Raw genomic sequence first — 61,329 nt, forward strand, 5'->3', positions numbered from 1 at the left:
TCCTTGCAGGTAGGCGACACATATGGATTGTGCTATTAGATGATCTCACCATATTATGAAAGTAATAGTGCTGTCAAACGATTAAAATTTTTAATCAGATTAATCACAGGGTTGCAGTGGATTAATTTAGATTAATCACGATTAAATATCATTAATTTTTATTCTATATTAATCGCATTTCATTTTGCGTGAGCAAACAGACTCAAGAAAAAAAGGGAATATATATGCACTTAACATGTTTATTGAACATCTTGAACACGAGTCGGATGCATTCCATCTGCCACAGAAGTGCAATACCATGGACCCATACCAAAAAGCAAGATTTTTTGCTTAGCTGGACAACTTGTCGAATTTAAGGTACCTCAGTTTAAATGGTCATTATCTTCGTTCACATACAATTAGCCCCGAACTACCGTAAATCCGACAAATAATCCGACTAATCATGAAATCCAATTCTAGCCCGGTTAATTGCCATTGTTACCAATATCAGTTGATAACACATTATGCGCGGTGCTTTACGTATAAAACTCCTTAGCAACACGTCCACAGATAAGTTGGATGGTATAATGTGTGCGACCGATTTAATGAGCCACAAATGAGAAGTAGTGCTTAAACAGTATAAAACTACAACTTTCCCTTCTGTTGATAAAAGGCGCAGCCATCTTGGATTCTGAACTCGGGATCCTCTGTGCTGCTCCGAGATATTTCTCGGATCTCCGAGAAACGGGAGCACACATGTCGTCACTTCCGGCTTCAAAACTCGGAATCCGACTTGAAATACGAGTTCCCAGGGCAAATGGAACGCACCAAAACTGCCTGAAATGGGTTGACAGAGACATTTTTAATTTAAAATTTTTAATCAGATTAATCATGATGATGGATTAATCCGCGTTTACCCATTAATTTTGACAGCCCTAGAAAGTAAGGGTAGGAATTCCAGCCAGGTGTTTCGGGCAGATTAGAAGAGTGGTTTCTGTGGTAAAGAGTTACTCCCTTTGGTATGTACTTTGGGCCTTAAGACTTTGCTGACCATTCACTTGCGCATAAAGCTATATAACACACTAAAGGAAAAACTATCCCAGGCAGCAAAACTGGAAAAACATGGAAACGTATAATAGGTCCCCTTTAAATGCTTTGACCTATTGCTAATGGATGCTTGGGCTAGGCATACATGTACAATAAAGTCATAATTCTTCATCAAAGGGTTTATGCACCTTGGAGCACAGCAACAGGCCAAAAAATGCAATCAAAACAGCCACAGTTGGACAGGTACCAGAACTGTAGCAGCCTTTGCCAAAAATCTGTATATTAAGTGGGGTCTCACAATTCTAGGATTGAGGATTTCACTCTTGCCTCTGCACCGTGAGGGCGATGTTTGCATCGTTTGGCCTTGTTGCATAGGTTTCCTCCGGTTTCCTCCATTCCACAGAAATGTATTTGCGCTAACTGTCATCTCAGAATTTCAGAACATTAATAATAATAATCTGAAGAAGAACTATTTATTTATCGCTAAATTCTTTGCCATATGAGGGATTTACTTTGAGTGTATGGCAAGCAAGGCCAAGCAAAACAATTAATGTATGAAACGTACAAAAGCAAAATAATGTGCCGAATGCAGAAAATGTATAGCAGCAGGTCAGTTACATGGGGGGGGGGGGGGGGGGGTGATAAACATGATGTAATCTAACAGCATGTCATTAGATGGGTTGGGGTAGGGGGTGGACAGAATGGGGCATGTGGGGAAGAAGCTGTTCTTCGGGCATGTGGTTTTGATCTAGATATATCTAAACCTCTTACTAAAAGGGAGTGTTTGGAAAAGTCCATGCCCAGGAGATGGGGGGGGGGGCTGCAGTCTTTGATGCTTGCTTTATGGTCCTGGAGGGGTGCAGGTCTTAAATCACCTTCTGGCCACTGGGGATGATGCACATGTAATCCCTGGCAGTGGCAGCAGCCAACCAGATGGTGGTGGAGGAGGTGAGGATGGCAGAGTAGAAGTGCACCATCATGGTCTCTGGCAGACTGAACTTCTGCACTTGGCACAGGAAACACATCCTCCTCCCCGAGTATGTGAGTGTGCCTGCCTTGTGACGGGCTGGTACCCCTCCCTGGGTGTTCCCCTGCACTGCCTAGGATGGGTTCCAGGCTCTTCTTTCAGGGCTGGAAGAATAATTGCTTTAAATCCATTTTTAGATTTTATTTACACAACAACAATTCAATTTAATGTTATAATAAAAATGAGGCAGAGAATACCTCCAAAAAAAAAACCAAGATGATTATTGATAGATTGGTATGTAAATGAAATTTAATAAATGATCATTTTATTTTGACAATCATTTTGTGCCACCTTTCTTATTTTGTCCCCATGGTTGTAATAATCAAATTCATGAGAGGCAAATTTCCACAAGACCATTTTCCACTCTCTCCATTATACCGACAAGAAAACACAGTGGTGATTACTAGGAAACTCTCATTAACATTTGCTGTTCTTGACACATTTAAGTACATCTATGCTGCGCTAATGGGTCTCATTGTTTGGTCAGGTCTTTGATTGCTGTGCATCTCTGAACTCCAGCCAAACGTCCTCCAACACCGAAAAACAAAAGCAGATGAAAACTACTTTTTATTTCCTTAGGACATTCTAGGAAAGTGAATGCTGCAGAATAATGGCTAATTTAAAATAATTCTAACAATTTAAATTATTGTATTTTCGAATTTTCCAAGAAAATGGCATGGCAAACTGGGAATTGTACACATCCTGTATATAATTTAGACAGCTCCTTTCCTGGGAAAAGTAAAAATAAATCCTGTTGAAGGGTACAACAACACACACCCTCTGAGTAAGAGGTGGATAGTTCAGGACCAGAAAGTAAAAAACAAATCCAGATTCTGTTTCATCAGCAAGTTGAGTAGCTACTCTGTGACTGTGACAGTTTATACTGGACTGGTGGGTTGAAACAAAATCTTGGTCTGGATTTTTTGCTTTCTGGACCGGAGTTACCCATGTCTGTCCTGGGGTTTAGGACCGTTACATTTTGAGCTTTCCAGCTAGCATAGCATGTTACCAACTATTAGCCTCTTTGTAGCCATGGTGCACCTAGAAGAGGGAGAAATCACAGTTCATGATGAAATTAAACTTCCACGTAAAATGTGCTGATGTGTTGTGGCGCCACGTTGAGAATTTCATGGAATGAAGGCTCTACGATAGCAAGAGGAAATAAAGAAGAAACTAAGAAGGAGCAGGAGGTAACAGGAATGTAACAGGAATGTAACAGTAAATTAGCTTTTCCCATGTACTGACAGGGTTCTGTCTCCGTTGGACTGGGAGCCATTTGGACACAGCTTCTCCTAACAGCAACTTACACTAAAGAGTTATGCTGCATGTAACCATGAAACATAAGTCCACACGTGTGATGACTGGACAGCCCAGTTCCGGAAACTCATAGAGGAAGACAACTGGCAGCCCTCCAGGTCATTTTCTATTTTTGTTACAAAGTGTAAGAGCAGAGGAATGGGGCTGACAGGATAAATTTAGACCATAAAAGTTTCTTTTTAAAAAGGAAATGTGAAATAAATGTCCTGACAAGTACTTTGGTTCAACTGCTATGCCCATGGTTGCCCACAGAGGGCAGTAGTATGCTGTCAGTCTTCTCAGATACTGCCATGCTTATGATGACATAAAGAAGGTGTCCTCTTTGTCTTCTGTTGCTGGAGTGTGTGTGGCATGGCAGGCTGAATAAAGCTGGAATCTCAATGGTCGGACATACTCTTATGTGCCAAAAGTCATGGAACAACCATGTGACCAAAAGACACAAATGTCAAAGTTTGCAGTATGTAATCTGAGAATATAAGAGGGACCAGAAAATAGCACTGATAATAAGCAGGACAACATATTGTTCACTACAGTTCATCACTTACATCCATTCCATAATGTTCCTTCTGATAGTATTGGGTGAAACAGCAGGCTTGATACTCATGTTGTGACAGAACACATCAGAGCAAGAACCAGGTCATTACATACCATAGCTGTGTCAAGACTGCGTTTTTCATGCCCTCTACTGCCTCAAGGATGTAACTGATGATACTAGGCTTCAGTGTGCCCGCCATCCATCCATCCATCCATCCATCCATCTTCAATAACTGCTAACCCAGTACAGGGTCACCATGGTCCTGGAGACCTAGGAGACAAGGCTGTAGATGAACTTGACAAGATGCTAGTCTAATGCAGGGCAAATATACTGTTGACACTAACTGGCATAACAATACAAACATAAAATATTTGTTAAGATGTAATTTATAACAAGTTCCTCCGAAGAAAGATTTTTAAACATTTTGAATGTTTACCTCACGCTTGTTCCCTGTGCTGCCAGAGACAGACCCCACACAGCCTTGACTATGATTGGAAAATGGATGGATATAGAGACAAAGATTAAAGTGAGATAATTGATCACTGTAGTATAGTGTTTAGTTATTTTTATCACTTGACATATAACTGTAGTGAAAAAAAGATATAGGCAGCCTGCAATATCTGCATCTATGTTCTTGCTGAATTTCTGCTGAAACATTCGTGCTTCAGGTATCAGACAGCTTAGGCAGTGGTTTCTTCCCTTGGTCCAAAGGTATTCTGCTTTGGAGATGAATAACCATTAAAGGGTGACTTGTGTGTGAATGTATGTGTGAGGCTCATTATGAGATAAGCTTGTTAAGGATCAAGCCACCACTAATCTTAGAAGATGAAAATGGAAGGAAAGGAAAATAGCCTCCTCGAATCTTGATCACTGTACAGTAGTTATTTTTATCACTTGACACATAATTTTAGTGGGGAAAAAAGATTGACGCAGCCTATGACATCTGGATCTATTTTCTTACAATAATCTCTGCTAAAAGACGTCAGACAACTTGGACAGTGATTCTTTTTCCTCAGTCCAAAGACATTTTGCTTTGGGCATGAATCACACTGGTTTGTTTGTTTATTTATACAAACCATTAGGGAGACTGCCACCTTCCTTCCTGTCCACCTTCTGCAGACGCACCATCTTGATGTGTCCTGCATCACAGCCTGCTTCAGATCCCGCAAAGCCTCAGACCACCAGTCTCTCCTGCGGGTCATGAAAACAGCATCGCTGGCATCCCTGCTGGATGTCTACAACGCTGATCAGAAACCCACCCCTCCCCACTCGCAGCCTCGTAGCCCCACGGCTCTCTGGTGGGAGGCACTGCCCCCTCAAAGCCAGAACAGTCAAGCTTAAAAACAACTTTCCCCCATGGCATTTCAAGTATGGAACACTCAAGTTCCTCCTAGTGCAAGACTCGGTCTGTTAAAAGGACTAATTTTCTATATTGCACTGGACTCGACTGGATAACATCTCATATTCAGCACATTAATACTAAAATCTATTTCATCTATGTATTTCACATTTCTCCCATCTATTCATTTAATTTCATTGCCCATTTTCATAACATTTCCCAAGTAATCAGATGTATATATTTTTTGTCTCATATAGATGTCTAGATTCTACTATATGTACTGTATGTCATAATGTGTTTTATGTTTTTATGTCTTACATATTTATATTCCATTTATTACTTTTCTGAATTATGACCAATGAGGAATGATGCAGTATTTCACCTCAGCGTAAGATCCATGCATAACAGAAGTGAGACAATGAATATAATTAGAGAAATTAGTAATTGATTTTCTTCTTCTTGACTTGAATAACGGCATGTTTGCCTCTGCAGGCAAATGTAGCAGGAGTATTCTTTAAGAGATAAAAATAAAGACCCCATTATTTTCCATCTAAAGTTACCACCTGTATAGAAACAGAAGAAGCGTTTTGGGTGCCTTCCCACTGTGTTCTATAAATCCAGAAGTAAAATTTCACAACCTGGGAGCGACAGCTAGTGTCATTTGCAGGGAAATACGAAGTAGAAAAAGTACCAATTAAAAAAGAAAACAGACCTGTGTCCCGTACCAGGTGAGTTACTGAAGAGTCAAAGAGTTCTTTTTTTTTAAGACCCATTTTAAATAAATAGACTTTTCTTTTTGTACAATAGATTAACACTATTAATTTATTCTATTCATATGCACATCAGCATGGCATGATGGTACTGTTATGTGCAATACAACAAGAGACTTAGTAATACAATAATATGTATATTCTTGCATATAAAACATAGTAATCCATAGTATTATTCTTAGCGTGGGGGAAAAAATGGTGGTAACTGTCACAATGTATATTAATCAGAACTGAAATCAAAGATCATAATAAAACCAAACAAAACGTGCAACTGCTCCAATTTTAATAACCGAATAATAGTGTGCATCCGGGGCATCGTTAGTCCTATTTTAGCGGGGCTTTAGCCCCATTCCCCCCCCCCCCCCCCCCCCCACTTAAAAACAAACTATTATATCATGCGCGTTGTTCTATTGTCCTGCACCTTGTCTTGCGTGTGCAGTATATGTTTGTATCGGTGCACTTTATGTTCATTATTTATTTCTGTGAGGAACTGAAGTTACCCATGGGGTCGATAAAGTATGTCTCTATATCTCCTTGGCATTTCACTCTGTCATATGGCGTTTCGCTCTAATGAATGAATAAATGAATCAATCAATTATTCAATTAATCAATCAATTAACTGTCTATAAAATATGGAAAAATAAAATATGGTATAAAATAATACAAGCATGGGGAGAAGTTCTAGTTTTTGTTTTAAATTAGCTCATTTTTAGCAGGCACATCACGCAGCAGTAACGAACCGAAACGAAAAATCATTCACAATCTTACTTTTTAAATGACAGATATTTTTTTATCAGTGTATTTACATGAAAAACGAGTACTATTGTTCTTATAACAAAAATTGAGCCATTTATTGCGCTACTAATCGACACAGGCTCAGACTGACTGCAATCGCATTATAGATATATAACTTCACCTATACTTTGCTAAAGTAATTAAAGAGCAAATGTAACATCGTACTGTAAAACAAGACAATGGAGAGCCGATCGGCTTCAACACATCAGACACCGACACGGGGATTAGCTCAATTACGTCATCAAGCTTGTGAGCAAAAATCTCATTACCCAAAAGATAAAATGCATTATTTATATTCGAGCTGGAGCGCTTACATTTCCAAAATTTTATTTAGGGAAAAAAAACCCGTCGCCATGCGCGGAGTTGAAAGGTCATGGCCACGTGATTTGGTGACGTCACGGGGCGGCGCGGCGGCCGTGATGGAAGTTGTAAGGTGGAGGCTCACTGTTTACTTCGTGCTGTACAAAAATAAAACTGTTTAAAAGCTAGACTCCGGGCCCCGGTCCTTTCTAAATAAGGTAAATATTGTGCTCAGTGCGGTGCCTTAAACGCACCGGGCTTTGCTTAGCAGAGGTAAGTCAACGTTGCTGTTTAAGGGGAGCTACAAGTATTAGCACGCTAGCTGAGTGGACCGCAGGGCTCCGGCGCTGAAGCCGAATTCGAAACAAACCCAAACTGGCCACAGCGGGCTGGTCCGGGTAACATCAGTCCGTATGTCTAACTAACTAAGCCATTTACTCGTGGAAGCATTTCCGGCTGTGAGGAATATGAGACAAGCCCACCTTTCTGAGTATATTTAGCTGAGTGAGTGAGTCTGTTACTAAACCACGTTTGTCTCTTGCAGTTCGCTAACGCTTTGGTGTTTGCTACTCAACTTGATAACTGGTGTTAGCTACTGGGAGATCAGATCTCACACCACCAAAAGAGCCACCTTGGTGCTGGGCACCTGCTTACACGTGTCATGCTTTCTCTGTCTGTGCGAAAGAACTTGTTGGTCAGGGGCTGTTTTGGCGAACTGGCTGCCTGTAGCTTCCAAGTGCCGCCGCCGGCTTTGACGTTGCTGGGCGTTTGGTCCGCGTGAGTCTGCGCAGATTGACAGTGCCGGTGACAGACTTATGCATGCGATAGACAATTTTAAACTATTGCTTTCCATTTATTTATTGAAATCCTGACTACTGAATATTGTATTCTACAGTTATAGGTTATGTAATTAAAACCAAAGTTGTCCCCATTTAATAATATAAGTTTTCATTTGTTCTTATATATGTATTTGCGGTCTATTCTACATCTACACTATTCTGGCAGAAGATATCTGATTGGAAAAATCTCCTTTGCTGAATATGTAAACCTGGAGCTTATATAGTCTCTCGTTTAGAATGTTTCAGTACAACAGATAATTTCCACCCCAAGACGCTTTCTCTCATGCATCTGTTAATGTTTGGTACAGAAGTAAAATCACAACCATACACTTTAATATGAAATGTAAACTGAAAAATCTGTTAATGGGCCCTTTTAAATAAAACATTTTTTACATACTTCATGGCAAATACACACAGACACAGAACCATATATTGATGCTGCATTGTGGCTTCTGTTATGTGGCATATTCACAATTCTGGGACATTTTTAAAAACGTAATGTACACGTTTAATCTTTCGTAGAAGTTGAATGAGTGTCCTATTTACATAATGTTTCCCTTCTTGTTGTAGGCCTTAAAAAGGACTAGGACCCCTAATTCCATGACATTGTCCTTACCAGGAAGGTTTTTTGTTTTTGATGCCTTGCATCTAAACTTGGCACTATGCCCGCGGCGACTGTGGATCATAGCCAAAGAATATGTGAGGTTTGGGCTTGTAATCTGGAGGAGGAACTGAAGAAAATCCGTCAGGTCATCCGCAAATATAACTACATTGCAATGGTAAGTTTTCACTGGCCTGCACCACATCAAACCCTGACAGTCTGTACTACCCTCTCGTTTCATTTCTCTGATATGGCCTTTTTTCTTATTTTCATATTTCCGCAAAGACGGTAGTTGGTATTAATAGATACAAAGATTATTCCTGGGTTAGCCGTCAAATTTAGCAGTACTTTAAAATAGATTAATATAGCAGTGTATCCTCAATATGGGTTTGTGTAAATGATAAATTACATCATTTGGAAAACACTGTTTTGGGTGTCTGCATTATTCAACGGTAATATTAAACTGCATCTTTATCTCTGTCTGTCATTTATTTGTTTGTTTATCTCATTATTTTAATTATTTGATTGATTATTTGTTGGTCCTCACTGTTTGCAGGATACAGAGTTTCCCGGTGTAGTTGCTCGGCCAATTGGAGAGTTTAGGAGCAATGCGGATTACCAGTACCAGTTATTGCGGTGCAATGTGGATTTGCTGAAGATAATCCAGCTGGGCCTGACCTTTATGAATGAGCAGGGGGAGTACCCTCCGGGAACATCAACGTGGCAGTTCAATTTCAAGTTCAATCTCACGTAAGCTCAAAACTCTCTTCTTCCTTCCTCTTTTTTTTTTTTGGTACCCTTTTAATATTAAAACATACCAGAGCTTGTCTGATATATCAGTATGCAGTAATAAGGCTTTGTGCATTTGCTGAATTCACTGATGGATGTCTCTGAAAATGTTTACGGTGAGAGAGAGCTCTCTGACTGGAGGATATGCTGTGAGGGGTTAACCAGACCAGCCTGGTATTATTAGAAAGTGTTATGGTATGTACAGTACAGAAGTGACCAAACTCACATGCAAGTTTATATGTAATATAAGATTTTAGTGACCAGCTGGGAATGGAATGTCTATATACACTCACCTAAAGGATTATTAGGAACACCTGTTCAATTTCTCATTAATGCAATTATCTAATCAACCAATCACATGGCAGTTGCTTCAATGCATTTAGGGGTGTGGTCCTGCTGAAGACAATCTCCTGAACTCCAAACTGAATGTCAGAATGGGAAAGAAAGGTGATTTAAGCAATTTTGAGCGTGGCATGGTTGTTGGTGCCCGACGGGCCGGTCTGAGTATTTCACAATCTGCTCAGTTACTGGGATTTTCACGCACAACCATTTCTAGGGTTTACAAAGAATGGTGTGCAAAGGGAAAAACATCCAGTATGCGGCAGTCCTGTGGGCGAAAATGCCTTGTTGATGCTAGAGGTCAGAGGAGAATGGGCCGACTGATTCAAGCTGATAGAAGAGCAACTTTGGCTGAAATAACCACTCGTTACAACCGAGGTATGCAGCAAAGCATTTGTGAAGCCACAACACGCACAACCTTGAGGCAGATGGGCTACAACAGCAGAAGACCCCACCGGGTACCACTCATCTCCACTACAAATAGGAAAAAGAGGCTACAATTTGCACGAGCTCACCAAAATTGGACAGTTGAAGACTGGAAAAATGTTGCCTGGTCTGATGAGTCTCGATTTCTGTTGAGACATTCAAATGGTAGAGTCGAATGAATTTGAATTTGAAAAATGAATTTGGCGTAAACAGAATGAGAACATGGATCCATCATGCCTTGTTACCACTGTGCAGGCTGGTGGTGGTGGTGTAATGGTGTGGGGGATGTTTTCTTGGCACACTTTAGGCCCCTTAGTGCCAATTGGGCATCGTTTAAATGCCACGGCCTACCTGAGCATTGTTTCTGACCATGTCCATCCCTTTATGACCACCATGTACCCATCCTCTGATGGCTACTTCCAGCAGGATAATGCACCATGTCGCAAAGCTCGAATCATTTCAAATTGGTTTCTTGAACATGACAATGAGTTCACTGTACTAAAATGGCCCCCACAGTCACTAGATCTCAACCCAATAGAGCATCTTTGGGATGTGGTGGAACGGGAGCTTCGTGCCCTGGATGTGCATCCCACAAATCTCCATCAAGTGCAAGATGCTATACTATCAATATGGGCCAACATTTCTAAAGAATGCTTTCAGCACCTTGTTGAATCAATGCCACGTAGAATTAAGGCAGTTCTGAAGGCGAAAGGCGGTCAAACACCGTATTAGTATGGTTTTCCTAATAATTCTTTAGGTGAGTGTATATATGTGTGTGTGTGTGTGTGTGTGTGTGTGTGTGTGTGTATAAACATTACACACATTAAATGAAGAAAAGTATTGTGACGTGTGGCCATTACACCTACAGGAACTTTTTGACATCCCTTCCAAAATCAATGCCTGACCTCACAAATGCTCTTCTGAATGAATGGGAAAAAATTCCCAGAGATACACTCCAAAATTTTGTGGAAAACCTTCCCAGAAGACTGGCAGCTGTTACAGTCAGGGGGACCAACTCCATATTGATGCCTGTGGATTTAGAATGGGATGTCATAAATGTTCCTGTGGTTGCAATGGCCAGGTGTACGAACTTTCAACTTACAGTCCTCTTCGTTCGTATGTCTGAAAGTTCGTAAGTCCAAATTGTGTTTATTGGACTTTCGTTTCCTGTCTGCAACATCAATTTTTTTCTCTGCACGCCAATACCGCCTAGTACAACTTCTGGCCGCCATTCCCTCCGCGCAGCAGCATAGCGTGCGAACTCCCAGCATCCTAGTTCTTTGTACTTGCGTATACCCTTAAAATAATGTTGGATAACGACTTATGAACATTTCAAGTCATGAACGGCTGTTCAAAATGTATCTCGTTCGTAAGTAGAGGAGCGTCTGTGTGTGTGTGTGTGTGTGTGTATATATATATAATATAATGTGTGCGTGCATGCATATATTGTTTTATGACAGTTTTTTTTTTAGGTCTGATATAAGGTGGCTTGTTTTGTATACTGGATCACTGCTGTTTTGAGCTTGACAAATTGACAGTGTCCTGAATCTGATATTGGTGTCTTAATTTCTTGAACATATAAAATTGTATCGGTTGATTGGTTATTGGAATTGTATCACTTAAGTTGTGCTGTGCATGCAAGACATACATTACTTGCAAACATACTGTCATTCATCCTGTCACTTGTGCATCATTCTTTCTGTTTAGAATTCCAGTAATGCACTTATACGTAGTTTATTTCCTGCTAATGTTTCGCAGTTGGTTTTTGGATGCAAACTTAGTGTTGTAATTTAAAAGGTGAATCAATGTTTGATGTGAATTAAGGACCAGTCTAAAACGCTCATGCATAAAATCAAATGACATGATCAATGATCTAAAGAATGCATTCTCCGCAGTGCTGTTTGGGGAGGCGATTGCGTTTGGCTGTCAGCCCTCAGTTTTTGTTTGCACTGCGCCTGGCAGGGAAGACATGTACGCTCAGGACTCCATCGAGCTGCTGACCTCGTCGGGAATCCAGTTCAAGAAGCATGAGGACGAGGGAATCGAGACTCAGTTCTTCGCCGAGCTGCTTATGACCTCTGGGGTTGTCTTGTGCGAAGGAATCCACTGGCTGTCGTTCCACAGGTATGCACCCTGTCCCCCGGGACCCAATGGGTTGCACCATACTGTCTTGTGGACAGATTTTTGAATTTCATTCATTCCTTCAGTAAATATTACTATGCAGTGGTACCTTGGAACACAAACTTAATTTGTTCCAGAAGGCTGGTCGAGCTGCAGCTTGATCGAGGGCGAAGTCGAACTTCCCCTTAAGAAGTAATGTAAATGAATACACAAAATCAGTAAACGTGAAATGACAATTTATGAGCACTTTGCCTGTATTGAAGTGAGGTGATGGCATACTGTAAGTGGTAGGTGGAGAGTAGGAGGGATGGGGGGGTTTTTGTTTGGAAGGGCAAACACATCTTGTTCCGTACAAGTTTTAGCTGATCTGTTTTGTTTTGTCCTGTTCTGAGTTTTTGGTTGAGTTGCAGCTAGATTTTTTTAGACTGACCCGTTCAAGGTCCGCATTGGTAGAGTTGAACACGTCTCGACCCATGCAAGTTTTAGCAGTTGAGTCGAGATTTTGGTTGAGGTGCTGGTTGGTTGCGTTAAGAGGCTTTTGAGTTCCAAGGTTCTACTGTATTACTTTTGCTGCCATATCCATTCCTGTTCACCTTGTTGTCTTTTTTTTGTAGCGGCTACGACTTCGGATACCTGATCAAAATCCTGTCCAATTCCAATTTACCTGAAGAAGAAGTGGACTTCTTTGAGATTCTACGTTTGTTTTTTCCCATTATCTATGATGTGAAGTACCTCATGAAGAGCTGCAAAAACCTAAAGGTGAAGGCTGATGTCAGCATTTGAAAGGTTTCCCCTAATATCAGTAGGTTTTGCTCAAACTCTATTGGCTTATTAAATCTAGCGTGGTTACTTATCACAACTAGTAAGGTTGCTCTAACTTCAGCTGACTGTTCAACATGAAAGGTTGGTCAGTTTGAGCCATAGCCAATCAGGTGACAAAGTGCTGATGATTGACAGGGTGGTCTGCAGGAAGTGGCTGAACAACTGGAGCTTGAGAGAATTGGCCCCCAGCACCAGGCTGGGTCTGACTCATTGCTCACAGGAATGGCCTTCTTCAAGATGAGAGAGGTAGCCTACACACCACTGCACACACGCATACCGTTTACGTATGTAAACATACACAGACATGTTCACGAGAGACAGCTAGTTCAACCAAATGCAATCAAATATGGCCACCATTTAAGATAAGAGCATCAGTGATCAAGGATTAAAATTCGATTGCCTTTTCATTACCCCTGATTGTGGCTTTTGATGTATTATGCTTGGCAATTTTGGTGCAGTACATCTTAAAAAGCTCAGCGAGTGAAGAAGACGGATGAGAAAGGAGGGGTTCAGTCACAGAGTGGGGCAGGTTTATTCACTGCAGTATTGAAGCACCGAGTCCTATGAACCTGTTTGTCATCATCTGATCCTGAGAGGGGGACTATTGTACAAGATCGTTACGCTGAGCTGCTACAATAAGTATCAAGCTCTGTAAAATGGATGGTACTGAGAGGTTTCTTATGGAGAAACCGTCAGTTTTGCAAGCAGGAAAAAATATATTTTGCTTATCCAGGCAAAACAAAAAAACTTGCCAACCTCAGGATTCACAGAGCTGAAATGCTGCAGTAGGAGTATTTGTTAAACCGAATGCTTTCTGCATGTGATGGTTCCCAGTGTAATGTATGCCCGTTCTCTTCCAGATGTTCTTCGAGGACCATATCGATGATGCCAAGTACTGTGGGCACCTGTACGGCCTGGGCTCAGGCTCGTCTTACGTGCAGAATGGCACGGGCAATGCCTATGAAGAGGAGGCCAGCAAGCCTCAGTCGTGACTCCTTCCCCCACCCGTCCCCCCTGACCCTTGACCTTGACTCCTGATCCCTGACCTTGTTTCCTGATCCCCACCTTCCTCCATTGGTATGCATCGCAGTCCACCACTGTGACTACAGGAAGGCCACAGTTCGAAGAGAAAAGTGGGGATGGAAGGATCGTGAAGTACTTTCCAGGTCTGGCAGCCTGACTCATAACCTCCCCCCCACTACCGTTAATGCAGTTTAGTGTGTGGCCGATTGGTTCATTTGAATATCACATGCAGTGCTTTCAAATGTGGGTTTTTAGTTTTTTTTTTTTTTTTTTCTTTCCATAAAATGGACCTTGGAAATTGGCACTTTAAAGCTCTCGTCCAGATTTTTGCTTTTTATAAAGCTGCAAGACTGGCATTTCTTCCATGATCAATGGTTTAAGAGAGAGAGAGAACCCCCCCCCCCCCCCCCCCCATTTCGTTGCCTTTTCTACATTAATGTTCCACTGAAGGGAAAAAATAATACTACATGGGTTTTAATTTCTTCCCACAAAGCTCAGCCTTAATATTAACTACATTTTATATATGTTTTCTTTTTATATATATATATATATAATTTATTGTTGGCATATACTTAAAGTGTGCTGTCGTTTGTATGGCCTGTTCAGCAGAACTGGCCCAGTTTCGCTGTAGCATCTCCCAGTGATAAGGGACTCTCGAGTATGGGTGTGCGGGGCATAGCAGACTTCACCTTGGCACTTGCACTTCTCACGGTTTTCATACCTGTTTGGCACCCGTTTCAGATCCATTGGCCACTCAGTCATATGAAGTCACCCTTTAGTTCTCAGTCATATGAGGTCACCCTTTAGTTCTCAGTCGTATGAGGTCACCCTTTAGTTTCCCATAAGGTTTGTTTTCTTCTCCATTTTCTAAAATAACTTGAACGTTTTGTAGTGTTTTAGTATGAAAATACAGCTTTTATTCATTTAAGAAAATGCTTCTTAACAAAAATCTTAACCAACTCAAGTACCTGATTACAGTGGCATTATTTTTACCTGTAGTACTGGTAAATGCTGGTTGTTTTGTGATATTGTATTGCTTTACAATTCATCCATTTACTCGAGCTGCCGCATGTGTCCATGCCATTTGAAGGGTGACATTGTACATGCTGTTCTTCGGTAACCTGGCCTTCGGAGTTCTACGCTGCATGAACGGGACGTGATCATTCATTGGTTGTTGTCTTTCACTAGAAAGCACTTCACGTCACATTTTGGTTTCTCTTTATTTTACTGCTGTTAAGGGTCCCTGTTAAAGACTAATTTGACAGTATAAAGGCCGATTGTTTTTAGAGCTTTTGTAAATAAAGGCTTCTGACTTTTCTTACTTAGGATATTAATTGACTTGTTTTAATTTGGCTGTTTTTTTCTGCTGCCGGGGTTGTGTGTGTATCTGACTCTAAAGGTGATACATTCAGTATTTTCGTTATTATGTTCTCACCTGCATTTACACGAGCAATCAGCAGATCTTTGAGTAATAAAAGCGGAGGTGTGGTGTTCTGCCGTGTGGGTTGTCAGCTTTCCGCCGTCACCCTTAACGCGCTTTAATAGCTTTGGTTGCATAGAACTAGGGATTCATGAGTGAACTAGATTACTCAGACACCTGCTTTTAAAGCAATCCCCTTTCTAACCAGCCAATACTTATAGTGAGGGGTGAAGCTGAAGTCAATGATATTATCATATGTTCAGTTCTCCATAGATATTGTACGTCAGTGTTTCTTAATCTAGTCCTGAACTGTCCCCCCCCCCACCAAGACAGACCTTGTTTTTGAAGGTGTTGAGTAGCTGGGAGGGAGCGAAAATGTGGATCGTCTGGAGGGGCCCAGGGAGGAAAGTGTTGAGAAACACTGTTGTAGATACACGTGTGACATCGAGACCTCTATTTCTGCATTAAATAAAGGGTCACAGACTAATGCATCTCAGAGTTACTACTGCTTGTGGAAGTCTTGCTTCCAAGGCTGGTATTTGTGGGGGATCACAGCAGCTTTGCGCAGTGATTGAATGCCTAGGAATAGGTCTTCAGCTTAGTGTTATGGGTTGAAGGAACAGCAGCTTATTTTAATTTCTTGTTTACTCCCCTCCAAGTAATTAAATGACCCAAGTGCCTAGTTTAAATTACAGTACCAGTTTATTTATACATGAGTGAAGGTAACTTACTATTCCCTTGTGGACAATCTTCTATATCATTGCTGTCCGGTGAAAAAACACAAATTTCTCAGAAATTAAAACATCACAAATAGAAACCTGTCTTTACACAGGCACTATTTAAATGGACTTATGTCGATTGTTGTTGGCAAGATGCATATGTCAGTGTCAAGGTACAAACTATTCTTGCTTCATATCCCCAATTAATATTATTTAGCTAGCTATCTAGCTCCCAACTTTAACCTGGTAAAGTTAGCGATACACAGAAATCCATGGCCATCTTGAATACCAGTGTTAACTAGTACAAACATAAATAAATACTAGTGAAACAAATTACTTCATGAAACAACTTCTCATTGATCGATTTTGATGTCATGCTATCAGTAGACCGGAGAATGGTGAATGGTCATTTATCAGCTTGACAACAGCTAAGAAGGAACACTTGAGCACCAGCCTTTATTTCTTTTCTGGACAAGGCATGACACACATTTAACAGCCTTAACAATTATGCCCAAGGGGAAAAAACTGCATGTCACCAATGAATAGAACCATACAAAAATAGATTATATAGTTTACTATTGTGTAATACATCGATTGCATCTGATAAAAGCATACATAGTAAGACAAGTTTCTCAAAGAAGTAATGCAGCATTCCTCAGTGTAACAAAACCAAACATTTTTTAACAGTTCACAGTAAATTACATGGCATAGTATTATTCATTATACAAGTAATTCTTAATTCTTGGAATCAAATTTATCTGGATATACTTGATAACAATGAAATAATTTCGCATAGTTTCTCACGGTTAGACCTAAACAAACGGCAGTGGCTCTTGTCCCGCGTCGTTTCTGAAACCGCAACAGCCAGTCGTTCGTTTTATATGATGCTTACGTTCACCCAACTTGACGTTGGCCGGACTACTAACAGGTAGCGACAGCTGGGGAACTGAGACCTTGTGACGCAAGTAAACTAAATAATTACCGAAACCCTCTAGTACAAAGGTTCTGTCAGTGGATGACTCAGCTGAGGCAGGGAGTCCTTGGAGCCACCGGCTCACCTGGAGGCCCACACATCGCTGTGGAGGAGTCTCTTCTAGGTGCCTATCAGTCTATATGCTGTGGCAGAAACAGCTCATACTCAGCTGATTGCACAACCCCGCAGATCGAGGCTTCATGCCCACATCTCAGGTATGGAATATTCAAACAGGCAAACGGATGTGCTGTTCCGTGTCTAGAATAATGGTCCAGATTGCTGTCCTTTCCTCCAGTGTGAGCAAGTACAGAAATAACGTCTGGGGAATACACAGCCACACGTCCCAGTTTACACCATACGACGTAGCATTACTGCTTAAAACATCAACTGAATTACATCAAGCGTCATGCAGTGCTGACTGGAGGCCACAAGCCTTAGAAAAATGGAAGAGCTGAATCTGGTTTGCCTGTTTAAATCCTACAGTCCATGTGTGGGGAAACAAACCTCAGATCAGCAATGCCAGATAATGTAGCCGCCGCCTTGTGAACCATCCCTGGAGATTGGGTGGAACGTGGGGTACCTCAACCCAATTTCACTTAAAACAGGCATGGCAGGGAGGGCCTGGTGTATGAACCAGCCAGGACATCTCCAATTAAAATTTCAGCAGCTGCAGTATCACAGATACTGTGCAAACTCTGTAATGGTGGAAAGATGAAACAGTCTTCCTGTAGAAACCAAAGCACCTGCGGCCTTCCCAGATGTTTAATATGCTAGATTTGCTCTTTTCAATATATTATCACGCAAGAAAATTCATCTTGATGCTACGGTATACAAATAATCTTGCATCCCTCTTTGGCTCGTGGGAGTCTGCTGAAATGATCTGATTCGTGTATCACTTTATGCTTTATCTTACTCTGATGTATGCATTTCACAAGTATAAAAAGATGCATATATAAAACAATGTTAGATAACATTGACAGAAAATCCAGGTATTGTCAAATATTCCAGTTATTAAACTGACAGAGCTTTTCTCATTTAAATAAATTAGTCATTTTGTTTCAGGAACAGAGTGAATTGATCAACTGCTACCTGTCACTGAAATGATCCTGGCTCCTGCTGTAAGTAAAATGAGCCTGGCTGTAGGTGTAACTGAAATAGGCCTGGCCCCTGGGATAAGCAAAATGAGCATAGCTTCTGGTGAAACTGAAATGAGCCTGCCTCTTTAGTTAACTGATATGAGCCTGGCTCCTGGTGTAACTGAAATGAGTCAGGCCCTTGGGTTAACTGAAATGAGCCTGGCTCCAGGTATAACCGAAATGGACCAGGCTCTTGGGTTAACTGAAATGAGCCTGGCTCCAGGTATAACCGAAATGGACCAGGCCCTTGGGTAAACTGAAATGAGCCTGGTCCCTGCGTTAACTGAAATGGACCAGGCTCTTGGGTAAACTGAAATGAGCCTGGCTCCAGGTGTAACCGAAATGGACCAGGCCCTTGGGTAAACTGAAATGAGCCTGGTCCCTGCGTTAACTGAAATGAGCCTGGCCCTCAGGCTCATCCTGCTCCATACGGCTGCAGCACAGGCCCCAACTGGACGCTACACGGCTGCTTTCTTGGCAAATAAAGAACACAGAGGACGTAAAACAGTTTTTTTTTTTTTTTTTTAACACTGCGTTCGAGCAGGAGCATGGAGACAGCCAGACAGGCGATGGCAGAGTTACACACTGGTGACATGTGCCTACGCAGGCTGGTGAGCGCGGGGGCTGATCGGACCCCTCTGCTGTCAGTCTGGAGGCTGTGGACACAGGAGAACATGGGGGGGTTGAGGGAGGTGGACATCGGATCAGGTAAATAGCTCTGTTTCATAAGAGCTGCAGTACGTGGACAGCACTTGGGATGAAATGCTAAAAATACAGATGAATACATACGAAAAATGCCTTCATGTGTCAAAACAGGCATCACATACTCCTAATCTGGATGTTTTTCCAGTCAGGATCGTCACTTTACCCAAGTTGTATAGATAAACCTTTCAAGAAAATGGAAATTCAGTGACATCACATTCTGTCGCATGATTTAGCATTCATTTTTGAGCGTGCCTCTTGACTTGAAGATCACAGACTATTAAAACTGCAATTTAACTTACCGTTGTTGTGCCTTGAGCAGGGGTGGGCAATCTTATCTGCAAAGGACCAATGTGTACGCAGGTTTTTGGGATAACCTTTATGTCAGCTGTTCAGACCCAGGTGTGAGGACTCTTCATCCAATCCAACCTCCAATTAGTAATCTAATTAGTGAGTTGCAGTGAAAACCCGCATACCCTATGGCCTTTACTGGATAAGATTGGTCATCCCTGGCCTTGAGGATTTAGCGCGTGAATTATTCATGTCGCGTAAACAAAACCCACTATTTGGCTTGTATTTCGAAAAATGCTAATTCTGTTCCTTTCGTGCCTTTTTTTTAAAGAATTTTATACAATGTTTTAAAGATTTTGGGATATACAACACATACAAATGAGAGATTACTTCAAGAGGATAGATTCAGTCATTGCTCTGGTTGAGTGGACCGATTGTGTTTCACGGTAATAGTCATAATATTACCTTGTACTCCCTTTCAGTGATGGTATCTGCACCCTGGGGATGCATTTCAGCTTTCATATCCCAAACCCAAACAGCTCCCTGTGCTTTATGAGTGCCACTGCTTCCTCATTCCCACATATCGTGTTCAAAAGCTGCAATTATATGTAGGGAAGCGGATATGCCTGAAGCATCCATGGCTTGGTGCTGCCTAATCAGGCATTGTGAAACTCTGGGATCGTTATCAGTGGCCAGCTAGCAGAAAAACAAGCCTTTATGCTCTCAAATCCTTCCTCCTGATCTTAAGAAATTGTATTCAATTGTACTTTGTATTCATGGCAGAAAAATCCGATATTAGACATATACGATATACAAACTGGAAAATTCTAGCTTGGACATGTAGTTAAAATGTGGATATGATTTCTCAATCACATCAGTCATATTTTAGTCATCTAAATAGTTTTTCATTTTAAGTTTATATATATACACGCACACACACAGGGAAGAGAGAGACTACAGGTAGCAGAATAATGCAGGTTAATCAAATATTCTTTGATTATTTGTTTACCATGAGTATGTCATAATATGATTATCATGACCTCAGTAGACACACATTCTTTCATTATGTTTGAGATCTCTGGACCAGCCTGAATTTTGCAAAATGTGAACCTCGGATTCTGAGTGAAACGTTTAGTTCAGTTACCCACCTTCATCTCCAGGTTAAAAAATTAAGTCTCATTTTCTATGATCATGGCTGGGTTGCTTGTACCTAAAACACAAAACAAACAAAGAGCATTGGAGCTACAAATATTTATTTAACATTTACTGAATGACAGACAAATTTGTGCAGAGTTGTGGATGCTGTACTGTTCTGTTGTGGTAAAGAGGGAGCTGAGCTGGAAGGCCAAACTTTACCAGTCAATCTACGTTCCCACCCTCACCTATGGGTGTCTGGGCTCAGCCTTTGAGACATGGTGAAGAGCTCAAACATTCAGAATGATCTCAAAGTAGTGCCACTGCTCCGCCGCATCGAAACGAGCCAGTTGAGGTGGTCCGAGCATCCAGTTAGGATCCCTGGGGAGGTGTTTCGGGCATGCCCATCTGGGAGGAGGCCCCGGGGCAGACCCAGGACACACTGGAGAGATTATATCTCTCGGCTGCTCTGGGAATGCCTTGGTAACCCCCCCCCCCCCGGCAGGGAATGGATGGACGGATGGATGGACATTTATCATAGGATGTATCTACTCCAAGGTTAAGCAGCCTAAAATGGCAGCTCCGACTTCCCCTGGACTGCCCAGACAATGTCCAGTCAAACTCCCCTATGAAGTAAAGTAACAGGACTGGTACGACGAATCATATCATCTGTCTCACACCGTCTGTCACTAATAAAAGTAACTATGAATCTGTTGATTCTGCTGATTTGTGTCAGTTGCCATGGTGATGACAGCCATATTTTTTAATCAGGTGCATTTCCGGAGATCAGATGAGAGTGTTTTGTCAGATTTGCAGTTATAAAATTACTATGCAAATACTGTTTGTGTGGAAAAAAGAATTTCAAATGAGAACGAATAATATGGCTTACAAAAAACTACATGAATAATTTATCATAACTGGAGAATGGTTGTAGACAGCAAGTAATGATTTATATGACTAGACTCGCTCCTGAGGCAGGTTTCGCAGACTGCGGTTTATTGTGTACTTTAAGCTGATTTATCACTGGGTCTAACCATGTATTTTCCGCCTTGAGTTTCTGCACCCAGGCCTGTGCTGTAAGTGACCTCACCGCGCGTGTCTTGATCCTCGACCTGCTCATTCCTCGTCCAAGAATGGCCCGTAGGAAGTAGACGACTCTGGGACTCCCTCAGCGGCTTGGCAGGAAACTGGGGGGCATCACCAGTACTGGAGAGAATTAAAATGTGAAGGGGGGAGGCAAGTTTATTTATAGACCACAATTCAGATGCAAGTCAATTCAAAGTGCTTTCAAGATAGGGATACATTAAAATAACATTTAAAAGACAATAAAAACAAAAATTTGACAGCCAAAATAAATGGTTAACTTTAACATTTACATTTTAGTGGCAATGCATGAATAAACTACTGTCGATTTGACTTTTGAAAAGCTGCAGCAAACAGTAATGTTTCAAACCCTGATTTAAATGAGATAACCAATCAGATTGTAGAGGAAATGGGTCCAAGCAACTAGGGGAGGCGGGACCAAGCAGTCAGTTGTCTTGGTCCTGGCTCCTCCAGTTGCTAGGACCCATTTCCTCTACAATCTGATTGGTTATCTCTCTCAACCAATCATTTTTCTTTCTGCCCTCAGAGCATTTTTGTGTGAGTAAAACTCCCATGAGTGCACACTCACCTCTGGGTGGGTGAATTGTGTCCAGCCGGTATGGGCGGCTGTTCGGCATCCCGTTTAACGAGGCTGGTGGGGTATGAGCAGCCATCCCCAAGGCTGCACACCATACACACGAAGACATGATGCTAAACACTCCCCTTCTACCATCACAGAAACCTTCAGACTGCAAAGATCAATACTAGGTGAATAACCACAAACTTAAGCTACTACAAGTACGATCACTAAAAGAATCAATTCATCTATCAGGTTGGAAATGACAGTTCAATGCATAATGTTGATTTATTTTGGGGTAATGAGTAGCTATGAGTAGCTCCTGGCCTCATAGATAACATGAGTCTTAGATAATTTCTCATTAGATGACATTGGCAACCACATCCCTCTGGAAATAAACCCCTAGGAGACAGACTACTGATGCATCCAGCATGAGTGATTAATCCAATATTGCCTGTATTATGAAACTCAGCCATTACTTCTTTCTGCGGAAATATTGCTTGGAATCTGCAGAACCCTCCATGAAACAGAGGACTGCAACGATGACGAACGGCACTGCGGACAGTTTCATCGTGTCAGCCAAATGCTACCTACACACTGGGAGAGATTTTTACCTGGAAAAGACAGGCAGTAGCCAGAGCTTCTTATCATTGCCAAACACCTGCCGGAAGTTTTCATTGAAGCCCAGGCTGAAGCCATTTTTGTCTGCTCCATCGTGGAAGGCTGGGGCTCGGAAGGCCTCTGGAACAATAATGGTGGATGAAAAATAAAACCAACTGCGCTTGTATTTACTAACAGTTGAGCAATCCAGTCTTCCATACTATTTACCCAGTACAAGGTTACAATGTGTCACACCCCGATCGTGCTGATCCTCCTGTGCCATGCCCCCCTCGTGAACCTCATGTGGATTCCCAGTGTTTACCAGCTGTTTCTGATTGTTGTCATTAGTCCAGTGTATTTAGTCCGCGTTTCCATTCGTTTCCCCAGTCCGGTCATTGACGTTACGTGTGTTTTGGAGTCTGTTACCCCAGCAATAAAGCCCTTTTCGTTCATATTCACGGCTTCCGTCGCCTGCTTCCATGTCGGATCGTGACACAATGAGACGTGAAAAATGAATCTGCTTCCAGTACTCACTATGCAGGGTCAGGGGGGTCTAGCCCCCCGAGAAGCAACAGGTCCAAGACGGGGAATAACCTAAGATGGGGCATTACCCCATTGCAGGGTACATACACACCATTTACACCTACGGGCAATTCAGTAATTCCAATTCAACGTAGCATGTTTTTGGAGTGTGGTGGGAAGCTGGAGTACCCGGAGGAAACCCCAGGACAACATGGGGAGAACATGCCAACCCCAAACAGTTGGGGTGGAATCTTGAACGCTCGTCCCAGTGGTGTGAGGTGACCATGCTAACCACTATGTCACCATACCACCCCAACTGGAATGTTACATATCAAAAACCTCAGCCAACCTCCAGTGCAAACTCAACCGCCCACTTAGTGTTACTATATGTGTCGATTTACAACCAGTGTCCCTTTCTGTGGTACTTTTTAAATACCGGGATTTAGTGTGTCACAGGTACTCTTCTGAGGTTCTTCAGGTTGTAGAACTTTGTGGTGAGAAAATATATATCATGATGAGATTGCCCTTGAATCATTTTCCATAGAATAGAATACTGATAGTTTATTCATCACCTTGAGGTAGTTTGTTTTCAGTGATCCCATCTTGCTCTGCATGAGACACCCGGATACATTTACAAGTCAGAGGAAGTTTTGGGGTCAGAGGTCAGGGTCAGTTAGGATCCAGCACCCCAACAGCAAACGGAGTTAAAGGCCTTGCTCAAGGGTCCAACAGTAGCATCACTTTGCCAACCCAGGCTTTGAAATGACGACCTTCCAAACGCTGACACAAAAGCTCAAGATTCTGTCAATCACACATCTGTCAGCCAAAAAAGACAGAAAATCCTGAGTTACTGAACTGTGTGTGACTGTTTGCTCTTGAGGGAAGATGTGTTTGCTCTGTTCTTCTTTGGCTCTTAACCCCAGGCAGGCATAACAATTAGAGTGAAAAATCCTCACAGAACATCAGCTGGGCCCTTTTAGGACTTAAAAAAGCTCTGAATCCTCACCTGTCTATACAGTAAATTAATGACCATTACTGCACTCTTGAAAGTGTCAGACATCGCTCAATGTTGCAGAGCTAAAAACGCAATGAGGAGGATGTGCACTGTCAAACAAGCCCTTGGAGGTTCAGAAAGCCAAGTCTTACAGCACTCACTACATATAACAATACCCCCATCTTCTCAAATACTGCAAAGGCAAAGGTAAATCCCCAGACTTTCTATAGTCAGACCTCCTTGCAGAGTCTGTAACAAAAATCCACCCTAAAGCTGTTCAGAGCAGTGTTTCCCAACCTGGTCCTCTGCCAGACAGTCCACATTTTTGCTCCCTATCGGGAGGAAGCAAAAACATGGACTGTCTGAGGGTCCCCAAGGACTGGGTTGGGAAACATTGGTTTAGAGAGCCCTGCCACTGTACGTACACATCAGAAAATGTCACTGCAGACTAAGAATAGCCCTCATAAACCGGTAAGATGCCAGCATAAACAGATGCTCTTCTCTATAGCCCTAATTTGTACTGTGTTCAGTACCAATGTTTCAATGCAACCCAGCACTGAATGAGGACAACAAGGCTCTCACCCTGTTCTTTCACTACTCTGTGTCCTGTTGCCCTACATTACACAAAGCCAACATTACCATCAACCAGGGATACTAATTTAACCACACAGTTCTATTTGCCCATTTTTTTGTAGGTGCACATTCAGTCAGGTCAGCTTTGAGGGCATGCACTTGGATAGCACATTGCCACACAATGAAACATCTCAGGATCCCAGTTGGCAACCCCACCCCAGGCCAACATGCAGTCCAGTCCCAACTTCCAGAAATGCCCGTCTATCTGCTGCAGCCAGGTGTTTTGTGGACGATCCCTTGGCCTGGTCCAGCTGCTGTGGGTCCACACCAATTTTTATCCATCCATCACTGTAACCACTTAATCCCAACTGGGGTCACAGTGCCTATCCCAGGAACAAGGGGCACCAACCTTGGGCAGTCACCAACACACTGCAGTTTACACACAGACACACACACAGCCAATTTATACTCACCAATCAACCTGCCCTGCACACTTTTGGACCATGGGAGGGATCCAGAGCCTCAGGCAGAAACCCACGTGAACATTGTGCAAACTCCACACATAAAGTACCTATGCCCAACCCTGGGATCAAACCTAGGACCTTCTTGCTGTGAGGCAGCAGTGCTAACCACTGCACCACCTCGCCAGAAAGCACTATACATACATACATACATACATACATACATACATACATACATACATACATACATACATACATACATACATACATACATACATACATACATACATACATACATACATACATACATACATACATACATACATACATACATACATACATACATACACACACACACATACTTGATAACCACTGAGTACATAGAACAAATCTGAAGAAGATATCTCATCAATCGCCTTTGTAATATATTTTTTAAATTGTAAAGAGACTTCATGGACATCCTGTGTGTGTGTGTGTGTGTGTGTGTGTGTGTGTGTCACACACACAGGATGTCCTTGAAGTCTCTTTACAATTTAAAAACTATAGAAAGAAATGTATGGAAAGATTTTTTTTTTATAGAAAGCATTAACAAAATAGTTAAAACATTTGCACACGTCATAAAAAATGTTCCTAAGTAGGCTCTTGAAAGCCTTGACAGATATAAATTTATCCAGTTTTAAAGATCTCTGTAGAAATTTCAGCCATTGCAGCAGCAGATTGGAATGATAACAGACCAAAGGAGGTACTAGGTTTAGGAGGCTTTTTTCCAAGAAGAAGACCTGTGAGCCGGATCACCCTCAGGGAATCTCACCACATGGCCATACTTCCGTAACTGACGCTCCCTCACAATGCAGGCAACGTGCCTCATTCGAGACTCCCTGAGCAGCCGTTCGTTCGAGACAAAGTCAAACCAGTGATACCCATGGATTCTCCGGAAAGACACAAAGGAGTCCAGTGTTTGTCTCAGGTCACTGGACAGCTTCCATGTCTCTCAGATATACTGCAAAACAGGGAGCACCAGGACTCTAAAGACTTGGACCTTCGTCCTCTTACAAAAATATTGAGAGCGCCACACACTCCTTTCCAGCGATATCATGACCCCCCATACTCTCCCAATCTGTCTGCTGGCTTCATAGGAATGAATGTCACTGCCGAAGGTAAGTGAACCTCTCGATGAGGTTGACACTATCTATTCAGACAGACACTGCTGGTGACTGTGCCAAAGAGGTCATTAAAGGCCTGGATCTTGGTTTTTATCCAGGATACTCGCAAGCCCAGCCACTTAGACTCCTTGCTCAGTCTTTTGAGAGCCCCGATCAGAGCCTCCTTTGACTCTGCGAGGATAACAGCTTCATGTCAAGATCATTGAATGTTTCTTCACCAACAGATGCCCCATGGCCACTGGACCCCATGACCCTGCCCAGCAGCCAGTCCATGCAAGCATTGAACAGAATCGGACTCAGGATGCCCCACAGGGCAACTCCATCAACCAAGTCGAAAGCTTTACGAATATCGACAAAGGCTGCAAGAAACTATTCACTCAGTGCCAGGATGCAATGGTAGACTTCTTACGTGTAAAACCAGACTGCTCTGGTCACTGGTAGGTGAGCAAGTGATCACGGATCCTGTTGAAGATGATCCTAACAAAGACCTTACCCAGCACTCAGAGCAGTGTTAACTTCTGAGCTGCTGCAATCCGGGTAATCACCCTTCCCTTTCTAGATAGGAACAAGGAGTCCTGTTTTTCCAGTCAGTTAGGATGACACCCATCTCCCAAATGGAAGTAAAGACTGCTTGCAATGTCAGGAGGACAGCCTGACTAAGCAGCCTGGAGAAGTTCACCCCAGACACCATAAATCCCTGCAGACTTCCCTACCCTCAGCTGCTTCACCACCTGTGCGATCTCAGTAAGATTAGCTGTGAACCACCCAATTGGAGGATCAGTCTCAAGAACTGTGGACCCAGAGATGTCCAGAGTCATAGCTGGAGGATCAGCTTTAAGTAGCTGCTCAAAGTACCTGGTTCAGCAGGTCACAACTGCAGCATGATCCGTAAGGACCGTTCCATCACCCACACTGACTGAGACTCTCCGAGGAGCAGATTCAGGTGTACGTAATGCTTCGATTCCTCTGTAAGCAGGACATGGGTCACTAGACCATAGATGGTGTGTCACTTGCTCACTGATTCCTCTAACAAACTCCTGCTTATCTGTCCTCAGAGCCCTCGCAGCTGTCCGTCTCAGTTCCTGGTACAGGCCAGAGTTGCCATCAAGCCGTGCAATGCGATTCCTCTCGATAATATCCAGAGTGCCCTGCGAGATGAAACACCTCCTTCAGGGAACACTGGCACCTCCAACACAAACCTCAGCAACATTTATGGTCTTGTCATGTAAATTCTCCCACATCATATTAGTTCCAGCAGTCGCACCTGAGTCTGGAAGTTCCTCATACAAACTGCATGCAAACTCATTAGAAACAGCTTGATCTTGGAGTCTGGCCAGGTCCAGCTTAATTCTCCTAGTAGGTGGTAGCCTACTGGACCTAAGCTGAATCATCAGAATAGCACTAATGAGTCTGTGGTCAGAAATCATAAACTGGCCACTTCTGTAGACCTGGCAGTTCTGTTGGAGCCTCCAGCATATGCCCACGAGGATGTGACTGATCTCCTTTGCTGCACCACCAGTGTTAGAGAACCAAGTCCAACAATGAGGCCCTAGGTGCTGGAACCAGGATCCAGGGACCCGCAGGCCCTGACCTTTTGCAAAGTCAAGGAACATAGAGCCACTTCCACCACGGTCGCCAGACCCATGGGGACCGACACAATCCTCATAGCCAAGCCTGTCAGTGCCCGTGGTCACACTGAAGTCACCCATGACCAGAGGAGTGTCACCTCATAGGCACCCATCAACAACCAAGCGAAGCTACAAATAAAATGTCTCGCTCATCGAGACATCACTCACCATGGTCGGAGCAACGCCTCAGCTCCACAACAACTCTAATCCCCAACAGGCCTGATACCACTGGCTCTCCGGCGGTTTCTTCTCTTTCAGGGATGAGGGTCCCAAAGGCATTCCCCCACCCCCTACATCATGAGTGCAGCCTAACTGTGGGCGGCTGCAGCAGAGCTACTCCCGCAGAGAGCAGAAAAGAGTCCTGTCTGCTTTGTCGGAGCTATGTGAAATGTCTTTACAGCGGCTGGAGTGCCAATCCCTGGCACCAACCCCCAAATAATTTCCCTGCAAGTTGGAAGACCACTTGCAAGGTTGGATGCAGTAAATGTCATACCCAGGACTAGTACACTTCCTGACACCATAATTAAGGCATTTCATTGTGGTGTGAATAGGCTTATTGTCTTGCTAAGGGGAGCTCACCCAGGATGGAGTCTCTCTGCGAAATGAGTCTGGGTCTGGCTGAGGGGGCTGGAGCAGGTTCTATAGGGAGGTTCACCCTGCATGAAACTGGTTCTAGAGGGGGGGGGTGACCCCATGTGGAGCAGGTTCTTTAGGGGGGTTCACCCTTCATGGAACAGGTTATGGGGGGCTCACCCTGTGTGGAGCAGGTTCTTTAGGGGGGTTCACCCTTCATGGAACAGGTTATGGGGGGGCTCACCCTGTGTGGAGCAGGTTCTTTAGGGGGGTTCACCCTTCATGGAACAGGTTATGGGGGGGCTCACCCTGTGTGGAGCAGGTTCTATAGGGGGGTTCACCCTGCATGGAACAGGTTCTGGGGGGGGGTGAGCTCACGCTGTGTGGAGCAGGTTCTATAGGGGGGTTCACCCTGCATGGAACAGGTTCTGGGGGGGCTCACACTGTGTGGACCAAGTTCTATAGGGGGGTTCACCCTGCATGGAACAGGTTCTTGGGGGGGGGGGCTCACACTGTGTGGAGCAAGTTCTATAGGGGGGTTCACCCTGCATGGAACAGGTTCTGGGGGGGCTCATACAGTGTAGACCAAGTTCTATAGGGGGGTTCACCCTGCATGGAACAGGTTCTGGGGGGGCTCACCCTACGTGGAGCAGGTTCTATGAATCTGCATGGGGTCTGGCTGCGGCGGCTCACCCAGTGTGGAGCGGTTCCTGCACACCAGCCAGCAGTGGTATCCAAAGAGAGAGGACAGGCTGACAGAGAACATGGAGGCAGCAAAGAACAGGAACATGATGTGGAACTTGGCCTGGGTGTCGGGTAGGCCGCTCTGTGGGAAGAGACACGCTCAGACGCAGTGTGAAGAGGAAGCAGTTGTTTCACGTTCACACAGACACAAGGCGCCGTGGAAACAGAAACATGCAGACGCATAAACATTGACATGTAAACTGTGCCTCACACACAGCCTACGCAGGACAATGTCTAGCCAGGATGAGACATTTCTTAAAAAGAAGGGAACCTTCCTTGGAGTAAGAAAAGTAAATGCAAAAACTGGGGCTTGGGAATTTATCGTGCTAATGCATAGCATTAATTTTAAAGTCATTATGCATGATTATTTTTGATCTGATTAACACATGCTGCATTTTGATGGGAGAATAATATGAGAAAACCTATAATATAACATTCCATCCTGGATTTAAACAGCGTGAGAGTTTATGTCGTGTTACATAGAATCCCAGACTTCAGAGCGAAAACAAAGATATTCAGTTAGCATCTCACAAGCAGATGTTGCCTGTTAATTTCGCTTTTTAAAAAATTGCCAGATGGAGGAGTCCATAGGATATAAATATTGTAATTTGCAGTATTTGTTTTATTTTACTGAAAGCTTATGCTTTAAAAATCTTAAGATTTTCTCATGTTATTAAGCACACTTTCAGTGGTTGTCCGGCTTCTGTTTTTAGAGCCATTTGCCAAATAGGTTTTAGATTTTAGATCAATCATGCTGTCCGAATTAAATTGTGTGTCAATACGCCTGTTGAGTACTTGCAATTATATGTACATATGATATATGTCTTTTCAATGACTTTTTGAAAGCATTAAAATTCAGCTTGTACTTGCTTGCGAATAGTACTTTGTTGGAAATGAATAATCTATACATCACAAGTTTAGCTACACCATTAAATATTGAGATGTGGGTCATTCTCACAAACTTCAGATTTTTTTTTTTAAGTTACAATGAAATGCAGTGTTTGTTTTTCATGTAGAGCAATTGACATTACCTTGTAGCTATATTATATGCCGGTTTTGCTCTGGTTTGATGATTTTTTTTAAATCATTTTCTCCAAATAGGTAGCCAAAAATCAAAGAGCACAAAACTAGATAAAAAGTTTTAAAATCTTTTGACTTTATTGCAGGTACCCCTCAGTAAAAAAATTTGTAAGCTGAATATTTTTGCCAAATTTTTGGTTAGTTTTGTCATTTTTTGTCACGTCCATAACTCTTGTAAATACTTTTGTTTACTACCGAAATAAATGGCAGTTTCACAAAACTGACTAACTACCCTAGAGGCAAAGTTTAAACAATGAAGTTGTATAATTTGAGTCTGTCGTCAAACTAATTTTAAAAACAGAAAAAATTGATGTGTTACAGTAATGAGTTTGTTAGAATAACCCATATATTCCCCTTTGTGTTAATTGTTCATACATTTTGATATTCAATGTGTAAATGTGTAAATATTTATGATTATAAGTTTTAATGTTAGGTGAAATTAATTGTGATTAATCACAGAAAAGAGTGTGATTCTTTTTTTTAATCAATTCACAGCCCTAGTAAAAACATTACATTAATTCAATTAGTACCTCATTTCACCTAGTTTCCATAGTCTCGCATGTATACAAATATAAATTAACCTCTTTCTTATACCTACTTGCCAATTATAACTAAAGAATTTTACAGGGAAAAATACCCGATGATAAATTGAGAGGTAATACAGCATTTCTGCGGCCAGAGCAGAGTAATAATCAGTAGTACTAATATGCCATTTTCCATGCAGTATCTCATTAATGATCTCATTACAGATGTCCTGCTGTGATTGTTAAAATGCTGCCGTCTGCTCCCAGCTGTGATGACCCTTAAACACAGCTAAATCAGTAGTACCTGAAATCTATGCAGCATTCCTGAAAAGCTTGAATGAAGAGTAGTAGTAATACTAACCCAGAATTCATGTGTGCATGCGTGGCTGTAACTGGTCTACTATGGGTATAGCATGTCGAACGTCATGGTACATGTCACTCATGAAGCACTTTAAGAATACTTTAACTAGATTTTACTCACTTTGAAAGACAGAAATAATCCAAAACTTACGGTCCAGAACTTGATGAAAAATCGTAAGTCGGTAGCGGCGATGAAGAGGCAGTAGAGGAGAGAATACGCCAAGAAAAGCATGAAGAACTTGTAATTGGAGAATCCCACGCAGTTGTTCACCCTGGAAAAATAAATACATCTGAGCACCAGACCTGAGTACGACAGGCAATACCAGATATGATGCTGAATGCAGAATGGACTCTTAGGGACAAGGTGGTCCTTGATGATTACATTTAATTAGCTTATTTGCAGAAGTCCTTCCAGCAGGAACTATACTACCCTGAACTTATGTTACTGCAACCCACTTGGTTCAAAGAGAAAATCCACCAAAACTCTGACAAAATAACATCCCATCCGGTGGTATTTTCCTTTAACAATCTCACCGCAATGTAGTCATGCCTGAGTGTTGATTAATGTTTAGCTGACTACTGCCAGCTGAAGGTAATTATAGCATTTAACTATAATGAGGACTGTGTTAATACATTACGTGGCATTTAATTTCCTATCATATTACTTTTATTTTTTTTTTGCTCATAATTAAGTCATGGATACATGGCAAAGCTCAGCATAAGGCTGCCGTCGTTGGTGAGAATCTGAAGGCTGAGAATGACTGGACCGTGCATCACAGTATCTGTCACTTATTTGCCATGATGCTAAACCGTTTGCTTCATGAAACATGAAACTATAGAAGATGTACAGTAGTAAAAACAACAGAAGAAGGAGACCTACCATGGACAATGGTGATCCATCTTCAAGATGCACCTGTGAAATATTAGTGGTGAGATAACAGAGCCACAGTGGACCTGAAAGATCCATACGGAAGGTCGTGGTATCAGCGTAGGGCGTGCATCGCGTCATACTTATCGCAGACTGAGCAGTGGTGGCATCGATCCGGCTTCACGATCTGACACCGGTCACAGTAACGGACAGCTGAAGGAAGCCCCATGTAAAGAGAGGCACGCAGAAATTAATACCAGCCAGCCCACATCACTAATATGCTAATATGTTAATTTTACAATGGCACATTGATTGGTTTAGTTCAGAAATTTGTACTGCAATAAAAGGCATTTCTGCCATAGGTATTAATAATTCTTCCGATTTTTATTCTTCCGTCCTCCATAGCTGCTTATCCAGCAGAGTGTCAAAGTGAGCCTGGAGTCTATGCCAGGAAAAAGAGGGTACAACACAGCGGATGGGATGTCAGTCCATCTCTGGGCAAACAGTCACACGCAGCAGGCAGTTTAGAGAGTGCAGTTCACATCACCGCATGCTTTTAGACTGCAGGGGGAAACCAGCAAAAATACGGGAAGGAAAAGTCCACAATCAAAGACAGGGGAGGAATCGAACCCATAACCCGAGATGTACGAGGCTACAGTTCCGAACATGGAGCCGCTACACTGATCAATAGTTTTACTATAAATATCACCCTGTACAGGGTATTCCTCTGCCTGCTGTCCTATGCAGCCCCTTACATACGTTTTCACTGCATGCGGCTGATGGATGGATGGATTACTTCCCAACTTCGACAGCCTTGGACTTCAATAACATATATTATCGACTCAAACAAAATGTAGGAACAGGCTCAATATAAGAGCAGTAAAAATGTACCTCCTACCTCCAGACATGGTGCGCGTATAGATGGGCAAATCCTTAGAGATCCTCCTCAGTATCTCCTGCTGGGACTCTGAGCGATCTTCCCGCTCCAGCATCTCTTTGTCTGCAAGCGTCAACTGGAACTGCAGAGGACAATGGACATCATAGAATTCACCAGTAACTCCAAACAAACTCAGCCATTCGTCATTGATGATCATTCATTCACTCACATTGACCATTCAGAAAATGCACAATATTCATTCAGGTTACATGTGATCGCTCTCAAGCAGGGGCGTCAGAGGGGCACAGATACCCTGGCAGATTCAGGGGGCCCAGCACTTTATAGATTTCAAGTTATAGGCTGGGGAAACATTATTCTAGAACATTACTCTACCTCCACCCCCCACCAGCAAATTCGATCACTTTTGAAAGTGGCAACCCAAGGGTTGGGTCCAAGGTGACATTTTGTCAGGGAGAGCAGAGAGTCTGGCCACGCCCCTGCTCTCAAGACACCTGTGAGCAGTACTACGGGAAACTTCTATAGCTGAGCTTGTGCGTTTTCACTTTGCCCTTTCAACTCCCCTTCCCCTCTGGCCAGGAATGCTGATGGGTCGTCAGCACAACCAGATGGCATCTACACACCGAGTTATTTTATAGGCTGTAACTGAAAACTGAAGGCCCGTAATTGTTAGGATGGTAGACAACAACCTACAATGGTTTCAAAATAGAGATATTTCCATTTCTGGAATGCTACAAGTCTCCAGGAGGGTGATTTAAATGTCCTATTATGACAACGAGATCTCATTTAACTTTAATGAATAGCCTATTATAGTTTAAATTTGGTAGTGACTATAATATAATATAATATAACTATTCGGATGTAATGAGGACGTGACTGGTATCACAAACGCCAGAATTCAGCTGGGGACAGAATTAGTCTGTTAATCAGTAGAATAATATTAATGTCATATAATAATATCACCAAAAATTACCAAGGGTTGCAGGGTGTAACACAGCAAGGGAAAGCATTCCTTGTGCAGTTACATCCTACCAGATGCAGTGACCGATGGCTCCGTCCTTCAGCACCTTCTTACCATCTCCCAGAATGAAACATCTAGGAAGATCGTCATGCAAATAACAATACAGTATCCAGCAGCTTCAATCCTCTCTGAACCCCAGTTCTGCCCTGTCTTCATATCCCACTGTAAACTGCTTCTAGCTGGGCGAAGTTCATGTTACCTTCTTTACCTGCTCAGGTCTCACCCTCCCTGCTCCCCCCCCCCCCCAGTGCCTGCCAGTCTTGGTATCTCAGTATCAGTTTACTGTGAAGTAAGAACTTGAAGCCCATTCCTTCAGCTCCATGCACCATGATTCATTTTTATATGGATTTTATAGACAGTTTATTACATAAAGTTCAATGACTCTTATATAAAAAATTATAGCCACTACCTGCCTATATATTTCACAGCAGTCGCTCCATCTTCCATACAGCTTATGCCATAAAGGGTTGTTTATTTTCTTATACAGTATATTTAATTCACACAATTTTTATCTTTTCAATTTCATTTCACTCAGCTATTATCCGTTATCTCTTCAATTTCATTCCACACAGTTACTGTCTAGTGTTTTTTGTTAGTAAGTCACTAAAAGCCTTCTGGACAAAATGTTCGAAATGAAATCATGCAAAATTAAAGCACAACAACATTATGCACGAACAAGAAACAGTATTTATAGATATTTATACTCCCAGATAACATCCTAGATGCAGTTTTATTGGACATGTAGCTTATGTCATCATACTCTGAGTATACTCTGAGCTTATGTCATCATACTCTGAGTATACTCTGAGCTTATGTCATCATACTCTGAGTATACTCTGAGCTTATGGCATCATACTCTGAGTATACTCTGAGCTTATGTCATCATACTCTGAGTATACTCTGAGCTTATGTCATCATACTCTGAGTATACTCTGAGCTTATGTCATCATACTCCCAAGAGAACTGAGACCCTTCTTAGGTCCATTTACTGCCAGGTCACGGACCAACATAGAGGTGTATAATGCCACCTACTGTTCTAGAGTGAGGACAGAACAAGGAAACGATTTCCACACAATAATAACAATCACGACAACCACAATAACTGCACGATTGGACGCACGTGAGAAATCAAATGACCACAAAATAACCATTAAGACGCCACGTAAGCTGAAGGACACCCACAGCTCATACAACTTTTACTGCCTGAAGAACAACACAAGAACACCAAAGGCAAGATCATGACATTCAGTCAGTCAGTCAGAGGCAGCATGTAGCCAAATAAAAGCCAGTGTGCCCCAGCTAAAGCCGGAACAAAGCTACGAGCCACATCTCACACACACGTGACAGACCTTTGAGTAGTACAGTACTGTCTCCCCTCCTCTCTGCCGTTTCCCCAGCAGAAATGACCGAATAAGGCTTTTCCTTCCCACCCTATCCTGAGAAGGGAGCAGACAGGTGGATAAACATGCTTTTATGGGACATCTGCCCTCTCACCCACCCCCTCCAGGAACACGACTTCTATACCCCTGCTGTGCTTGCACACAACGGCAGGGAGGTCTCTTTCAATATCCGAGTGATGAGAAAACATGTCCTATCCTGGTACCTGCATAACCATCGGCATAAAGAAGCTGGAGGGATCAGGAGGATTTTTGGACGTACCAGACACACGATTCCTAATATAAAATACAGCCATTTTCAGGCCTGACACAGACCTCCAAAATGAAATGCACAAATATCAAGTAAACAGGAAGGTAAAGGCAAAGGACAGAATGTCCAGACATCCTTGGCACAAATTAATCCTCCACTGAACCCCCCTTACGCCCTTTACCCGAGGGAGTTACAGTAGGTGCATGACATCAGTTCAGAGACAATTTACTTAGTATGAGTAGATGGTTTTTTCCAAAGCAGTGTACTGTTGGGAAAGCAGGGTCAGTCACTCCCTGGATTGGTTGGGGTTAAGGGCCTTGATCCAGCAGTGTACTGTTGGGAAAGCAGGGTCAGTCACTTCCTGGATTGGTTGAGGTTAAGGGCCTTGATCCAGCAGTGTACTGTTGGGAAAGCAGGGTCAGTCACTTCCTGGATTGGTTGGGGTTAAGGGCCTTGATCCAGCAGTGTACTGTTGGGAAAGCAGGGTCAGTCACTTCCTGGATTTATTGGGGTTAAGGGCCTTGATCCAGCAGTGTACTGTTGGGAAAGCAGGGTCAGTCGCTCGCTGGATTGGTTGGGATTAAGGGCCTTGATCCAGCAGTGTACTGTTGGGAAAGCAGGGTCAGTCGCTCCCTGGATTGATTGGGGTTAAGGGCCTTGATCCAGCAGTGTACTGTTGGGAAAGCAGGGTCAGCCTCTCCCTGGATTGATTGGGGTTAAGGGCCTTGATCCAGCAGTGTACTGTTGGGAAAGCAGGGTCAGCCATTCCCTGGATTGATTGCTCTAGAGTCCAACTGCAAAATCATTCTGCTGGCTGAGGGATTTGAACCAGTAACCTTCAGGATTTTTACCCGAGTATGGTCAAGTACGCATATTGGGAAACACCCCTGATCTCAGGCAGATAGTAATTCATCAGGTAGTATAGAAAACCTGTTAGAAAGCCAGCATTCTAGAATCAGGGTTGTCTACCTCCTGGTCCAGACCTCCTGGTGACTCTGTAACCATCTTAAAGCTACAGATGTAGCTACAGTCTGTGACGATACCGATTTCCCGAGCTCCTGCCCCCCAGCACACAGTCACGCACCTCCTTTACCGGCGTCATCGGTTTGGTGAAGATGGTCTGCCAGTAGGCCCAGACGAACATCATGAACAGCACATGATACGTCAGGAGGCAAACGACTGAAACACAAAAAACACATGCAGACGAGTGAACAAACTCTCCTTATTGTATCATAGGTTATAACCACTGGTGTCCCAGAATGTGTTCAGCTATCCCTCTGCATCAGTGTTTCCCAATCCAGTCCTCGGGGACGCGCAGACAGTCCACATTTTTGCTCCCTCCCAGATCCCAACACACCCGTACCAGGTCTTCTGTGTTCTTGATTGGCTGGGAGCAAAAATGTGGACTGTCCAGGGGTTCTCAAGGACTGGGATGGGAAACACTGTTCTATACCTTTTGGGAGGTAACACATACCACTAAATACAGCCAAATATTCACTTGACACCAGTTTTCAACGAGTTAAAAATTATTTATATCAGTACTGCTACTCCCAATAGACAGGCCATACATTTACCCACAATTCCCAGTACAGCCTGTAGACCCGTCCCACCTGACAATACCAGGACATGAGTCGGGCCATCGGTGTCTGCGGTTGATACAGCTGCTTGATTGGCTGCTGAAGCATGAATCAGGTGTTTTCATTTGCAAATGGGTGTGAATGATTGCAGCCTAGATGAGTCAGGATGGGGGAGGGAGAATGTCCACCACATAGGATGGATACGATGAACACTACAGGATGATAGGACTGTGTGGGAATATGACTTCAGCAATGCTATAAAGAAGCTGACTGCTGAAGGAACTCAATATTGTGAGCATAAGTATAATAAACTATTACGGTATTCCAGTAATTTTAAGAATGTGCCCACTATGGGTGGGGCTTTGTAAAATCAATCAGATGGCAAATAATTGTAGTCGTGAATATTAAGGTGTATATTATCATCTAGATTAGCTGGGATCTTTGATCCTCCTTACATTCCTGTTTTATTAATCTACCCTAGTCTTCCACTGAAAACCCGATAGCACAAAAAGGCCATCAATGGAGTAGAGATTGGGAGGCTTCCTTACCTCAGCATGTGCAGAGGAAGGGTACCTGGCTAAGTCAGTGGCCGGCTAAATCAGATGACTGAGAAATGCTAAGCACTGACGTACAGGAAGTCTGCTAGAAGTGACAGGAACACAGCATGCCAGACAGGGAGGGAATTGTGCAAGATAATGTTATTACAGGTGCACTGAAATTTATGGATGGCTTACCTTTCTCTCCAGTGTTGTTCATGGATTCTGAAAGTGATTAACAGAACAGTGTCACGTGTTTCTGATTGAGATGTTTGGATTTTCACGTCTTAATCATCCACGTCCTCCTTCACTTGAAAGGAGTAACACCTATTTATTGCCTGTCTGTTTGCAAAAGCAGGGAAGTCATACGGAATACGCTGGAACCATATAACGTATTTTTTTATGTATGTGTGTGCAGAACACTGTGCCAGCTTCATTCAGTTTCCAGTATCTCCCCACTAAAAACGCAGCGGCATTTAGCAAACGAGTAATGCTGACGAGAGACACTGCGCTGCGGAAAGCCCTGAACCGTCACTTTAATCAGCGTGTCATCCTCGAGTGGTATGAATCCAAGCAGATGGTATACAGGAGTGCTTGAACCCTTATTGTCTGTATCCTTAGTATACGTGATGCTGAGGATCACCTGAAATATTCAAGCAAACCGGCTCCAATCTTTGAGGAAATCCCCTAGTAGCACTTACATCGTGTTGGAGACGGCAAAGCAGAGATCACTCAGGTTACCAAGTATGCAGTCAGCTGAGAAGATCAGGCCGATAATCAGCTGCAGACTCAGTCGCTCCTTTGTCTTTCTGATAAAGCCTGACTTAATAAAAGCATGACTTAAAAAAAAGCCTGACTTAATTAAAGCTATCACAGTCATCCCAAACAAAGTCTGCTACACTACAAGCCCACATGCAGACTGCCTCTGTATGTGCAGAGCGAAATATTTTGAGGGAGGAGAATGAAATGTGTTTTGATTTTCTGTCAGTACTCAGACAGCACTGTGACTGACAGTTACCATTTGAAAACCTGCCCTTAAAAATACAAAAAAATAGGTCTAGCCTGCCTAGCTGTGATAAATACTTGCAGAAACATTAATTATGATGTGGCAAAGTAGTTGACCTGCTGGACTAAACACATGGTTACAAAAACAGCAAAACAATCAGAACAATCCTGGATCGGTCCCAGAATACTCTGGGTCAGATCCAGCACATGCAGCCTATTAAATCGTCAGTCAACACGACACAGAAATGAAAGGCTGATAACGCACTGCCGCAAATGACTCTTACAAATCTATGCCAATCTGATCTTTTACAACATTACCTGTTCGAATGACGGAATATCAGGTACAGCTATAAAATCAAATCCAGAATTAGCATGGTTGAAAAATTACTTTAATATAGCACAGTTCTAGAATCCTTTAAAGATTTCCCATTGGCTGATGCGAAGGACAGCATGGTAACTGTGACAACACTGGAGCATGGCCATTGAACATGGGTCTGTCAGCCTGCGATGCAATAAGGGAAATGACCAGATTTCCACAGCAGATGTGTCTTGGCTGTAGCTCACCCTGCCTGGAGCATATTGCATGTTCTCTCATGAGCCACTGAGCGCGTTTTGGAGTGCAGTTCAAATTGAAATCGCTCCCCTCTGGCTCATCAACAAAGGGCAGTTACAACACCTGACACAACCCTCACGCAGCAGCCAGAGAGACTCCATCTTGTCCTCATCTAGCACAAAAAAAAGGAGATTCCATCCAGTGATCCAGCATGCGCTCAGGGTCTGTCCTGCTTCTCTGTTTATTTTAAAGCTTATGCGTAAGGAATGGTGTTTAGTATTATAATTCTCAAATTATCCTGGGGGTATCCATTTTATTTTTTTTTAAAAAAGCATTTAAACTACTGATTGAGTAAATATATACAAATTAAAAAGTGACCAACATGTTAGTGAAAAATTCTTAATGTCTGCCTTATTAATGGTATCTGCAACACTGGGGATAACTACTAAGTAAGATGTGGAAAATATAAATTTTCTTGCAGGTTTCAGGCAATATAGAATTTCAATGTTTGGATGGTGATATAGATGGATGTGCCTGACATGCTTGAATTAACACGTTATCATAATCTTGTAGCAGATATTGTGAAATAATGTGTACAAAGGGATGGTGAGCATGCTGGGAGTCTGCTAAATCATTCAGAGACACTTGTGGGAGCCATTGGATTATTTTTGCCGTGATAAAATGTCAAACGCACCTGCTGTGTGGCTACGTCCGTGTCTAACTGACAAACTTCACAGTGTTTACGACCCAAACTTATTTTATGTGTGGGTTTTTACAACTTTAAAATGAGACCAAAAGAGAAAGCAGAAGGTGAATCTGCTCCGATTAAAATTAAACACGCACCATACATAGAACCGCTATAAAATTAAGCACGCACCTTACACAGAAAAGCAAAATGTAGTCGATAGTTCGTTTTAGACCAAAGCAACTACCAATCTCCGAATACTAAAGAACTTGATTACTCATTTTACGTTTCTGCAACTTATTTGCTTTCCATCAATTCCCATTCATTACAAAAAAAAAACCCACTTATTTAACCATCACCCCTAATCTATAAAATGCGATCTCATTAACACGCCCCTTTGTTATAAACAACAAACATGAGATGCTGAAATAATATACATTGAAATTGTCTATCAGTAATTAAAATTATATTTTTAATTGCATTGCTTTGCATTATATGCGCAGCGCTGAGTTTCACTGGTGAATCGTATCCTTACCTATGCAGAGCTGAATAACATAGGCGTAGTAGGACCAAGCCACTATGATGCTGATAAAAAGGACTGGGATCCAGTATAAAACTCTCTGACAGCTTCGTTTAACGCTCCTTGAGCCTGATGGCGCCATCTTTTATTCAAACAACATCAAATCGAGATAAATAAGAAGTTTTTCCCCCTCTTTTCCCCCTGGTGTACCGGGTTTGGTGAGCAGCATCCAGATGGCAGAGCCCGTAGTATTTAGCTGGTGCGCTCCTCCGCGCTTCCGTCCATCGCAGCGGTACCGCCCATTCCCCCAGCGAGCCGCCGTGACGCCTCCTGGCTGCTGCCTGTCGTCTACATGGAGAGCAGCGGAACCACATTTCGTCGGTGCGTCCCGCACAGCTGCGAGGCTCCCGATCGTAGGGAACGAATCTCAATAACGAAACCCAGCAGATTACTGCAGTACTGTTAAGAAATCAGCTCTCCATATTGCTTTGTATCAAACACAAACACGACTGGAAACACTCTGTCTATGGGATTAGGGTTTCCGGTCCGGATAATACTTAGGTTATTATCCGCTTAATTAAAGTAATAATTCTGGATAGTAGTCCACCTCATCTGCTATCATGAGAAAATGGTCTCAGATATTTTAGATATATATTATAATACTCTATCTATTCACCCGATATGAGAATCACTGTTCATTAGGGGGCAGGCTCCACGCTCTCAAGCAGAATTCCTTTTTAAATAATATTGTTGTGTAGGTATCTTGGAAATACTAAGCATGATGTTATTTGTTTAACGGCTGTACAATGTGTAATACAGTGATGCATATAGTGATAAGATAATGTAATTTTAACCAAACCTGAGGTGTATAGGGTAGGACTTCTCTGGAATACTGGGAGGGTAATCATTTGATATGTGCTCATTTTACCGTGATTCTTTCCTATTTACAATAAACTCGATGATTGGCATTTGACTAGACTGATGGTGATCCAAGCTTAATCCTCAGTGGAACAGGGCCTATCTGTAACCATTAGCTACCTATCAATTTTAGCCTCAAATTAATTCAAATAATTCTGAATCGGAAAGGTTACAAAACTGTGCTATGCGTGGGAGTAAAGTTCACACTCCTTGGACAACAGAGGATCTATATTTTGGCAGAGCCTGATTATCATCCTCTTCCTGTGTATCTGGTTCATTGCCTGGTCATAATGGCCTAATTTATGACTGGTCGAGCCCACGACAAGAAGAGTGAGACCAGTGTCAAAGGTTTCCATTATCAGCACAGAGGACGAGACCAAATGTTGTTCAGCAGCAGGAAAGAGTGAGAGAGATCACTGCTCATGGTGCACGATCAAAAGAAGGAAACAAATAGTCATAACAAAGGGCAATTGTTTTCGTTATTAATATGCTCAGTAACTAAAACAATTTATTACTGCTGCCCTTTGTTCTAGTCTTGTTTCCAAACATACAAAAGTAATAAAAGAAGCAAAGCACATAATGTTATGCTCAGACTCAGTAGTGATATAAACACTGTAGCGCCTGAGTTGCTCTGAGCCCTCAGCATAGAGAAAAGCGCTTTAGCCATGTGTCCATTCTGTAGGCTGATTAAAATGCAGAGGCAGTGTTCCTGTGGTTTAAAGGCTGCACGCGAGCTGCCGCAGTGAAATAGCATTCCAAGACCATTAATAAATATATGCAGACATGTATTAATAGCAGTGAGAAAACAAAACAGGTATGAATTTGAATCTCAGGACATATTTGGGCACCTATCCTATAAAAAGTGTTTAGCTCTGTAAAGTATTATGTAGTGAATCCTATGAATTACACCTTTAATGACAGCAGAAAAGCTTTGGGGAAAAAAGCAGGGGCAGTATGAACCGGGTCCAGATGTGTATGAAGCTGTAGTTGGCATGCCACATCCCCAAGGTGTGCGGTAACACCTGCAGCGCCCCGAATTCCATCTCTCCGCACGAGCAGGTATTTTCCGGCCTATTCCTTCTCAGTGAGTATCAACATCCTTGTGTCCTCGGAGATTCCCACAGCAGAAAAAAAGGCTTGTCTGACATGCGGGGATGAAATGTGCTACAGAAGCCTGACAAAAAAGAATGCACAGAAACAGAGCGTCTGACTAGGTAAGGGATGTGATGAAAGAGGCTGTTAGTCATCCCTTGTCCTTTCCCATTCCATCGCCCGGCTTTTCTCCAAGTCGGAGTCTATAACTGTATCTCCTAGATTTGAGCCAATTAGATGGCAAATCAAAACCTCTGTTGAAGTGCATTGCAGTTTGTTTAGAGTAACAAAATCAGTATGTAAAATTATTTGTAAAATTACTACATACATGCTTTCTGAACCGGGACCAGTGACTGAGTTTAGCAATTTGAACATCTCAATATAGGGACCATACCTGAACATACAGATGTAGGTTCTCATGTTGGGAGCAGACAAAATCAATTTAATAACTGCAAAGGTGAACAATCAGACTGGAACACACTAACACTTTACCCAAAGAGCTGGAGATCACCCTGGATCACACTACCCTCACTGGAAGTCTTTGTTAGCTCTCGCTGCATCAGAAGAGCCACCAGCGTCATTAAAGCGTCCACACGTCCCGGTCACTACCTGTATGACCTGTTACCCTCTCACAAGTACTACAGGACGAATAAAACACAAACCACTAGATTTAAAAACAGTTTCTTCCCAAAGCCTATATGTAAATTGAACTCTATAACCCACTCACATTCATTACTCTAATCTGCGTCTGTGACACTGCAGTGCATATAATATCCCGAACTGTATATTTACTGTATAGTTCAGACCTCAAACTGCTATAAATGGATTCACATCTTTCATACCCACATGTACCTACTGTATTGAGCTGCTACATCTTATTTCAAATAAAACCTTTTTATATTTATTGTGTTCTTGATGTGGTTGTTTGTTGTTTGCATTGATCAAGAGTAGCGCTTTTTAATCCCATTGTATGTCATGCAATGACAATAAAGGCTATTCCATTCTATTTTATGCTGTTCTATTCTAACAGCTACAGCATTCAGCCATCATATTGAATTAAGTCACAGGAAATGTTGCTTCCTTTGAGCCGTGGGAAAAGTCCGGTAGTGACTGCTGAACTAACACTTGCCACCTGCTGCCTGGTGTCCCCAAAGAGATAGGTTGTGTGAGGACATAAGTAATGAAGAGCGAGTGATAGTGCTGGCGAATGCATAATTCATGACGGCTATGGTGAGCTCACGGGTCATTAAAAGCCAGGCTAAGGGGCTGATAACATCTACAGTAACTGATACAAGTTTCTCCCTGCTGCCGAAACAATGCCCTGGCCTGTCTGCAAAGTAATAGAGTCTTTGACCATCAGGGATCAGTCAGTTAACGCCACATAACTACACTTAATTCTGCTGTCATATGCTATGTGTAGTACAAAAGCCATTCACAAGACAATGTGATGTTGTATGATGCATTTTTTTTTTACTTCTGCAGGCCTTCTTTTACATAGCAAAGCCTTTTATAGTGTCATGTTCATACTGTGCTCACCATTCTAGAGATTAATTACAGATCCTGTATCCTCACTATATAATATCCTGTATCCTAGATCCTTGTTATACCATATCCAGCGTCTTACATTCTCAGCATAGCATATCCAACATCCTACATCCTCACTATATCATATTCAGCATCACAGATTCTTTCTCTTCCATGTCCAGCGTCCTACAATCATCACAATACAGTATTCAACATCCTATATCTTCACTATACCATGTCCAGCATCCTACATCCTCATTATACATATCCAACATGCTACATCTCCACTATATCATATCCAGCATCCTACATCCTCATTATGCATATCCAACATGCTACATCTCCACTATATCATACCCAGCATCCTACAATCATCACCAGGGGTGCCGTAAGGGAGAGGAAAGCTAGAACGATTCCAAGGGCCCCTGAGTGACAGGGGCCCTACAAGATTAGGAAAATAACTGGATTGGTTTGGACTGGGGGGCCTAATATGATATGCTTTCATGGGGCCCAAAATCTCTAGCAACGCCCCTGATCATCACTACACAATATTCAACATCCTATATCTTCACTATACCATGTCCAGCATCCTTACCCCTCATTATACATATCCGTCATCCTACATCCTCGCTATACCATTTCAAGTATCCTGCATCCTCATTATACCCTATTCAGCATTACATCCTCAATATACCACACCCAGAAATCTATAGCCTTACTTAACTATATCTACTGTAAGAACATCTTTTTTTTTTTTGTAATCAGGATTCTTAAACTTTCAGTATAATTTACCTAACATTCAATACTAATAACGTGCAGCATCGGCGTATGATTGATTGTACAATGGTTGGGCTTTAGTATACGGCTTGGTTAGTCCCATACTGTTGGCTGAGTGATATAGCAGTATGGAGGGGATGTGATGTATTGATATGGGCAGACTTAGGATAAAAGGTGCTACTAGATCCTCATTTTACATAGATACTCGCAGTATCAACAGCCAGCACAAGCTACTCAGAGCTGAGATGCTACCTTGTCTCAGGTGACAATATATTGGTGTAATTTGATGCTCAGGGGGACATTGTGGGCCTCTAATGGGCTCCCAAAGCCAAACTACCTCTGTCCTCCTGTTCACAGAGACCCTAAAGACCATGAAAGATCAGCAGAAACTCCACAGAGTTCTGAAAAAGACTGTAATTACAGGATAATGACACACATGTTTTCTCAGCCAGCTTGAAACAGATAGCATTATATTTCTGTTCAGCATCAGACCATTATTACCAAGAAGCTGATTCTGAATCCGGACCAAGACAATATCACATTTCAGGAAAGGGACAAAGAGACTGAACAGATTTACTGGGTTTCCCAGGCAGAGAAGAGTGGCGTACTGCTCTGCTAATGCTAGCCTTAAATATCTTTGATATAAAGCTTAAACATTAGTATCTTCAAGGTGTCACAAAAAATACTGTCGTCAATGTAGTGGATATTTCCGCGGCTCTAAATCCTAACCACCACAAGGTGGCAGTATGACATCACATAAACTTCTATCTTCGCAATGGACATTTTTTATACAAAAAAGCAGACTGCTTTAATGTTAAATTTTGTAGTACTAAATAAATGTACATATTTGAAATTTCCACCACATTTGATATTTTAATACATTTCACATGCTGGATCATTATTATAAAAGAAAAGTTCACCAGCGAGGTCTTTTTCTCCTGTGGACTAGATGATAGTGACCAGTGACATAGGCAGTTTTGTAAAAGACACACTGTTGGCAAAGTGTAACAATCTCCTGTGGTCTTTTATAAGATAATGATCAGATTGGGCTACTGCATATGTAAGATCATTTATGCTAGGTATAAAATGGAACAGCACTGTACTGTAAGTGAATGTTTGGCCATATTATTACGAAGAATTGAACCACAAATTACAACTTTTTCTTTTAAACAAGAATCCATTTCTTTACAGGTTGATGATCACCATGTTACACCACGGTGCTCCCATGGACCATATCCAGGCCTGTGGGAAGCATGGGGACACGTAAACAAGCCATTAAGGGCCACGGCATCACAAGTAGCTGTTTGACGTGCTGGGCCCGTCCGTCAGCACGACGTCACGAACAGCGTGGCTGCACGACAAAAGCAGCAAAGCTTCAGAATAAGTCATACTACTGACAGTCTTGGAATGTTTTGATTTTGACATCCCTTCAATTTATCCTTATAGTGATCACTTGTCTTTTAATTTCAAATGATTTTTTTTTATTATATTTATTTTACCAAAGTGCTGCCCATATCTTGTTACTAACTGTGTGATAATCCTTCACAGGATGAGTGATACTCCATTGCAGGGTGGAAGATGCTCCTTCACAGGGTGAGTGATATTCTTTCACATGGTGAGTGATTATCCTTCACAGGGTGAGTGATTCTCTTTCTCAAGGTGAGTGATGCTCCTTCACATGGTGAGTGATGCTCCTTCACAGGGTGAGTGATGCTCCTTCTCAAGGTGAGTGATGCTCCTTCACAGGGTGAGTGATATTCTTTCACATGGTGAGTGATGGTCCTTCACAGGGTGAGTGATTCTCTTTCTCAAGGTGAGTGATGCTCCTTCACATGGTGAGTGATTCTCCTTCACAGGGTGAGTGATGCTCCTTCACAGGGTGAGTGATTCTCCTTCTCAAGGTGAGTGATTCTCCTTCACAGGGTGAGTGATATTCTTTCACATGGTGAGTGATGCTCCTTCACAGGGTGAGTGATTCTCCTTCTCAAGGTGTGTGATGCTCCTTCACAGGGTGAGTGATACTCCTTCACAGACTGTGACGCTTCTCTCTACTGCCAAGAACTGGTCACTGTATTCTTAGTTTAGTTCAGTACTGGTGTTTTTGCTGCAATGCAGGACCTGCACTGTCTGGCATTTTTGGCAAGTTAATAGCAAGAACCCAACTTCTTAAACAGCAGGTTTTGCACACATTGAGAAACCACACCCAGAAGGTTATGGCCAGAGGTGAAAATAAAGATGCTCAGAATAAGTAGAAGAGAAGCAATAAGGAAACATTTAATGCCAGCAGCTATAAAGAAAGAATCTGGCAAAAAAAACATCCATTTTAACTAGCCACTCAAACTGGGTAACACTGAGCTTATCCTAGGAAGCGCTGGACATAAGGTGGGGAAGACTTTGGATTGGAGGTCAGCTTATTAGTGGGACATATGAAGACTCACACCAGACCAAAGCCAGTTTAGAGATACTAACCATCTTAAAGTGCATATCTTTGGCCAGTGAGTGGGAACAGGGGCACCCCAATCAAACTCAGGTGAAAATGGGAGACATATTTGTTTTCACCTATTCATTTATCTTGAAACAGTATTAATATTAAACGACAGGTGACATGACCTGCACTGTGAATGAGGTGTGTTACCTTGTAACCAATGAATGGGTGGTGACCGTAGATGTCCAAACAGATGGTCTTGGTATTGTAACACTGCCTAATGTTATCAGACAGAATCAGTTCCATCAACTTCCACTCTTTACATCAGAAAAGGTCTTTGGTGTCCGCTGGACCTTGACGCCTTCGGGAAGATAACAGATCCAGAGGCAGAAGACGACTTAGGCAAACAGCCAGAGTGTACACAGTGTTTTTTGTGGTATGTACAAGCCCAAGCTGTCAACACGGCAGAACTGCAGCCGTTCCGGCAGGGGTCAGCCCGTTTGCCATCTCCTCTAAAGCAGATTAACCTGATACTTGCATCAACAAAAACAAAGGGGATGTATCCAAAACATCGCAGGGCCGAAGGGCTCCTCCAGCGCCGGTCCTATTGATTTTCGTTCAGGCATGTTAGTGTGGGCCCTTCTCCTATGGCTGCTCTATGGCCGAACGCTGTAGACCTTTCATGCATGAGCTAACGAGCTCCTCACCCAGCCTCCACCCCCTTTTGCTAGGTGAACTCCATAAAAATATCTCTTCACCCAGTGATAACATCCACTTTGCTGTGAATGGTGATCAACCAGCAAGATCCTTAAAGGGGCTGAAAAGGTGGGAATCCTCTTTATGTGAAGGTCAATGTTCGGGGAAATAAACACAATTTAAGGGTAGATCTATTGTTTTCTCTATGGGGTGTAAAGTGGGGGGGGGGGGGGGGGGGTTAAATTGACTCTATGCTGAAAGTCAAGCATCTGAAGGCCAATCCAGTCCATTAAACGTCAGTGAGATCTGGAGGGAAAAAAAAACAATATTGTTGTAATGCAAGCAGAGCCAAATGATTATAAAAATGGGACAGTGAGGTGTCCTGCCTATGACTTTATCTCCTACTCCCTGTCAGTGCTGCCTTTACTCACCTTTTACTCACTGCAAGAATATGTATTGAAGAATGGAGCAAATGACATTAATTTGGCAGGAACTTTTGCTTGAGATGTGATACGTCTGGCGTGAAAACAGACCACGTCAGCCAATGCGGTGATTCCTCTGGGGATCGACCTGTTTGTTTATGACTGGTTTGTAATCCAGCTGTAAACACAGACCCGTCATCTGCTCTACCCGACCTCCTCTGGGCTCAGTTCTGTGGCCTTGTCCCTGCTATGAGAAGGCTTTCCTCCTTTTCTAATCAGATTGTATTCTGACAAAATCCCAGAAGCTTCTAGTACTAGAAAATAAAGTTTAGGTAAAATGATGCAAGTATTTCCAATGGGGGAAAATGTCATAGAAAGCATCATGTTTTGAAGCAGTTTGGTTGTAATACATCACTAAATATCTGGACTGAACCAACCTTATAAGATTTCTGTCTGGGGATTGTGAGTTTATGTCCCATCTGTGTCATCTTCTTATTGAACAGGAAGGAGGTGGATGGACTTTTGGTGTCTGCCTCAGTTGGTTTTCATGCTGTGCTTAAAATCAGAAAATTGTTGGTTCAAATCCCAGAGCTGGCAGGGTGACGTCATTGTTGGGGCTCTGAAGGAGGCCCTTAATCTCCAGTCGCTCCAGGGACTGACTGACCCTGCTAGCAATCGTATGTCACTCTGGATCAACACTTCTGTCAAGTAAATTGTAATTGTCCATCTCTGAGCATTGTGATTGTCCCTGTGGGTGAAAAGTACATAGTTTGTCTCCTTAAGACCTCTATTCGGAAGAGCTCAGTTAGTGTCATGTACATAACCGAATATCGGGAGTCAGATCGAGCCACAATGGCCCCTCCCAAATGGGAAAACTGGCTAGATAATGATAGGCTGAATAATGACAAGCTGTTAAATATTTTGTTCATGGATTGTATTCATGGATTGTATTTCATCTGAATACAGTCATGTACCGCATGATGATGTTTCAGGCAACGACAGACCGCGTATACGACGGTAGTCCCATAAGATTATAAATGAGCTGAAAAATTCCTATTGCCTCGTGATGTTATAGCGTATTCATCATAGCGTACACTCGTTACTCACGTGTGGTGATGCTGGTGTAAACACACTGACTGCACTGCCAGTCATATAGCGTATACAATTATGTACAGTATATAATACTTGTTAATGATAGTAGCCATGTTACTGCTTTATGTATTTACTATGCTGTACTTTTTCTCGTTATTTAGGCTGTACCATATAGCCAAGGTGTGTAGTAGGTTATACCATCTAAGTTCGTGTAAGTACTATATACTCTATGAGCTTCACTTGGCAACAGAACCGCCTAACGTATTAGGAACATATTCCCGTCGTTAGGTGAATCATGACTGCCCATCATTTTGTCTAAAAATACAATGGAACTAAACTTAGTAAAGGTACTCAAATGGAGAACGTGCTGCAAATTTATTTGTTAGCAAAGAATATTGAGTATATTTTTAGCGTCAAGTGAGTAACAGGCAAATGTAGAAAATGTCAGCGTGTGCAAAAACTTTTGACTAGTAGTGTATTCAGAATACATTCCTGTCGTTAAGCGACACATGACCGTCCATCATTTTGTCTAAATATACTTAACCTAACTCCTGTGTTGGACATGTGATCACATAACCTAGGCTAATAAGCTGCGTAGCCACATCACTGTTTTGACATTGTTTCAGCCCTTGATTATAACACTTAATTAGAGAATTCGCTGCCAGGGAGTCCAGAAAGGTCAGACTGTAGACTGCCAGCGATCGGTAAGTTATTATTCTTCGTTACAGTTGCATCTATATTACAATGGCTTATGTTGGCCTCAGCTGGGGACCTGAATCGGTTGCCTTGCCCAGGGCCCTGCCCCTCTTCAGAGGGGGGTCTGCGGGTAGTCCTCACCGCTTGCAGATCTGTACATTCAATGGATCGCATATTAGCATCGTCACACGTGTGCTCAGTGGTGCGTGTGAGCCTGAACCGAGAGACATTGTGGCCACGCCCCGCCGATGCCGCAGCATGGTCTGCTGGCGGACGCTTTGGGGTCTGTTTGTGCGTGACGCTTGCTGGCGCGAGTACTCCGCTAAGCACACATTGCCCCCCTCTGCTGTCCCTCCAGCTAGCGCCTTCCACACATCCCTGGCTGTGCGGCTGGCTCCGGTTCACGCTATTTATTTATCTTACCTGTATTTTTCATCTGCCATGCCTGGCAGGAGCACCTGAAAAGCTTGACACCTGATAAAACAGCACTCTTCCTAAGCGCGTCGCAACTCCCGACAGAGACGACATGGATTTATGGCGGATAATTAAGAGGATGGTCCTTAATGTGCTGTGGTGTTATTCTCGTAAAAAAAAACAAATAAATAAAAAATGCTGTGCCTTTGTAATTATCAAACACTGGGAAAATCCAGTTGTAGATACCTCTCCCACTATGGCTTATAGGCCACAGTCTGAGGTAGGGTTAACCCAAAAGCTCATAATACCTGGACAAAAGTCATTAACGTCACAGGCAGTGCCATTATTGAAGCCTACTATATACTTCTACTACATGTAGATATTTAATGTTTTCAACACATTTCAGTTTTATGGTGCATTTTGCCATCCATGTTTAAATTCTTATTTAAATGGTCGTCTCCTTTTTTAAAAAAAAAAAAAAAACAAAAAAAAAACAAAACAGCTCATTCCTGAAGCGTTACCAACTGCCCAAACCATGACAAAGATAACTGCAGGCCAAATTCCGATCTTCGGGTGAGTGTAAAGCTCGAGCATGTGGGTCTGGCCTGGCCTGTCATTCCTCCAGTGAGGGCAGGCCTTTTAAGCTCAGTCTCAGTACTGCACCTCAAAGACCACCATCTGACAAAAGATGAGGAGCATAAATCATCTGTTCCACTGTGAGCATGGTCACATGACCCCTCGCACAATGGCTGGGTTACACTCCATCCCATTAGGGATACATTGTGCTCCCTCTTTGGAAGGCATGCATGAGAGTGTGGTCATAGTGGAGGCGGACTTTATCTAAACATGACATGCTAGGCAGCCAGAGGCTAATGTCTGCCTTCAGTCTGACAACGGGAAAGCAATAAAGGGAATACAATAGGAGCATAAAACCCCAATGTCCTTTTGGGCCTAAGAAGGCGCGAGGGATTTTCGTTGAATATTCATTAGATAAATCAGACATCCAAAGACAAATGCAGAGGACAAATCGAAGGCGAATGCTGTTCCTGAGCTTCTTCGATGCCCAACATCATTTTGGACATGAGCTAAGTACATTTTCCATGGTCCATAGGGAAGTGGAAACAGCTGGAGCCATGTGGCATGCCAACACTAGGTTCAGGTTCATGTTACTTTATTAGTACCCGTAGGTACATTTTATTTACGGTAGACAAGTCATCAATCCTTTTAATACACATTTTACAAACCCCACAGACAACTAACATACATGATAAGAGCTGAAACTTCCAGAGCTTACTAAACCATTTAAAAGGTTTTTTTAAAGAAAAAAGAAATGATGAATGATTATGATTAATAAATTAATTAACAAACATTACTTCTATCTCATTGACAAGTTCTTCTGAATAATAGACTACTGTAGTTAAAGTAAAATTCCTCAAAAGTCACCAATGGCTCAGGTTGGCCATGATTATACCCCTCAATCTATTGTGATCGTCGAACTCACCTGTTCTGGAGGCTCCTGATTGGCTTATTGGACACCCTGTTCCAACACTGCCATTCTTCTGCTCTTCCCATGATGCCCATTCACCCCCCCACACTGTAGCCACACCCCTAACAGCACTGGGAAAAGGGTCTTTCTTGGGGCAGCGTGTTCCTGGCAAAGTGTCCTTGGAGGAGACGGTACAAACAGAACAATCTGAGGTCCACGTAACTGCATACTTTTACAGGTGAGGAGAAAATGGCAGACAATAAAAGAGAAGAGCAACATCAACACCATATTAAACTCTCATCACATTAGCAAGATAGATTGCTAGCCTACAGGTCCACCTATCAGTGCAATGCACTTTTGTCTTCCTGTTATTTACCTTTTTCTCCTTAGCATTTCCATCCTGCTGTTTAGTCTCACACCAGGCTTGATGACTACCACCATATTCACATACATTAACAAATAGTTTGTGTAATTTCTGTAATGTAACGGGGTGGGGGGAGCATGGACTCCCCTAAGCATTAAAATAATGTGTTTTTATTTCACAGCATGACATAACATATCACATTATTCAGTACTTTCATGGGTCAGTTCACTCTGTAATACTCTGTAATTTCCATTTCCAAGCCCAGACAGAGACTCACTTCATTATTTGGATCCAGTCCTTTTGTTTACAATCGCCTGCGCTCAGTGGTTACTGATGAAAAGGCGACCAGATATTCCACCTTTTTATAAGCCCAACATGTTGTGTGAAAAGGAAATAGCCACTGCACACATGTCACGATGATTATCGAAATACAACGGGCTATTCCCTACATACCTGCTATGGAGCTTCTTTCACGTCATGCGATAAAAACATGGTGCACACATCTGGAGTGACTGTGTCTGCAGTGTGAGTGTGATGCTAGTCACTGTCCTTGGGTGTCCTCGTGCACTAGTGTGGCACCCTCCCAAAGGTCTAGCCTGATCCGTGTCTGCAGTGTGAGTGTGATGCTAGTCACTGTCCTTGGGTGTCCTCGTGCACTCGGGTGACACCCTCCCAAAGGTCTGGCCTGATCCGTGTCTGCAGTGTAAGTGTGATGCTAGTCACTGTCCTTGGGTGTCTCCATGTACTAGTGTGGCACCCTCCCAAAGGTCTGGCCTGATCCGTGTCTGCAGTGTGAGTGTGATGCTAGTCACTGTCCTTGGGTGTCTTCGTGTACTCGGGTGACACCCTCCCAAAGGTTTGGCCTGATCTTGTATCACTGCAAAAATTCTCCAGTAGCCTTGCTTTATTGTCATTTATTGGAGAAACAAACTTATTTTTGTTATTACTGAAGTCTTTGGTTATTTACTTGTGTCATGCCATAGTACTGTCTTATTAATGAGTACGTAATAAAGAAATGCCAGATCATCCATCCATCCATCCATCCATCCATCCTCTGCACGTGCTTGATCTATTCAGGATTGTGGGGGATCTGGAGCCTACCCTGGATGCTATGGGGCAGGGAACAGCCCAGGATGGAGCACCAACCCTTTGCAGGGTATGCACACTCACACGCCATTCACTCGCACATGCAAAATTTTGACTGGCAGGGGGAAAACCAGATTACCCAGAGGAAACTGAAAAGTTGAAATGGTCAACTTTTGCTTCTCTTTCCATCATCTTGTTCTAGTTACCAAAGTCCCTATATTTTAAAAAACAAGTCCACGTACAGTACCAAACACGGACTAGCCATCTAGTAAACCAGTAAGCTGATGGGTTTGTGGGCCGGCATCATGGGAAATTCATCATAGGAACCTCTGTCCCCCATCGCAATCAGCAGAATTTATTTTGGGTATGAATGTGTGGTGGGTCTGTCTGGGCAAAAGCCATGTACTCCTTCTGTGATTATCATACTGGTGCAGTAACACTTCATTTAACGTGTGTTTAGCTAGCTGTTTAGCATGTGGCTAAGCGGGTAGCACTATAGCCCTGCACCTCCAGCGACAGGGGTGCAGATCCTGTATGTGGAATTTTTTATGAATTTTCTCTATTCATATTAGTTTCCTGCAGTGGTTAAAAAACATACATTTAGATGAATCGGTGCCTGTACATTGACCATAGTATGTGTCCGTGTGTGTGTGTGTGTGTGTGTGTGTGGGGGGGGGGGGGGAGGGTTGAACATAATTTGATTGGTGTGGATTGGGGGATATTGACCTGCTTTCACGGGTCCCAAAATGTGCAGTGGTACCACTATGACCCTTTGCTGGGAAAGAAATACGGACAATTGGTTTATGTGAGTTGCACTGTGCCTTTATATGAGTTGATAAAATCTGAAACTACCCCCAAATTATTAATGGAATCCTCCAAAACATCCTCTTCCTATTTAACGTCCAGCTTGAAGACATTTCGCTTTTTATAGATTGCTTTGGCAGCTGAGATAAGGCTGCAAATATCAGAAAAGCTACACCGTAAAATTATCAGAAAAGTATGTATTACATATTTAGCTTAATAACCTGCACCTTGTAATCTGCATGTACAGTATCTGCTATACACTTCTAAAAAGACGCATTAATCCAGGTAAACAGAATATGGTAGTTGAAATATATACAGTGACAGGAGATTACTGGGCTGGAGAGTGTGGTGCATTTCTCAGTTTCGTTCAGAGATCACCTCTGCTCTCGTGTGTCTGAGGAGCAAGTGTAAAGCTGACTCCTACAGATAAAGAGAAGTGGCAGGCTTTCTGGGCACAGCATGCACTGCGGCTGAGCAGGTAATCCTCCCCCTTGTGTTGATAACATCTTAAAAGGTGCCTCTGAATTCACGCTTGACGTTCCCCTCATACAAGCAGAACCCTTACAATGTAAGTGACCTATCTGGACACAAACCTAAACAGCATGAAACCAGGCCATTTGGGGAGGGGGAAGGGGTTCTGTTTGGATAAGAAGGTGTAAAACATTCCCAACTGATCTGCCCTGATTGAGAGGCCTGATTCAGGCTTGGGTGCATCTCCTTTTGTTGCCGACAATTTGGAAGGGGGGGGGGGGGGAGGGGGGCGAGTCCCCGACGTGGGCGATCGCGTCCGACTCGGGAGTGCCATCCCAGTTCCTGAAAGCGTTCCCTGACCTTTGTGTGAGGAGACAGTCCCAGAGCTGATAGTTGCGGGTGACTGATTTGGGTGTTCTGGGAGAACAAATCTGGAATTCTACACTCCAGGGTGGGGAAAAGAAAAAGACCCTTATTTTCCTATAAATTTCTCAAATCTAGAAATGTTATATAAGTGTTGCGGTAATAACACTGTAGTACTCAATAGGTTTTATATATTCTGCAGTTTTCGGTAACATTGCACCAGACTTCAAAGCCTTGAACATTTATGTCAGATAAAAACATAAAAGATTTGTTTTGTTTTTTTCTTTTTCCTAATTACCGTCTTGTTCCTTTAACACCAAAGTAAGAGATCCTCACCTGCCAGCCCAAAAAAAGCAGGTAAACGTTGCCACACAACAGAAAGAATTCCACAGAGACATTTCATACCAAGTGTCAATCCTGGAGCTGTAATCCAATGCCATTCTGAGTGTCCGCCGCTATCCGGGCCTGTCACTGGGACGTGCCTCGACATTGTCGAGCTCCAACGGCCCCGTGGATTTCTTCTTCTTTTTTTTTTAAAGTGCAGCTTTGTTTCCGATCAATCCGATCCTTTTCTTTTGGTGGAACTTTGCCATTTAGCACCAGGATTAAAAGGCTAAATCCCAGTCCTGGCACTTAAACCAACAGAAGAAAAGGGCAGTGAAAACATCTATGATGGAAAGAAGCCTTCAGGGAGGCAGGAGTAGATAGCTAATGCTGGACCACCTCCTGCAGGCCCCCATCATGCAAACCCCCCCCCCTCCCCCCCACCAAAAGCACAAAGTGTGAACATCACAGGAGCCTCGTTCTTTGGTGAGAATAATCGCTGAATCTGAGCTGCTGTCAGGCATGTGTGGAGCTCTCACACGTCGGCTGTGTGTGAAGCAGCCGTCGCTGCTGCTAACTCCGGCAGTGTTCCCGATATGGAGACTCCTAGCTAGAGCCAGAGTGACAGGCCAGAACCAATGTGACACTACAAAATCACCCATATTTTATTTATCCATGTGTTTTTTTTTGAGAACGTGGGGTCGGACAGACCCCGGTGTGAATGGGGATTTAGGGGCCCTAATCCTGCTGATGCTGGGATTTGAACTGGCAACCTTCTGATAATGGACAAAGCATCCCAACCTACTAGGGGCACAGAATGCAGAAACACCACTGCTCAAAAGGAGGATGCTCCATTAACTGAGCTACCTCAGCCCCACCAGAGTCTGACGACAAGCCTGCAAAGGATGACTCGCAGGTACATGTTCTGGTTGTATCTGCTTTTATCACTCGGCCCTGTAAACTTGGGTCTGAACTGTTGTATTCACCACTTCACATTTTTAGGATATACGTTTTTGTTTGTATCTGTGACAATTACCAGTAGAAAAATATATATATACATTTATATAAAGGATGCTAAAATTAGACTCCCCAATCAAGAAACATATAACAGAAATCATAAGAATAAATTCAAAAACTCATTAATTCATATAAAATCTTCATAGTTTATCTGAAGTCTTTAAACTAGGAACAAGAATTAACTCTGAAATGAAATACATTACCACACAAAACTGGTGAACTGGGGAAAAACGCAGCCAAAAAAATCAATCAAGATGATATTTTCTCCGTAACAAACCTTTACAAACCATGAACTAAAACATGTCTTTTCTAAGCCATTTGTCTGTTTCTTTACAATGGACTGGAATTCTGCTGGTGTCTTTCCCAAAGCAGATTGCTGTGTAGTACCAGTTAAGGTTTTTTTGCTGGGGTTAGGAATCTTGCTGCTATGGTCTTCAAAAGACAGACCATTTACACTGGCAGACCCAAATCAACACCACTGTAGGCAAACAGATAAGTCTTCTAACAATCCCTGAAGTGCTGTCTTCCTCCCATAGCAACCGCATCGAAAGAGCTTCAGAGTGTCTTGTTTGAAATGGAGAATGTTGCCCCATGATGAAACAGTGCAACTATGTGACAGTTGCAATTATGAAGGACATGGAACCTCAGCTTTCTTTAGTTGGGTGATAATGTGGATTACCCTGCAGCAGTGCAAACTTGCCCACATAAGCATCCATAAGAAACTAAGTAACAATTGTCTGATTGACCAGAAATGCAACACCTTCAATGAGAAGAAAACCTTTCAATGAATGAATTTCATAAGGTCTCCTCATCGTCATAATATTTTTGCATCCTAGTATTTAAAAGGCTGCTTTTAACAGAGTAGATCTGCATGGGCAAAAATGAACCAGCTTTGGAAAAAATTAGGAAACCACGGCAGAATTTTCAGTTTCATTCATTTCTCAATTTATGGGTATGCGTCTGTATAAAAATATACATTTTTTTGCAAACTCCAGCCTGGCTCTTCCCTGCTCATCATTGATGCTTAAACTTTGAGCCTGGAAGCAGCCTGCCTCGCAGTGTAGCCTTCTGCCAGCAGAGCCAGGATTAAACCAGGATTTAACAATCCAGAGTTTTAAAAATTACAGCGTGGTCTCTTTATTTTTTTCCACAGCTGTATATCTAAACCTGCCAATATCATAATAGTTCTCTGAGTTTCTATTCATTTGATCTTTACTGGTGCCGAAGAGGGAATAAATATACTTAAAAATCTCTGCATGAAACCACGATTTGCATTATGCTGTTTTATAATTAGATTTATAGCCAGTCCAGCATTAAAACAAAGAGCTTGCATTGCACATATTGACATCAGCATTATCATCTACTGGGGCTAACAATCAAGGAATCTGAAAATGGAGATATCTCTCCTCCATTGATTCATATTGTGGTAAGTACAGTACATTCAATCCATTGACATGTATTTATAATGCATGTACAGTACATATAACATGACGCACGGTGTGGATTTCATGGAGGACCCCGGTTCTGTATCAGTGGACATGCTGTTTGATCTCTGTCTGTCTGTCTGCTCTGTGGGAGGGTGCTGGGCGAGATGGCAATCTCCATGCAGGTGTTATGACTGCTGGAACGCTGGCCAATCACGGCTATTTTTATAACATCGTCACTCGAGAGATGAAAAGAGCGCCGTTATGCTCCATAAGAGCTGCTGGAGGGTACCTCCAAATTTACCTGAATTGAATTGATACCGAGTCTGCTGCTGGAGTCAGCAGATTTTTCTAAGCACTGACGACAGTCTGAAATGGGATCGGTACATGTTGATATATAAATACTTTATTATGTGTAAAATTATGAATGCATTAGACGTATCATGTACCTGTAATATATCGAATTGAGCCTCTACTAAAGAATCTCAGTTCTTTCTAATAACTATGTACTTGAGCTGATGACGAAGCTTTGAATGGAACTAAATAAAAAACACAATTTTATTTTTCTTTGTCAGTGTGAATTGGCTTTGGCCAAAGTTTACGACGTCAGGCCAAGCTGTTGCCAGTGTGCCACAGAGCCCACCTCTAGCTCTTAAATTAATATCTGCTTATAAATCTGTAGAGGCAGTGTGTCACCATGTCCAGCAGGAGGCAGCATTTGCATCTTTTTATGACTTCTTTATGACGTCAAGGGAGATGCGCTTGTTAGACAAACCATATAGATATCCTTGTCTATATCAGAACAAAGGGAGTATTTCAGAAAGGTAAGAGAGCCATCCTACCATGCTTTAAAAAGACTATCTTTGTTGTTTTATGAGATAAAACTACAAGGCACTTAGACGCACTGCTCTTTTATCCTGGGGTAAAATCAACCCACTTCTGAGGGCTAATCACCTTGCAGGTACAAAAACGAGATAACGTAAACTCACAAAGAGCAGGAGGCAAAAGTTGTACCCCCCTGGTTGTTTGAGTCCTTAATGTCCTCACTCACCTTGAGTTTCTCCTAACTATCACTTTAGGTTCGTGTCCCTGTCCCAGCAAAACACATACCTAAGGTGGAAGGGGTGCTTCCTTTAACTGGTAACTGGTACCCGGAATAGGTATTCTTGATCAAGCAGACATTGGTAAGCTTGAGTGACACAATTTAACATGCCACATTTGCTGACGACCTGAAGATGCATCCTTCAACCGTAGCTACCTGTTTAATAAAGGGTTGCGGTCAATCTATCCCAGGATGCACAGGTTGAAAGTGAGGGCACACCCTAGTTGGCAGACAGAGAACTGCAAGGGATGTTTGAGCAAAACGGTACAGCACCCGTAGGGGTGTGGGTTCTAAAGTTGACACTTGGGTGGTACACAGCTGAGACAGAGGGCCTTCTAAATAATAAACAAGTGCATGCATTTTATTGACCTGCAAATGGCATTTAACAGCGTGAATCAAAATCTTAGCAGACATATAGGCCTAGTTAGATTGCAATGAAACGTCATGTTGAAACACAGATTTACAGGTTTTCAGCTATAAAGATATTTTAATAAATACTCCGTAGCGTGACGACCCGGCAGGTCAAAACCTTTGGTAGTCATTTTATTTTTTTGCACAACATAAAGGGCATGTGAGATTACCTGCGGCTGGCATTTGCGTGAACACCACCAGAACGGTACGGTATGCGTCAGCCAGACGAGCGATTCCTCGTAGAGAAATGTCTTCATTTTCACAAGATCCTGGCCATACTGGCAAACTACCAAGCCTTTGCAAAGATATTGTATGTATATATATTGATATAATAATCTGCAATTATTACTGCTGTTGTTACATTCTGTTTTTATAGCCTAAGAAACGCTCCAGCGCCCAACTCCCGACCTTAATCAGCAGAAGCGGTTACAGAATCGATAAATGGATTCGTATTTATATTCAATTTTCTAGAATAAAGAAATAGAACGTAAGTCAAGATAATAATGAAATCATTCAACATTATAATACTTTTCCCACTGCAGTTTTAATGTTGATATATAGCCTATAGTGAATTTGTGATAGCATGCGCACAGTAGGCTATTTCATTTATGTATGATTTGCAATTTTTTAAGTTCGTAATTCATTTTAATTAAATAAAGCAAATTGTTAACTGTTTCTACATATGTACTGTGATTATGGTAGTTGAGGTGTTGTGTTGATTCAGTTTTATAAAATTAAAATAGGTTTACCAAATGGATAGTTCCTTTAACTCTGTGATAACAGGGAGTTTGGGAGACTTACGAGGAGAAAAGGCAGTTCTCTGCATGGGCCTAAATAAAATGTGGCTGTTCACAAAGTGGTCAGTCTCCATCATTGTGTCTTTTTATCTGAGGAATCCATCCACTTAATAGCCATGCCCCACAGGTTACATTTATAAGCCGAATAAAATGGCTTCCTAGATTTAAAAGGAGACGGACAGACAGGGAATATGAAATTTCAGCACCTTCTGGCAGCGGAGAGCGCCATACTTAACGACCACTCTTGGAGAAAAGCAAACAGTGCCCACTCAGTCCCCACCGAGTAAACCTGCATTTAAGTTAGCGAAGTGAAAGTTGGCCCAGCGACAATAATCCAGAAAAGATTTCGTCCATTAGAAGCGTATAGCGACATACAGGCATCAAAATGCAAAAATTATCAACCGCGAAGGTATGAAATTGTGTAATCCGTTAATTTTAGGGAGAAAAAAGTAAGTTAAATCATTTGTTGAAAGCAGACAACTGTGGGCATTAAGATTAATAAATCGATGGAAATAATTAATGTACATAGAACTCTACTACTGATGCCCGTAATTGAACACAGAATACCGTAACAGATACTAGTGACTTGCAAAAGTTGGACTAGAGGCGCACCAAGTCCAAACGCCAGTTTTCACAATGCTAATCCATATTTATAATGCGATACATCTTAGGCTATTTTATTTCCATGTTTCTCCTCTGAACACCCCCGTACCAAGCCGCAGTCAGCGAAAATCTCGTGATACATCGCGAGATGTAGTTTTCACGGCTTTCACCTGAGTGCTTGTGTTGTTCTAAACGCTGTAATCTGTAAGGAAAATGAAATAGATCGAGGAAATGTATATTAATATTAGTCCTGTGGGTTTGTTTGACTAGGATTAGCATTTAATGTCGATCTATCAAAATATTCATCTAAATATATACATATCAGACTAGTAGACCGGAAAATCTTTGGGTTATTTTTCACTCTTGTAATTGATCTTCGAAGGTCTGG

The 61,329-nt window shown here is 42.5% G+C and overlaps 2 protein-coding genes across 12 annotated transcripts; one reads left to right on the top strand and one right to left on the bottom strand.

The window, feature by feature from the left end:
- Positions 1-7,203: 7,203 nt before the first annotated feature.
- Positions 7,204-15,397, top strand: cnot7 (CCR4-NOT transcription complex, subunit 7). 6 transcript variants are annotated; one of them, XM_023814676.2, is made up of 7 exons: positions 7,204-7,327; positions 8,519-8,727; positions 9,106-9,299; positions 12,066-12,227; positions 12,839-12,983; positions 13,182-13,292; positions 13,907-15,397. In XM_023814676.2, the coding sequence occupies exons 2-7, from the start codon at positions 8,611-8,613 to the stop codon at positions 14,036-14,038; spliced, it is 861 nt and encodes a 286-aa protein (XP_023670444.1). In that variant the 5' UTR covers positions 7,204-7,327; positions 8,519-8,610; the 3' UTR covers positions 14,039-15,397. The 6 variants fall into 6 exon arrangements, with proteins under 6 accessions (XP_023670444.1, XP_023670449.1, XP_023670445.1 ...); XM_023814677.2 differs by having other exon boundaries at positions 7,212-7,382; XM_072697577.1 differs by having other exon boundaries at positions 7,220-7,242.
- A 1,240-nt stretch (positions 15,398-16,637) lies between these two features.
- On the bottom strand, positions 16,638-40,995 carry zdhhc2 (zDHHC palmitoyltransferase 2). Of its 6 annotated transcripts, none has more exons than XM_023814718.2 (14): positions 40,649-40,995; positions 38,069-38,095; positions 36,842-36,936; positions 35,460-35,546; positions 33,093-33,213; positions 32,338-32,407; positions 32,207-32,239; positions 31,448-31,598; positions 29,312-29,444; positions 22,719-22,845; positions 22,117-22,209; positions 21,535-21,650; positions 20,459-20,520; positions 16,638-18,973 (listed from the first exon to the last, which is right to left on the bottom strand). In XM_023814718.2, the coding sequence occupies exons 1-13, from the start codon at positions 40,773-40,775 to the stop codon at positions 20,480-20,482; spliced, it is 1,221 nt and encodes a 406-aa protein (XP_023670486.1). In that variant the 5' UTR covers positions 40,776-40,995; the 3' UTR covers positions 16,638-18,973; positions 20,459-20,479. The 6 variants fall into 6 exon arrangements, with proteins under 6 accessions (XP_023670486.1, XP_023670487.1, XP_023670488.1 ...); XM_023814719.2 differs by having other exon boundaries at positions 31,478-31,598; positions 40,649-40,992; XM_023814720.2 differs by lacking the exon at positions 35,460-35,546 and having other exon boundaries at positions 40,649-40,991.
- Positions 40,996-61,329: the final 20,334 nt, after the last annotated feature.

The sequence above is a fragment of the Paramormyrops kingsleyae genome, chromosome 12 (assembly GCF_048594095.1).
Source record: "Paramormyrops kingsleyae isolate MSU_618 chromosome 12, PKINGS_0.4, whole genome shotgun sequence".
In the NCBI taxonomy this organism is placed as follows: Eukaryota; Metazoa; Chordata; class Actinopteri; order Osteoglossiformes; family Mormyridae; genus Paramormyrops; species Paramormyrops kingsleyae.

Bases quoted from the DNA above. Each gene is read 5' to 3' on its own strand.
- zdhhc2 (XM_023814718.2), bottom strand. From the start codon at position 40,775: ATGGCGCCATCAGGCTCAAGGAGCGTTAAACGAAGCTGTCAGAGAGTT. The intron at 32,240-32,337 runs GTATGACGCGAT...AATATTTCACAG, and splicing joins CACTGCTCAGTCTGCGATAA to GTGCATCTTGAAGATGGATC. The intron at 29,445-31,447 runs GTGAGTAAAATC...CTCTTCCCACAG, and splicing joins GATTATTTCTGTCTTTCAAA to AGCGGCCTACCCGACACCCA.
- cnot7 (XM_023814676.2), top strand. From the start codon at position 8,611: ATGCCCGCGGCGACTGTGGATCATAGCCAAAGAATATGTGAGGTTTGG. The intron at 8,728-9,105 runs GTAAGTTTTCAC...CACTGTTTGCAG, and splicing joins AATATAACTACATTGCAATG to GATACAGAGTTTCCCGGTGT. The intron at 13,293-13,906 runs GTAGCCTACACA...GTTCTCTTCCAG, and splicing joins CCTTCTTCAAGATGAGAGAG to ATGTTCTTCGAGGACCATAT.